The sequence below is a fragment of the Hippoglossus stenolepis genome, chromosome 17 (genome assembly GCF_022539355.2).
Source record: "Hippoglossus stenolepis isolate QCI-W04-F060 chromosome 17, HSTE1.2, whole genome shotgun sequence".
Taxonomy (NCBI): domain Eukaryota; kingdom Metazoa; phylum Chordata; class Actinopteri; order Pleuronectiformes; family Pleuronectidae; genus Hippoglossus; species Hippoglossus stenolepis.
Window position 1 is genome coordinate 7,061,658 of NC_061499.1, and position 56,330 is coordinate 7,117,987.

General features: G+C 42.5%; 5 protein-coding genes across 8 annotated transcripts; 2 read left to right on the forward strand and 3 right to left on the reverse strand.

Annotated features, from left to right (window-relative positions):
* Positions 1-3,181: 3,181 nt before the first annotated feature.
* Positions 3,182-18,612, reverse strand: snx27a (sorting nexin 27a). Its single transcript, XM_035183624.2, has 13 exons — positions 18,150-18,612; positions 14,534-14,759; positions 14,178-14,370; positions 13,691-13,755; positions 12,953-13,057; positions 12,596-12,674; positions 12,114-12,277; positions 10,517-10,606; positions 9,060-9,209; positions 8,778-8,906; positions 8,447-8,506; positions 8,237-8,285; positions 3,182-7,326 (listed from the first exon to the last, which is right to left on the reverse strand). Exons 1-13 carry the CDS (start codon positions 18,479-18,481, stop codon positions 7,256-7,258), a joined length of 1,713 nt encoding a protein of 570 aa, XP_035039515.1. The 5' UTR covers positions 18,482-18,612; the 3' UTR covers positions 3,182-7,255.
* Positions 18,613-20,236: 1,624 nt separating this feature from the next.
* Positions 20,237-22,124, reverse strand: LOC118125218 (ictacalcin). The gene is made up of 3 exons (XM_035183625.1): positions 21,972-22,124; positions 20,703-20,848; positions 20,237-20,570 (listed from the first exon to the last, which is right to left on the reverse strand). The coding sequence occupies exons 2-3, from the start codon at positions 20,838-20,840 to the stop codon at positions 20,424-20,426; spliced, it is 285 nt and encodes a 94-aa protein (XP_035039516.1). The 5' UTR covers positions 20,841-20,848; positions 21,972-22,124; the 3' UTR covers positions 20,237-20,423.
* Positions 22,125-25,939: 3,815 nt separating this feature from the next.
* s100a10a (S100 calcium binding protein A10a) lies at positions 25,940-27,640 on the reverse strand. The gene is made up of 3 exons (XM_035183699.1): positions 27,482-27,640; positions 26,282-26,443; positions 25,940-26,187 (listed from the first exon to the last, which is right to left on the reverse strand). The coding sequence occupies exons 2-3, from the start codon at positions 26,420-26,422 to the stop codon at positions 26,026-26,028; spliced, it is 303 nt and encodes a 100-aa protein (XP_035039590.1). The 5' UTR covers positions 26,423-26,443; positions 27,482-27,640; the 3' UTR covers positions 25,940-26,025.
* A 1,783-nt stretch (positions 27,641-29,423) lies between these two features.
* On the forward strand, positions 29,424-41,983 carry trim46b (tripartite motif containing 46b). Of its 4 annotated transcripts, none has more exons than XM_035181999.2 (12): positions 29,430-29,826; positions 32,527-32,788; positions 32,967-33,156; positions 33,673-33,871; positions 34,150-34,296; positions 34,549-34,644; positions 35,459-35,712; positions 36,433-36,554; positions 37,269-37,607; positions 39,707-39,936; positions 40,070-40,137; positions 40,638-41,983. In XM_035181999.2, exons 1-12 carry the CDS (start codon positions 29,767-29,769, stop codon positions 41,083-41,085), a joined length of 2,415 nt encoding a protein of 804 aa, XP_035037890.1. In that variant the 5' UTR covers positions 29,430-29,766; the 3' UTR covers positions 41,086-41,983. The 4 variants fall into 4 exon arrangements, with proteins under 4 accessions (XP_035037892.1, XP_035037893.1, XP_035037890.1 ...); XM_035182000.2 differs by lacking the exon at positions 29,430-29,826 and adding an exon at positions 30,394-30,682; XM_035182001.2 differs by lacking the exons at positions 40,070-40,137; positions 40,638-41,983 and adding an exon at positions 38,550-38,700 and having other exon boundaries at positions 29,424-29,826; positions 39,707-39,920.
* A 12,614-nt stretch (positions 41,984-54,597) lies between these two features.
* dpm3 (dolichyl-phosphate mannosyltransferase subunit 3, regulatory) lies at positions 54,598-56,099 on the forward strand. The gene is made up of 2 exons (XM_035183562.2): positions 54,598-54,654; positions 54,891-56,099. Exon 2 carries the CDS (start codon positions 54,915-54,917, stop codon positions 55,191-55,193), a length of 279 nt encoding a protein of 92 aa, XP_035039453.1. The 5' UTR covers positions 54,598-54,654; positions 54,891-54,914; the 3' UTR covers positions 55,194-56,099.
* The last annotated feature ends 231 nt before the right edge of the window (positions 56,100-56,330 follow it).

Sequence of the window (56,330 nt, forward strand, 5' to 3'; positions counted from 1 at the left end):
CAAGAACTGAAGACGTATCTGTTAGTTCCTTTTATTTATTCCACAGAGCCGAAGTTCACTGGTGGAAGAAAAAAAAATGTCTTTCATCACCATCTCTGAATGAGAGGAAATTAATTCCTTCACCATTATAGAACCCCAGTAAATTGGAGCTTTTCTTGTCTTGATGACCACTAACAACACTGTCTCGATCACCTTTCATACACACACTGCCGGCACAGACACTTGGGCACGCAGAATGGTGGAGCCGGGGATCGAAACACTGATGTTTTGGTTCGTGGCCAACCCGCTCTATCTCCCTCCAAAAGAACAACAGAAATAGAAACTGCATTTTGTTGCACTTCACTAACCGTGTCTAAATATTAAATTGTGTTTAGAACTCATGATGGTGCAGTTTGTGCCACAAATTTAAAACCCGTCTTTAGTTGCCCGTCTCTGGAGGATGTTGCAATTCCTGAAATGGGTTTACGCAAAACAAACAGGGATAATCTGGAGCTTCTGTGCATGGCGGGTGTTAGAGAGGAGTCTTGATTTAAAACTGTTGTGCCTTTTAATTACACCTTATATAACTTGCTTGGGATGTAATGTAATTAGAGATTGCAGACCGGTCCTTCCATTCGGAGACGCAAACAAGGAACAGACAAAAATAAATAAGCTGTTTACTTGTCTTGTGCGTCAGAAGAGACAAGCACTAAATCCAGCTGTCTATAAAACCTTAAAGACTTAATTACATGTTGAAATATCCATCCACCTTATCTTTTGAGGGTCCCGGGACGAGCGGGAGCCAATCAGATGACATTGCCGACATACAGAGACAAATAATGTTGAAACAAACTCCCTGAATCTATTCCCTTGTTATGGAACCAAGACTAAGATTTAGTTTTAAGATAATTTAGACTATGACTACAGGTTGGCATTTTAATTTCCTAGCAGGCTATGGTGAAGCAAATGCTATTTTATGTACTGCTGCATAGTTTCATATGTAGATGCGTTACAAATGTATAACATAATAAACTTAATATACAAAGGTTAGTTTTTTTTAGAGTGAAAATTTCTTGGAGTTAGAGGTAGTAATAATAATAATAATAATAATAATATAATAATACTGTGGTTATGACTGTTAAATGACTAGGATATTAGCTGCTAATGTTGGCTACAGGCAGTTATAATGTGAATATACTTGTACAGGCAGTATTGTGTGATAATTATTTACGATCCATGCAATTTAAATATCACATACTGTTACAATGTATATATTCTGCCTACATTGTACATTTTACTTTGTACTTTTATATTGTGTCATTACTTGTTTATTACTTTTCTGAGTGGGGATTTTAATATCCTCTCCTGGTTCTGTTCCAAGGCACATTTCTCCGTAGTGGGACTAAAGGATCATATTAATTTATGGACTAACAGTAGTTTGTAGAGTCTTAATTAAGATGAACAATGAGACAATTCAAATGAGTATAAGCACAGCAGTTTAAATTCTACCTTCTCCCTGAGTTGGACATGAAAAAAAGAAGTGAGCGCAGGCGGAGACAAGTCTGAAGAGAGGATTTCTCTCACGCCAGCGGTGCCAGCGAGGTTTGGTTCCACAGGGGGCATTAAGAGGTCCTGTATTTTGGGCTTGAATAATGCTTCGGCTCAGTGTCCCACTATAACCCCACCATGGACTTTAACAGCCCCTGAGTCCAGAGAACATAAAGATCTGTGCAGCATGTGACCATCAAAATGTCACAGAGCTTGTTCCAATGCTAGAATAATGTGCCTCTGGACCTTTTATTAGCTGCTGCGCTCCCTGCTGTGGGACTTGTAACGAACGGGACAGCACTTCTCTCTTTCCTGCAGAGAGGAGAGTGCTTTCAGGCAGGAAATGTGACATTTTAAAAAGGAGACTGGACATTAACACAATTTGTGTAGCACGGCACAGACGGACATAATTAAGATATCTGCTAATCGATCTGAAACATGGGGCGTTTGTTAATATGTGTTCTTCCCTGTACTTGTGTTCTCATTAATTCTTAGGTTTGCAGTCTATATAAAGATGGACGACGTGTCTCCACTTCCTCCCACCATCCAAAAATGAAGCTAAAATATCTGCCGGAGACGAACGCTGCCATCTTACGCATTTGCGCAAGTAGTGATCGGGAGATGGAGCCGCAGTGGCGAGGTCCCACCGATTCACACGCTCGACCAATCAGGAGACAATCATGATGTTTCATCCAGTTTCCACAGCATCAAATAATGAATCAAAACCCCAATGAGCAGTTGAACTAGTTTGGTCCACATCCCACAGTGGGTGGGATTGATGACCTATACTGCAGCTGGCCTTCAGGGGGCAGTCGAGATGCTTTGGCTTCACTTCAAGTCGTCCAGCTTTAAATACGGTCTATGAGCTGAAAGTCTTCTTTGGTCCGTTCAGTCACTTGTTGAGCTCTAATTGGACACACTGCATGTTCTGTTCGTCTTCCTCGTCGTCGTCAAGCTACTGAACTGGAGATGAGCGATAGTGAAATGTTTCCCACCAGCAAACTGTCACCTTCGCTCCTCGTCATGATCATCCCGTCTTCGCTTCTCATCCAGCCGACTGTGCCAAACAATTTTGCTCTGAAGATTTACCACCAGGCAACTCAATAAGAGCTGCATTTGCATAAACGCCTCCCACGCAGACACAAATTACAGGACTTATCTCCTCTAAAGGGAAGTGGTTAGAGTAAACCTTCAGACCGACAAACAGCGCATGAATGACACTTCTTGCTCGGCAGCCGACGAAAGAAAAACTAATTGAAAAAATATATTCACGGCCGTAGCATTTTGACCAATTCAAATTTCAAGACATTAAAACAAGTTAATTGGTCCCAGAGGAGCGCTCGCTGTTGCTTTACGTCTTGATGTTGGCCTGGTCTCACTGGACAGGAGGTGAATCCATACATTGATAAAACACAACCCGAGTGTTTTAGCATTTAACCGATGGTAAAAAAAAAGAAAGAAAGAAACTCCTCCTGGAAGCCAATTCAGATTACTGCCAACGTTAGGAAAACGACCTCCGCAGTTCATCTCATGTCCTGCAGGGAGAGAGGGTGAATAAATGAAGACCAGCAGCATTTTTTCCCCAATATATAACTTTATTTAAAATATTGTTACAATTTATTACTCTACACAACATTTTCAAATCTTTTTGTCCTTTTTCTTATATTGGTTAGTAAACCTTTGTGTTTTTTTTTTTTTAAGATATAAAACTCTCCATGTTGTAGCGTAGTTCAGCATCAGGTGTTAATCAACGTCTTAGTAAATGCAACACCGCTTCTCTTTTGAACAGCTTGTTACACTGTGTGGTTTAGCTAATCCTCCATCTGTTGCCCACACACTAAATTAATGATTTGACGGTGGCTCGAGCATTGGACACTAAAATTTCCCCAATAGTTAAAATTTCTGCTTAAATAAATAAAAAGTTTTGAGTTGGGAGAAACAAGAGTGCATTTTGTCCAAAAGGATATCATTTTTTCTTTTCTTTTTTTAAAACAGCTATTTACAGGTTATGCTGAAGACAGACAAACAAGACTTAGGTTTTTTAAACTGATGCCTACTCGTCATGGAAAAGCCCTGTTTCAAAGCAACGGACAGAAAGTAATTACATAAAAGGTTAACACTTTTCAAACAGCACTTAGATCCACCCTTCATTTTAGTAATCGGTGGGGCACGTCAGCTGAAAGTAGAAGGCCGGCAGCTAATGCCCCTCCGAGCTGGACGTGCGTTCCAGAGGTCGACAAACATCAAGTCTACACAGAAGCGCTGTTGATGAGACTGACGCGGCAGCTCTGACTGACAAGGACAGTGTCAAAAGCGAGAACGCCGCTTCGCACACTGGAGTCCGAGAGCCCTGTGAAATGGGTTTTTTTGAACTATCAGAAAAGATCTAGTATGTTATCTGCAGCTGAATGAGGTTGGATGGAAATCTGTGATGATTTGGCACATGAGACTCGGAAAAACTGACGTGTTTCCATAGCAACTGCATCATTTCGACGTGCATTTCAACAGCGGGTTTTGACAAACACAAAGTTTCTGAGTTCCATGTGCAGTCCTCACATGAAGTGACGTTTTTTCTCCACTCTCCTGCCTCCATGTTTGTTTAACCGTGAAACATTCTTTATATCTGTAAAGTTCAATCATTTTTCATAAATAATCTTTCTCTTACGAGCTCAGCCTGTCCAGCATTTCAGACACAAACACAGGTGGCCCACAGCACAGTGCACACTGACGAACAAGAACTATCAAACACAGGCCAACCGAACAAAGACGTGCTTCTTAACATTCCTGTCATCTCTCCGCTTTCACTTAAAAAAACATTACCATGACATTTATCTCACTGATGGCCCGAGACGGACGACAACTGACAGTACGCACGCTGCCAGCCAATGACGGCGAGCGGAGGATGGCACCTGGCGTGGACGAGACGAGCCGAAAAAACCCGAAATAATTTTTTTTAAAACAGCAGTTTTCTAAACGCTTATTCACAGCAGCACGAGCCACGGGGACGTACAACAAATATCAAACGGTTAAAAAAAAACAACACTGTTTTGAATACATCGTTGGGAGGAGTGAGTCAGTCGGCTGACAGGAATAAAAGGAACACCGGGTGTGTTGAGCCAACGTGGTGCTGCCACGGCAACCACATCCCCCTGTGATGACGGGAGACCAACCTGGAGTAAGAGCAGAGGACAGGACAGACCAACACACACACAAACAGACACACACACACACACAAACAAACACAATCTAACCGACTCTCCCTCTACAGCTTATAAAAGGAAAAAAACCTCATGGTTGAACAGCTTTAATTCTCGTCATCCATCTCTAAATTGGCCATTACTTGAGCTGTCAAAATGACCATCCAGCAATTTGCACATTGCAGTCTCCCTCTCAATCCAGCCGTCTCTGGGGTGAGTGTAAAACATACATCATTCTGCCACAGTTTGGTACGTACATGTATTGCTATAGGCTGCTGTGTAACCGACGCCTGTCCTCAAGAGGCAACAACGGGGAAAAAACAAAATAGCTTTGTGAGGCTGCATTTAGCAATTTTGTCAAACCAAAAACATGGAGCGCCAGGGCGACGGGGACATGTGTGTGTGTGTTTGTGTGTCTGTGAATCCGAGCTTGACAATAGGAGACGCCTCCTATTTGTCTCCATCTGTCTGGCATCTCCACTCTCGCATAGATAGAAAAACCCCATCTTCATTTACTGGCTCTCACACCGACAGCTCATCAGACACGTCCAATCAGAGCTTGAAAGCTTATCAGCAATGTCATTGATAGACATAGAGGACACAAAACACAGCCACACACACACACACACACACACACACACACACAAGCCTGCTCCAAGATGAGGGACTGAAAAGCAAATTGTGACTAAACCTTGACGTGAAATAGACGTTTTTATCCAACCAGAAGCTAAAAGCTCGACTGTGCGAAACAAGAGACCTATAAAGTTGAACCTGCTCTACAATTCAGAGTGATTAAATAAAAACATCACTCTCCGTTTCAGGTTTTTTTGGTTGCTGCCAGAAGGTTGAGTGAGGGACAAGAGCGAGTCAGTAATGGAATTGGCCTGGAAAAAACTACCAGCCCTTCGTTGGATAAACAACGAGATATCTGCGCACACCGTCTCTGTTCGGATGCTATTTCCCCGGAAAAATTTAAAAACACAAATAAACCTTCGTTTTTGAGAAGAAAAACTAAATAAAATGACGTTTCACAATAAAAATCAATCTGTGTAAACCATATAATCATTTCATATGCACACACGGCTAATACTGTATCAATTTTTAAGAGGCAGACAGATGCCTGCGTTGCTCTGTATGCTGATGGCCATGGTTGCAGTCGCACAACTTCATGCACCATCTACGCTCAGTTCAACATACACACACACACACGCGCACACCATCTGTCCTCCTGACGTGGTTAATGGACAAACTGCAGCGAAGGAATACTTTTGGGTGAGTTACAGAGCCCGAGGGACCACTTCATGAGATTTCTACTTCTTCAAAGACCCACAACTACATTTGTCTTACACTCTGCTGCCCCCTGCTGTACGTTCAGAAAAACAGCAGCTCACCAACTCAAAACCTCTCCATTCCCCGCACTTATATTCATATTCTGTCGGCCTGATTGCTTGTGCAGAACACGTGACATTTCAACATCATCAAAGCTTTGGCCCATCAACCCTTTTTGTTCAAGACATCACTCTTGCACAGAGCTGAGAAGGAGAAAGCCTTTTCCTCTCAACTCCGCAAAAATCACCACAATAAAACACTTGCGAGCGGGGGTGAATACCCATACTGACATTAATGGTTGACGTGGTTTTCAAGTAATGAAGGTTAGACCAGAAGACGCGACGAATGGAGATTAGAAAGAGCAGCTCGAATGCAATTCAGTTAGTGTTTCATTGTGTTAAGTCAATAAACCAATTATTAGAGGTCTTACATTAATCTATCAGATTGTTAACCAAACATAGAATTAAAAAACGTGTTCCCTCCCGTCAGTTTTTGTTTAGTTGTTTTAGTTACATTTGTGTCGCTGATGTTTTCGGACAAAGACAGAATACTTCTGACCTCGCGGATAGAAAACATCATTGTTGTGTTAATGTCCAGCATCAGTGTGAAAGCATGACTTTGCCTTCTTTGTCACTAACTGACGGAAGTGAAAACCCTGTTTGTCTGTATCTCTCCCTTATTGTTTTCTCCTCCGTCGACACAGCCTCGGTTCATCAGCAGACAGCGGCCTCGTCGAGGGGCCTCAGGCGGAGTCTATCCAAGTGGGAGACCCAGGCGTCGGGATCCCACCCCAGGTGTCGGCTCCCTCGTCACGTTGCTTTGAGCTAACGCTGCGGTTGACGCTGACCAGTCACACACACTGTAGATATGTGTTAGATCTCAACCGCTGGTGGGAATTTTGCTTGTGTCCTGCCACATCTCAGGGAGATTGTATGGAGGAAAACAACAGACACACTATGGAGATCTAGTAAATGACATGAAAGCTGACTTGTGTTGACTTTCATTGCTCTTCTTGCTGTGTGTATCCCTGGGTTCGGTTACGTGTGACTATTCCAATTGCCCACATTCGTCACTTCCAGATTTTGGGGCGCGTGGATCGCCCCCAGTCCGTCACTCAGTCCTGTGTTTGTTGATGGGCGCTCTCAGGGGTGGCTGTAATGATGCAAGTGGACCAGTTCTAGTTTGTGTGGTGACCGATGGTTTTAGGAAGTTGCAATCTCCCCCCCTAGGTGGCGCCATCCCTTTTGCTGCGTCTCCAGAGGAGGCAGAATCTCTGGAAAGGAGAGACAGTTCAGGGGAGGAAGTCTAAATGATGGGCTGTTTTTGAACATCATGCGACTTATGAGAAGGTTTCCACAATACAACATCGATTTCAGTGTGTCTGAGTCTGTCCCTTTGCAGCAGGATGTTGCCCTCACCTTGTTTCTGAATGTCTCTGACTTCCTTTCCCTTCTCTGCTTATCTGTCTTTAGCGGTTCACTATTTCCTCCGTCGTACAACTCAAAATGTTCTCCTCATTCTTGTGATTCGCACTTGCTCGTCCACATACTTGTTTCGCTTGTCTTGTTTATTTCGTTAGCCAAGGGGGAAATAGTTTCCACTTCCCCCTGATGACTCTGACAGTGAGTCACATGCCCCAATGTGCATCTATTCTGAATTCCTACTTCACTTCACCAGGATGTGTCTTCTCTCAGCAACCTGATAGCCTCGGAGGAGAATTTACTCTCCTAAGTTGTTAAGTGCTCTGCGAGGCTCTGCTGAACAGTCTATAAAATGTCCCTGCAGTTTCTGCTCCACTTTGTTTAGTTCCTTATAATGAAATAGTAGCAGCAGAAAAGAGATAAAAACAATACAAGCGTTTCTGAATGTGCCTCTTCTAGGGCCAGGTGTAATTTAATGTCACTGAACTTAAAATGCTCATAAACCTGTTAAGGATTCCCATATATTTTGTCTCACACTGTACTTGCCTGTATCCTCTCCCTGTCCTTGCCCTTTTAGTTTTTGCCAGACAGGAAACGTTTGCATAATTCATTGAGCTTGATGAGTCCTGTCACTCTAATCGCCGCTCAGCATCACATCTGAATACATATTTCTTCGTGATTTGCTCCAGATATAAATCAAGCCTCTTAGTGTCCGTTCTTTCAATTTGTATTTAGGGGGGAAAAAAAACACTTGCTGCTCACCAGTGTTACTGCAGTTTTTGTTGTCTTTGTCAGATGCCTCTTCCTCAACCTGAAAGCCAAGAGATTAATACACAAGAAATAAAAAGAAAACAGGTTAGTGGCTGAGTGTATTCCTGAAGGAAAATGCTATAATAAGCTAAGTTTAGAGTTTCAAACTTGGCACGGAGTCATGTGCTTCCCAGAATGAAAGAGGAAAGGAGTGGTCCTTACCTGTTTCCTCCACTTCAGCTCACAAAAGACCCGCTCAAAGCACTCGTGCATGTAGTTAAACTGGGAGAAAGAAGCAAACACAATTGTTATTCAGCCTTTAATACACAAATCAGTCGGCAAAGTAAGAAGAATAAATTGTATTTCTATCCATTGTGTTCGCTTCTCCTTACTGCAGCTTTGATTACATGTGGAAGTAAGTGTGTAGACTATTAAATCACACAATTATTCCGTATGAACTCTTCTAGACTGGTCACTCTAAAACGTTAAATACCAACAAAGTGAATACATAGATACATAAACACAATGAAATGACAAAAAGCAGATCACTCACATATGGAGTGAAGATCTTGACCCAGCGAGGTTTCTTCTCCCCTCTGGCATACTCGAAGCAGAAAGCCATCCCCTCCTCGTCAGTGTCCCAGCGCTGCATCTCCCCCCACTCAAACGCTATCACCTGGTTCTGAGGAAAAGACAGTGGGTGGACACTAGATAAGTCTCGTGCATATGTATGGTTCATCTTAAGGTTTGATTGACAAGTCAATTTGGAGGAAATGCTTTGATCAAATGATGCAGGTATATCCATATTTTTACTGAGACTTAGACACACACTCACCTCCAGCGTGCCGTCCTCCGTGCAGGCGTGCAGCTTGAAGTGATGGATGCTGATCGCTGTGATGACATGTCCCTTCCTCCTGGAGTCGCAGGAGCAGTGTGGGAACGCGACCTCGTTGTAGCCCTCACACGTCCGCAACAGGCTCAGGTACTAAAAGATAAGAAGTATAGAGCATTATAGATCAGTCACTATTACTGGGAGTAACCTGGTTTACCTCAAAGTCAAATTACTCTAAAACCCTAGTTAATGGTAAAAGGTGATTTCCATCTTGATAAACTCTCAATGTTACAGAAAAAATGTGTTTATTTCTAAAATTTAAAGTGGCTGTAGTAAATTATCTGTAATGTATGTAAAAAAAATTAAGTGAAATTTAGTGCAGGCTGTATATTTCATTTATATATATTTATTTGTATAGAAATATGATCTATCTGTACACATAAGAACCCAAAAGTCCAACAGAGGCAGCCTTGTTGTTAAAGTGTCTAATAAAACATTTATTTATCATGTGTTCAGCTTTTCCTTCAAACATACTGGTGGGAAAAAAACATTATATTTCAACTCTGAGACCAAATCTCATCTTCCAAAAGGAATTAGAACATATTTCAAAACACCAGAGCCTGCAGTAAATTATCAGTGGGCTTGGCGAGCCTCCTCAGGACGAGGGTGCACACTATCTCACCTGGAAGAAAAGTCACACTATCTCACCTGGATAAACTGATGACATATTCAAAGTCTAAATGGTAAATAAATAACTTTCTCACTTAAAAAACATATATAAAAACTTAATAAAGGTTAGGTACATACAGGGAAGTCTGATGGCTGGGCAAAGGTATCTACAATGCTGCTATCATTCTGAATCGAGCCCAGCACTCACCATTCCCTTCCCAAAGCCCCTCTGGTGTAGCCTTAATATCTCTGCTTTCATTCTTGTATGTGTTTTGCCCTCACCATATACATAACCTACTGCTTATGAGAATACCAGCTCATTAAAACTGTGTCTCATGCTTGAATGTGCAAAAAGACTCCTACATTTTAATGAACCACTTTGGAAACGGGATTCACAGCTCTGAGTATTAATTTCTTGCCTTTCATTCCTCTACATTCACCTTCCTGTGTCTTTATCATGCAAATCCAGACGTTTTTGTGCAAATTTGGACTTCATCAACAAATAAGCTCACTGAAATACTCACTGATGTAAATGAGGGTTGATTTTATATTCATTTTTCTAAGGTTTCCCTTCAAAAGTTTGGAAATGTGCTCGGTGGCTACATAGTTATGAATTGCACTTTGATTAAATTTTCTACAAACATCAATACATATTCTGACATGTAAAAACTGTGTTATCCCATTCCGTCAATTATTAATAAGTTAAGGTTTGGTGATGGCTCTGGTCAGCAGGCAAAAAGTGCAGTGATCCCAATCCCCTCCCCAAACAAAGACTGGTTTGTTGGACTGACCGTGGCCATCTTGCGCTGCTCTGCCAGTTTCTGCAGCTGGTAGGATTTGTCCTCTGTTTTTATGAATCCCTTCTTCACATCATCCAATGCCTGGTCAGACAGGGGGGGTGGGGTGGATGGTGGGTTAGGGTGGCATGAAGAGATACAACACCATTTACATTTTAGAAGTAGATATTCTGGTTCAAGTTAGTGAGTTCGTCCATTTATAGCATTAAGCCCTTGTAAGTTCAGCTATAATTGATATTCCCATAATAAAAATCAATCAAATGACAATGTGAAAACAAGGTGAGCAGTGATTTCCATTATTTAGACAGGACTGTGACGGCCCACTCTAATTTGTCCTGCCAGTTCCTTAATGAACTGAAAATAATAACATAAAAGATATTTAACGTGGTGTTTTGCTCTCTCTGTCTCCTCTATATTTCTGAAATACTAAAATCGGACTGATCATGGAAAGCATGAGCAGAAATCCTGCCTTGTTTGTTGCCTTGTGGACTGAAAGTTTTTATCGTCTACAGCAGAACTCAGCATGACTGTGAACTGGGCTCATTAGCCAATCACAATAAGCCCCCACCCCCCAGTTTGGCATCAATTATTACAGGTGGTGAACCCAATGCTGGTAAACACAATGCAACATTTAGTGGCATAAGAACCAGATATTTCCCTTTGGAGTTGGTGGACTGAATACTGTTACAATCACCAGGTGGCAGAACCCAGGTATCCATTGCAGGTTTAAATATTCTAGTTGGGCTCGTTGTCTTGTTTCTCAGGAATGTAAGAACTGTGCTGACTTTCCTCGCAGAAATCTTCTTACCACGTCACGTCCGAACCTCACGTGCCTAACAGGCTCCAGGTAGTGACCTTTATTGGTCAGCGGCCAGCCTGAAGGCTGCTGCCACAGCTACGGCTATTTTTAGTGCATTTGCATTAGAGGATTATTTTTTCCACTTCGCACTTATGATTCAAAAATTGTGGCAACTGGCTTCAACTGGCTTTTAGAATATCATGTTACTCTGGCTTCCTAAATAAATCCACAGGAGGTGGCCTTTCACAGCAATGGGCTCTTTGTTTTACATTCATTACGTAATTCGTGGGACTTTGAGATAGTGGCTTAATATTTTGTTTAGGATGTGAGTTGTTAGAATGTCAGTGGCAGATAAGGGTAAACCTTTGTGTCCATAACTGACATCATATTGGGAAAATAGCCTGAGAAAATGGAAATTGTTATTATGGTTGGTCTAATTATCTTTTTAGTAACAAGATTCTATGATTATATTATGTTTTGATTGTATAAAACAACAGATATACACAGATCCTGGATGATTTAACCTATATGTGTTTACACTGATTAAAATGCAAGAGCCATAGCTGGAAGTTTGAGGCCAGCTTAGATGGTTAAAAGTAAGAGAGTAAACTTATTCAGTAAATTTCCATGATAATGGCAGAAATTATTCATTAACAAAAGTGCTCAAATTTCCGACATGTTTAAATTCAGAAAGAAGTATACAAACTATTTGGGGAGACAGAAGAATAAATTAGAAAATTGTGCCCAGCTCCCATCATTTCATGGCAAACGAGATTCAATTATCCTCATTACCTGGTGAAAGCAGTAGTGCAGTGCCAGCGGATTGTCTCTTAGTAACTCCTCCTCCTGGAAGCTGAACAACCATTTGCGGAGCGCCAAGCAAGTCCCCGGCACCGCCGACGTGTAGTTCTGCACGTAAAGCTTGTGGGGAAACTCGTTGGGCGCCAGCTTCCGTACTGTGAGAATAAAAAGGAAGCAGGAGAGGGATATTGATGTGGACAGCGTGGGGGTGGTCTGTTTAGTCATTAAAAAGATAATTCATAATAACCTGTATTAAATTACCCTTGCTGTCCAAATCTGTAGACATACCCTGAGGCCCATTGAATCAAACCAGTGGGATGATGCAGGTCTTTATTTAGACCTGTAGCATCCCATCTTTATTTAGTGGTCATGTGATGAAGTCAGAGTAAAATTTGAAATGAAGCGTGTAAAACATACTCAGTGAATTTTTCCTTTGAAACATCAGAAACATGAAACACACACAAGGTTCTTACCAAAGGTATGGTTGATGACCTCAAAAAGGGCAAAGTAGCTCGCCATAATACTGTCCATTCCAACCTTCAACACTAACGCCTAAAGGAAGAGCAATACAGTCAGTTATGTAAGAAAAACATTGTTTGGGAATTTGTTTTCACACTCCAACTGCAAATGTTGTTTTCTTCCAGTGTAAACATATGTTTGCAGCAATGGAATATCAAGTATTTAGAGTATATTTGACTTTGTAATCCTCTGAGCCACAACAGAAGCTAAAAACTGAATGCAAAGTCCAATTTACACTTTCAAACTATGGGGGCAATAACGTGTAAAAGAAAGGTGAATGACTTGTTTCAGCAGATGTCATGTGACCTCACCTGGTACACCTGGTCTGTGGTGCTGTTCTTGCGGACTCTGACGGAGATGGTGGTCTTGTCTGGCAGGGCTATCCGCAGTTCTACATCTGTCACTCCATTGTAGTTCTGCACAGAGGAGCAAAACATTATGGGGACAAAAGTCGAGCTGCACTAACTCATGTGTGGATTAACTAAAGGTGTGTTTGTGGATTTAAAACAAAAACATAGCAAAAACCAGAAAGTCCTTTTGCTAAGAAGTCCTAATCCTTTAAAGTTTTTCTGTAAGTACAAATAGTTTTAATAGGACTTTATTTGTTTTGCTACAGTAACTTCTCCAAACACTAGTAAGCCTATGTACTTAACTGATGTCCAGATTGGTTGGCAGGGTGGCCGTACAAAGAATGAAACTAAACTGCCATAAGTGTTGTTGAAAGTAGACGGGGGAAGGTTAAATAAATACATTTAAAAAGTAATTTAAGTGCCTACGATTCTCTTGAATGGCCCCATTAGAGTTTCTAAACTGAAAGCTAGCTTGACCTTGCTCTAACTGGGAAAGGCACATCAGATAATGTAATAAACAACAAGTATTGTGGAAGTTATACACCTGAGAAAGTTTTGGAAAATTTGCCGTAAAAAAAAAATCTCAGAAAGAGATAGATCCAAATCTTGTATTGCTGTTTATTCAGTCGCCACAGTCTTTAGACAGGAAATAATGGGAAACAGTGATATACAAACAGTGTAATAATCAGAGATGCATACCTCGTCTGATTCAGAGAGAAACTCCTGCATGATGTCGCTCTCCCCGATCACCCGCACAGAGCAAACTGGAGACACACAACACAGACAAGGATGAAGAGAAAGAGAGTGGGGGGTGGGGGGTCCACAATAAATTAAATAAACAAAAAGGACGGCTCATTTTGCTTGTATCCTGTGATCAGGTTCACAATATTCTCCATTTAAAAGGGAAAAACTGACCACAGCCAGAGCTCTGACTATTGTCTTTCCTCACAAAATGATTTCAGCACATATACAATTCATCATTCCTTCTTTTGTTATTATTGATATTATGGATATTGGTGGAGGGTCTAAATACAATTTCGTACTTTAACATCAACCTTTGACAATGGAGCTGTAATTCCTCTCGATTGACGTATGGATCAGTAAGAGAAAAGCCTTTTGTCTTTGCTCGAACTGAAGATGAACACAAGCCTTTCTTTACACTAGTGACATTTCCATATCAGCCTACCTCGCTCAAGATATTCCTCCAAGCCTCTACGCCGAGCATCCAGCTGCTGTTCAGAAAGGGAGAAGGGCCATTTCCCTGGAATCTTTGGGAAGATGAAGTTGGAATACTCTCTCTTTAGGTTCTGGTGCAGGATGGCGAACTCCCGGTAGCGCTTTGAGCACAGCTGCCTACCTGACATGTACACATTGTACACCTACAGCCATTGAAGCAAGAACAGAAAGGCTTTAGAGGGAAACATGTTTTATTCACTGTGCGATCATGTATTTTCAACCTATATGGGACAGGTTTTAGGAGCAGCCACGAGGCTATTTCCAGAATGAAAGATGTTTCGGTCACCGTGTCAAATGAGCACTCACCACAAACCTCTCGGAGTGCTGCTCTACATGTTTGTATGTGGGAACGGAAATGGGCACAGCCTGCTTGTCGCTGTAGTCATAGTTTAGTTGGACTTCCTCTCCTCCTTCCAACCCATCGGACTCCTGAGGTGGAACGGAGAGCACAGCCAGAACCAGCTCCTTCTCCCCTGCACGGATCAGGTCCACGACCTGCTTGTGGGTGGCACCTTCCACGCTCACCCCATTACTGGAAGAAATGTGAGAGCAAGAGAACCACAAAGTGAGAAAAGAAAGTGAGATGGGACTTATTAAGAGCCTTTTTCACATGCTCAATTATTAATGTTTCAACATGGCAGATTCTCTAAATATCAAGACAACAGATCGAGTATCCAGAATTGACCACAGCAGAACTTGACCGGATTTTCCGATCAAATATGCAATTGTTAAATTGAAGTGTAGTGTATTTTCTAATACCGCTTCTTAAAATAATTCAAATGGGTAATAACAAATACTGTCCTGATAGCAGTGCCCTTGATTCCCCACGTTAAAATCCAGAGAGTAGTCCGTTTTATGTAAGGTAACCTGAGGCCAACCTGTGGCACTAAAAACTGAGTCGTTGGCCTGATGTCACTGAAGGAATGAAACTGATAGCAGAGACACTTACATTTTATAACGGCTCTGGTAAAGAAATGGCATCTGGGGCAGATTGGTGATGTCACAGTCGATAAGAAATTCACTTAATAAATAATACAGACTTCAGCATCTGTAATAATCATAAAAATGGCACTTGAATCCCTTACCTTCAGCACAACAATATAATAGATTAGTATTAATGGTGCAAATATGTGTCCTTTGTATGTCTTTTTATGTTGTGGCAGTGTTTCATTTTTTGCCATTCATTGACAAACACAATGTTGGGAGGGAGCTGAGTAACCAGGTCAGCTCTAATGTCTCCCTCTCCTTTGGTGCCGTGAGACACCTCCCTCCTTGGCTTTACCGAGGCCAGATGGCACGGGCATCAGGTGTCTCTGTTAATCTTCAAATGAGAAACAGCGGGACGGAAACATGAAAGGAGGGAGTGAGCAGGAGCACAAGCAGAGGTCTGTCAACTCTATATGCCATGTCTCCATCCCTGTGTAAAATGTGTAGGAAAAGTCTGTCGTGAAAAACAAAAGGAAACATCGGGAGATGAGAAGAGCTGGTTTGCGTTGTGAGAAAAGGGATTAAAGTGACTGAGAGCTAAATTTGAGGTGTGAGACCCGGGAAGACGAAGATAAAGGTGTTTCGGTCACGCGACTGTTATCCAATCATCCTTGTGTCAGACAAAACAGAAGCAGAGATGCCGAGCAGACAGGTGTCTCAGTAGCTGATCTGCAACTAGAGATGTTCAGATATCGGTATCAGAACATCTCTAAGAGCAAGAAAGAGGGTTGGTAGCAGGTGAATTTGGCTAAGATTAGAATTAAGCAACATTACACTAAAGTAGGACTGAAACCATTTAGTTATCAGCTATTTCTCGCCTTGATTTATCAGTGAATATACTGTGAAGACGAGAAATAAACAAAATCTCATCATGAGATAAACAAGCTGCTCTTCATTGTTCGCTAGGAGATAAGTTGTGTTTTCAAGGTCATCGAGTTTCAAGGCATCACATTTGGATCAAAGTTGAAATTGTGATAATCATTGAGCAAAACTGATTAACTGAAAAGTAATCAGGTTCACTGATGGCCGACTGACTGATAAGCTTATCACTGATGTGAAGCGTTACAGGACCTTGTAGCATTACTGCCTCCTCTATATACACAGGAGAGCACAGACTTTTTATATCTATTATTTATTTTAAGTTGACTAAGAAATATGTAACATTCTACACAAACTGCACTCAGGCAGTTGTCAGAGTCTAGAAATACAACCCGTTAGCAGCTGAACATGGATGAAGTCAACCCTTTCACTTGGTCATAAAACTTTGAAGCAAAACGCTGACATATGACATACTTCAGGGGATGATGCTTTTGTGTTTTTGCGAAATAGCCCAGCTGGTTAATATATCACATGATAACAACCAGTCCTGTCACGTGACCCAGAGAGCGATTTAGCAGCAAAGTCTAGAGAATGCATAGGTTGGGTAGATGCCGCAGCAACTTAAAATAAGGTCATTGTTCCTTGTTTTCAGTTTCTCTTCTCCATTACATGCTCGGTTTAATAAAGTGCATTGTAATATAGGATCATGTTTTCACTGCACACACTGGGACTGAGCCAGAAAAACACATGGACCTATGAGAAACATATATAACAAGTATATAGGAACTGCACATATTTACTACTAACATATTACTAATTTGCAGTATTTAGCCCTTATTGGTCAGATCACGGATAACAGCCATGGTTTAATGGTGTATTATTAGAAGTCTGAATATATAATAGGAGCTGATGGAGGCTCTATTGAGATGTAATTTCTCTTTTATACAACAACAATAATAAAAGCTTTATTTATATATCACTGCAGGAATCTGCAGGATGCAATGTGACAAGGAGGCCAGACAACCACAGAAAAACTTGAACACATAAAAGCAGTAATATGAATATAATACAATAAAATAAATGGTGAAAAGAAGTCTATAAAAATGGGTTTTAAGAAGTGATTTAAAAGAAGTCACTGACTCTGGGAGTCTTATCTCCTCAGGTAGTTTGTTCCCAAGCCGAGGGGCCGAGGAGCCGAGGGGCCGAGGGGCCGAGGGGGCCGGGGGGGGATCTGATCAGTAGAATCTTAAAATCAATTCTAAACCGGACAGGGAGCCAATGGATAGAAGCAAAAGATCTTGGTGAGGTGATGTTGCCCTTTAAGACCAGTGAGAAGCCAATAGCTGCTGCTAAACGTCTATTACACATCTATTAACGGCGAGAGGAAGTGCAGAACAAGTTATTTCCACCCAGAACTCTTCTGTGGGGGAGTCTGACAGCCCGCCTGACTTTTCCTACTGCTACCAGAAGTCTGTCCGGGATCCAGCCATGTGTGTCACAACCACTCAAGGACACTGATAAAGACATGTAAACAATGAGAGAGATCTAAAAACTGCCCCATGTAAACAACACGGTTGATCAAGAGATGTCTCCTCCAGACATGACACACACAGACACACACACACACACACACACACAGACAGACAGACAGACAGACACACATCCTCCATATGATGTGGAATGTGAGTAGTGGCATCGCACTCTTCTTGCTCCAGGCTCAAAACACACATCCGCACCATTAGACAACACAATGTCAACAAGGCTGTCATGTAGCTTCTCTGCACTAGCTGCACAGGACGTTAGCTACCTGGCTCCTCGGCTAGCTGAAGCTAATCAACATGCACAGGCTGTGGTGTAACTTATGTAAGCTGGTTAGCCTCCTGGTTAAGTCACTAGCGTTAGCATTGGTGAAGCTACATCCCCCCCCCACCACAAACCTGCTCAGACACGCGCAGTTAACCGGGTAAATAACTAGTTGTGCTGCGTAAACGACCCGTTTCGTTGTCATAACACACAAGTGACGTCGCCGTGTAGCCCCGAGGACGGCTAACGTTAACACATGCCTGCCGGAGCGGGCTGCAGCTAGCCTCGCATGCTAGCTCCCAGGCGGACTTACACTTCCAGGATCCGGTCACCCTTAGCTATCCCGGCTCGGTCCGCCGCTCCTCCGGGCAGAACGGCGCTGACATGCTGCAGCGGAGCGTACAGTTCCCCGTTGATGCTCCGGAGCTGCCCTCCTTCGCTGACTTGACCGCGAACGTTGAACCCGTACCCGGACTCCGACTTGACGATCCTCACCGAACGCGGACCCGACGTTACCGTGGTGGCGGTCTGGCCCGCGGTGTCCGCCGCCGCCGCCGCCGCCGCAGCCGAGGAACCGGCGGCCGGACCGTTGCGGGATGCCGAAGGCTGAGCCGACCGAGTTTCATCGCCTCCTACATCCGCCATCTTATCCACAGACCGTACCCCCCCTCCTGTCGGTGTCTTGTGCTGAATTCAAAACAACACTCGGGCTCTGTCCCTCGGTCACGTCAGCTCCACAGACCCGCTCTGTTGTTGATGACCCGCCCCCAGGAAGCGTCACGAGACCCGGCCACTCAACGTGACCTCCCGGGGGCGGCACCGGGACTCAGGTCTTCTCTTTTTTAAAAACCTTCTAATCTGTCATCTTGTCTCTGATGAGTATTTATCAACTGTATCATCATCAGATCTGTTCACGTGACAGTGGAGGAACAGCTCCATTGATCTGAGTGGGTTGTTAATTACTTTATTCTAGTTCTTTAATCTGAAAGCATCTTGTCAACATGTTGTACAAACGCAGCAAAACAGAGTAAATTAAACACATAAGAAATAAGTAATAATCAAAGTCGTACAGAAGTTTATAGAAAAACACGAAAATATTATGAGGAACAACAGCAACAACCATAAAAATGATAATTTTTGATTACCAGAAAATCAGTTTCTCTCGAACACTCACTTTCATCAAAGAAATCATTCATCACTGAGACACTTTGACACTTAAACTCCACGTGGAAAATGACAGACTAATTGTACATATTCCAAAATCCCTCCCCTGGTGCTTATTGTATCCCCCCACCATATTTTTCTTATTTTATACTTCCACAAATACACCACAGCAAATTCCTTGTATCCGTAAACCTGCTTGGCTATAAAAGCCGATTCTGATATTTCATAATTATAGGTTCTCAAAGGTTTCAGCCAATTGTAGCTTTAGTTTATTTTTTTGCTTCCCCGAGTCTCTCAACCTATTCTTGTCACACTCACTGATTTGCTGCCCCGTGACAACATTTAAAGCTGATGCCAACCACTGATATTATTGTGCCTTGTGTGAAATTATGCAACACGTGGTGGTGAGTGTTGATGTTGATTAAAGTTGGAGTAATCTGTGAAATTACCTCCTCTGTATTCGCTCAAAATGAAACTTGTAGGTTAGCTGTTAAAAATAATCTTGGTCGTAAAGCTTATCACTGCTGCAGAACACAATGTTCCCAATGTGGATGCTTCCAAAGAAATTAAATGAAAGCTTATATATATATATATATATATATATATAATACTTTATTTGTAAGACAGGAAGCGTTTTATTTCTTGTTTTAAAAGCTGCCTGTGCTTGTGATAAATGTATCATATACTAAAATATGAGCAACTAGGGCCGGGCAATAAAGCAATATCAATGATATGATTATTGCAATATAATTTTCATCAATAGCAATATAACAAAGGTTGAACATTAATGTGCTGCTTGTGCATGGTGGAAGCACAGTGATCCACCTCTTACTTGTTAAATCAAGTGTTTACCATTCCCTGATCATAAACAAGAGTTTAAAACCACAACCTTTCGAGCAAAAATCAGTGTTTGAACTTAATAATTTGACATTTAAAACATGATGTAAATGATGCTGTTTCAAGTTGGAATTTTTTCATAGTGGTGAGTAGATAATGAGTGAATTCACATTTTGGGGTGAACTATCCCTGTAAACTTTGTACATCCCTCCTGTCATATCCTACGGTTGTGCTGTTCCTACACTGACGTAAATCCAGTTGTATGAGTTAAAGACTTGGAGACAGAATGACTGAAAGCGTTTAGGTCAGACCTCATAAACCTGCTCAGATTGTGGTGCTGACCTGTTTGTGCAACCGTCCAATATAAGCACACGCAGTAACAAAGTTCACAACTCAGAGTTTCAAAGAAGAAAAAGAAACATTTATTTCATTTTGCATTATGACATACTTTTGAAATATTTTTTTTTTACGTTAGTGCCTTCAAGCAGTAGTAAATATTTATTCTTTTATCAGAACAGCTTGCTAGAGAAACCTTTTTCACAGAAAGGCACCTCTCTGTGTTGGCCTCCAGGTGGCGCTCGGGTCCCTATTTCTTCCTGTTCACGAAGAACTCGTGGCACAGCTGGGTGAGGCTGCACACCAGGGCCACATACTCCCTGAAGTCAACTTTGTTGTCCTTGTTTGCATCCAGTTCCTTGAAGATTTTATCAACTGCGGCCTGGTCACTGGTTTTCTGCGGGTGAGAATAAATGTCAGGAAACATGTTGCTTCTGGAAGACATTAGTTGTAGTGAAGTTCTCAGTATCGCCCCCTACTGGTCATAAAACAGGGATGGATTATCGCTGGACTCTCAGAAATCACTCACCCCCAGCATTTCTTTGAGTTCATTCTCAAGCAGGTCTTTCAGCTCGCCCCTACTCAGGTAGAGGTCGTCCCCCTCTTTGCCAGAGTATCTATGAAAGGCGCTGATGAGGTGGACCATGGCTTGCTGGACTTCAGACATGATGACACCTGGTTCAAGAGGACAGAAATACGTTATGTCTCTGTGAAGATTGCACTGTCAGCTCAGATTATTATATGTCCTCAGAATGGACCCAACAGGAGAACCGTGATCTCGTTCAAAGCTCCTGTTGCTCCATCTAGAGGTCGAGTCCAGACCTGTTCTCTTTCACCCACACAAATTAAAATGGATCATGAGATATTGTGGTCCAATTTGATTTGCTAACAGAGAGCGCTGTTTATTTCCATAGCTGGAGGGAGTGTTGGCAGGGGGAGAGGAATGCAGGAAATGAACAGATCGTTTGAGTTAAGATACTTTTTCCAAAGTCTGCTTCACTATTATGCCAGTACTCCCTTTTCCTCCTGCTACAACATTAGTGGCTCTATATCTATATGTATAAATGATATGGAATGCATGCTAGTTTCCTTTGTTGACATCATTGCTTTTGTCTCTGCCAGTGTTTTTCCCCTGACTTTTCCATGGGGCTGGATAAAAATAAACCCTGAGTTTCCACCAGGGGCCGAACCACATTTATTTGCCTATGTCAACGGTCTCTATCACAGAATCTCTGGCGAGTGACACAGGACATTGTTATGGCAACAGTTGATTCTCTCCAGGTAACTACCTTGAACTAGGTAAAGAAGCAGGTCTAGACTTGATTAAAGTCCCTGTGGTGATGTAGGACATCTGTTTTCTTCATGCCTGAAAAGTGTTTTGTTTTTTCCACAGACTCCACGAACCCAAGAGAATCAGTTCTGGTTGCAGTTCTGACTCACACTGTGCTGCTTTGTCTCCAGGGAAGGACTTGTGGCATTGGAGGTTTTTTTAAACAGATGGGAGTTGTGGAGGAAGACAAACTGCGCCACTGTTCAGATGTTTGATTTGGTTGCAACTAAAGCATTTGCAATCAAAATGCAACAAGGTTCTGAACGTGCAATGCAACAGTTAAAGGACATTTGAAGCCAAGTAACTGCCACTGAAGCCAAAATGAGCCGTGTCTGTTGCATCGTTCCAAAGACGAGGAGTCATAGCTCAAAAGTATTCACGGAGCTGGTAGTTAATGGATTTTAGAATTTCACACAAATAACCAACAAAACAACAATCAAAAGAACATTGTTTAGATTTTCTACTCACCGAGTTTGAGGTTTATGGAGATTGGAGAGTGAAAATCAGTCTTGGAGGCGCTGGAGTGATGAGGAAATGGAAGCAGAGGAGGTTTTATACATCACCACACCCATCGTCCCTCCCTCCATGGTGCTCCATAAGGTCCCTCTCATCCTCAACCACACCCCAGCCCCTGGTGTCCTGTGACACGTCTTCTCTGTTAGAAACAATTGTTGCTTGGAAATCATCAACAGATGATGTTTATGTCAATTGTTAGGGAAACTCATATGAATCATTTTTATTTATGTTAACAACAGAACTGCATCTCATGTGTGCATTCGGGAAGGAAATGCCTCAATAAAAAGTATATTGTAGTTTATCACAGTAACTTCATCGATGTTTTGATCTCAGGATCATTTGAATCTAAAATTAGTGCGGTTAGCACAGCTGACTGTGGAATAAAGAGCAGCAGTGTAATGCAACATTAAGGCTGACTTTCTTCAAAGCACATATTTTTCAATGCTTGTTACAGTGGCAATAAAACTTCATATAACAGTCTGAAAACGTTTTTTATGTTCTTTAGTGGAATGCATTTGAGGAGTTTTATTTTTATTTTATTGAAATAGATATTATTTCTATGTTTTAAAACTTTTTGTTATGTTATACTTTATTTAGGTTTTTATAGCATTGCTCTTACTGCTGACCTGTCCTCTTGTTTTCATTGTACAGTTGACTGTGTGGTAACGTACATATGACAATAAACTTGAAACTTGAGTTATAGATTTAATATTTACTTTTCGTTACTGGGAACGTTACAGCTTGCAGCTGTTCATTCTTTATTCATTCTTTTTATCCTTGACCTTTGAAAACCAGGGAGGTCATGAGACAACAAACCACAAAAAATTAAGGTTAAGTTTCCTCCTAAGAACCTATTATTGTTATATTTACTTATCAACACAGGGCTTGAATCATGACCTCACCTGCACATATTCGTTTTTCAGTTTGCAGTGTTGTCATATACATTATCTGTGTGCAACAAACCCGATATAAAATGTTCTTCCTTATTTTAAGACTGCTTTACCACATAAGCAGTTATGCATGTTGGTTTTAAATCAAATGCATTGTTTTTCACAGTTTTGTTTTACAAGACATTTCAATTATATGTTGTGCCAACTAATTCCTGGTGTTTTGTGTGTATAACGGCCTTTTCTGCTATTTCTTTATTGGATTGTTTGTGATAAACAGGATTCTGAAATAAAAACCGTTAGGCCTGGTGACTCAGTGAGCCTGGATTGTTGCGGTCGTCAGTGGGTCCCATCCTCCTTGCAATTTTGTGGTCGAGGCTGTGACTCACAGTCATGTCCGTGACGCGAGTGAATCATGCTGCAGAGACCTGAAATAAGAGAGGACAAAAATCAACACTGGCGACTCTGTGTGTATGTTTACTTGTGTGTGTGTGTGTGTGTGTGTGTGTGTGTGTGTGCTCTCCTCTTTGCTCAGGGTGCTGTTACTCTGGTCTCTAATTAACAACTTTAAATTAAAGTACAGATCATAGATGACCACCATTCATGTTTTCTATGAACAGACTTTGTAGTGCAAACACAATTTGAGATTTGTTTTTCCATTGCACTACTTTTTTCATTGTGTGGAAATGAAACTCCTTCCGTCGTCCTCCTTCAGCTTCCTCAATAACACAGAGAAGGCATCTCCATGGAGACCACAAACCTTATTATTTCCTGCTGTGATTCACATGAGACTGTTTACAGTATACAGCTGCAGCGGATTTAACAACGGATCAAATATCCAAGTCCAATAATTAGGGACACAACTACACCATCTAGTGGTGAAGCAGACACACAGCAGTCTGCCCTCCCAGAAAATAATTCCTCTGAAGATTTTGACGAAAAAAACAATTGTTAGAGTTGCTAATTTAAATATATATATTTAATATTTGTTAAAACATTTACACATATATACTTTTTACGTGTACTTGCAATTCATACCACTTATCCTATAGGGTCAAGGGGGAAGCCGGAGCCATAATGATAATATATCGTAATTATAATACTAATCCTGAAGGTTTTTCATATCCTTTAAGCTGTGAATATACTGTATCTGTTATCTCACATCCAAGCAACAGCAAAAGAGAAACAAATAAAAGGACATGACGCACTCCAACATTTTTTTAATGTAGTCAGATGACAGATCCAATGGAAACAGCTACAAGCCTCCCATTCAGGGCTGATGTGTTCAGAACATTGGCGCAGAATGTCCACTGAGAGGGGCTGTTCCGTCCGTCTGCACATGTCCAAGGAAGGTGTGGTGTGGGTTGGCGAATGTGTGCTTATCTTGGAATTTAAATCAGTACACGTCTCTGCTAGTAACGACTTGAGAAACGGATGCAGCAGTAATCATGTGGTGACAGAGGTCTTGATCACAGTATTAGTAGGTGTGCTCACTAAGGGAGCAGGTTTTGGCCCTTTCATTGTCGTCACAGCTCAACGCCTGGTCTCTTGCTTCATGCTTCGAGAAATGAATTCATCTAATCAAATAATGCTTGTGTTGTTTTAGGCTACATGACAAACACGCAGCATATATATCTACTGTGTGAATCATACTTCTGTGAATGCTGTGAATAGAGAAGCTGCACAAGAGGGGTATTGAGAAAACAGTCAGCAAAAGTAGGAATTCCCGGCTCTGTACTCATGGGTCACATGGGCGTGGTGCTTGTGTAAAGTGGGGGCTGAATACAAACTGCGCACACACAAACACACACACACACACACACACACACACACACACACACACACACACACACACACACACACACACACACACACACACAGGTTTGCAAAGCTATCCATTTTAGGACTTTGCATTGATCTCTATTCATTGTAGACAGCCGAACCCTAACCTTAACCTAACCACAGTTCACATCTTACCCCTGACCTCAGAAATTAAGTTTTGCCTCGTCTGGTCCTCACAAGAATAGTGTTTATACTGGAAAAAGGTCTTAAAGAGGTAGTGAAAACAAGTACAGTGTGTTGTAGCCTAGCAACTTGTCTGTTTGCCCTGTTACCATGAACATTGGTCAGCCACAAACTCAGACTCTGCCCAAGGATGTGTGCAGAAGGCTCATGAGACTCATGAGACTTTGTATGCCCTGAGCTTTGCCTCATAGGCAGCCCTTCCACAGGCAGTGGAAAGTCTGCCTACTTGATTGGCAGGTGATCAACCAGAATCCAACCCTTTACATCTGGCATGGAGGCATTTGATTGGTTCAGCTCAGTGGGCGTCAGCCTGAGGAGAAGTGCTGCCTGCAAGACTTTATTTTAGAGCAAAATGAGTCATATTGCAGCGCAGAGAGTTAGGAGGCGTGTGTGGGGGGGGCCTTTCTCCTGTTCCTCTCTCTGGTGTTATCCAACTTTCCGCCGACATGAAACACAATGAAAAGAATTTAGTGGAAAAAATAACAGAGTGGTGATCCTGATGCCCTGTGACTCAGACGCTCCACTTTTATTCGTCCTGCTCGAATGGCCCAAACTATAACGCAGCAAACTTTTACTCAGTTAGCACCAAGACACCTAATCTATCTGTTTATGTGTCTATCAAGTTATGACATCACCTTCACAGAGAGGTGTGTGCACATCTAGAACATTCTGCAGATTCCTCAGAGCGGTGATAAGCGGGGGCTTTATCGAACAGAGAGGGAGAGGTCTGTCTTACTGTTCATACAATGGAAGTCATAAAATACAGGTGGGAATCACATCATCACACTCAGTGTTGTCTATACACTATGTAAGTACGAGATGATCTCTGTGATGAGATTCACCCGGGAGGGAAATCAACACAAAACAAAGGTTGGGAAAGAGCTATAATGCAGCTTAGTGTCCATTTTTTTACATTTATTTAAACTGAGAAGAGACACGTGGCTTCATATTCAGAGAAATATGTTCAAAGACAAACACATCAGCCCAACAGACAAAAGACACAAGAGGTTTGAAAATGTTCAGCATATTTAATGGACAAAAATATCGTTACAAAAACTGAGATGCTTTTTGTGGCTTCTTCTCCTCTCGCCCTTTTACTTCTTCGTCTTCTTGCACATGTGCGACTGGTAGCACTGCTCACAGGCAATGGAAAGTCCGACAACCAGAGAAACAAACTCCTCAAAGTCCACCTGGCCGTCGCCGTTGGTGTCCAGGTCCTTCATGATCTTGTCGACAGCAGCGGGGTCCTTCTGACTCTGGAGGGGGGCATCAACGAGAAAACAGCAATGAAGGGATATGATAACAAAGGAATGCGTTAGAATCTTGAACACCGTCGGTCGTCTCTCTCACCTTAAGGAAGTTGGACAGCTCGTTTTCCATCAACTCTCTGAGCTCTCGCCGGTTCAGTGTGGTGGTATTTTTTTCCTTTGAGGCGTAACGGTGGAACACTTTGATGAGTGACTCCATCGCTGTTTCCAGTTCTGAAGGCATGGTTTCTGAAGGGTCTTTAGGCTGAAAAAACAAGTTGAAATAAAGTGGAGGTGATGATCAGGATCACTGATGGCATACAGTTAACCTTCAATGGCCAATCTTAAAAACAAGACCTCAGGGAACTTTGGAAAATGACTGACGGCTGATTGAAAAAAAAACTTGTTTTAGCCTAAACTTTCTCAAATGACTCTCAGAGAGGAAAGTGTTCTCTGATGAAGTAAATTAAATACAATTTTAACTTGTTTATGTGTGGATTTGTTTGATTCTTTGTCTTTTGCTCCGTCCTGTTGGGGGAAAAAGGAGTGCTCCATTGTTTTTGATGCATGAAGGGGAAGCACAATACTTTGCCCTCACCCTTCCCACTGCATGAGTAATGCTCAGCAGAGACTGAGATAAGACCTGTTATTAAGTTGTTAGAAAAAGGCCCGGATAACCACAGCAGTACTGACACACGATTTAAAAAAACCAACCGCAAATCACTGTGTCTCGTTTCTGTAGAGTTTAACTTGTTAAAAAGAAGCGAGAGAATGGGAGTGGAGAACTTTAGAAAAATAAAATTCCTCAAAAATGTGAAGTTTGATGCAGAAAATGATTCAGTCCAACCACGCCCTTAGGGTAGATGGACTAACAGAACAACAAGGAGTGTGTTCACTAGAGTCCAATAAAGTAAAACTGGAGAAAATAAGATTTGTATCCAATGAGCGATTAATGTATTATCCTACTGTTTGAATCGTATACATATCTTATAGCAATTATTAGATAAAGTTAGTGTTAGCCTCATGCAAGAATCTTATACATATCTTATAATATTCTTAGATAGCATTTGTCCTAAAGTCCTTAAAAAGAAGTCGGTGTGAGTTGAAATCTGAAAAAAAAAACTAAGAATGAATTCCACAGATGGGAAATGTTTCCCTTTAGAAAACTTGAGACTGGTGGACACGGATAACTAGTGCAACACATTCCTTCCACAAACTAACTGTCCCTGAAAGCATTTCAGTGTTTATGAAAATCCTCTGAAAGCATCGGAGCTCAGAGAGGAGCAGCAGTGTTAGATCTTACCGTGCAGAGCTGGGACGTGGTCACTCAAGAGGAGGTGGGAATGTAAAGAAGTTTGGAAAGTTAAGCAATGAATTTATAGTGAGGCGACGCCCAGACTGCAGTGTGTGAGTGTGTGTGTGTGAGTCTGAGTGTGAGTCAGACTCAGATACGAACGGTTCGCTCTGACTGTAACGGTGTTGGGCGGCAACAACACAAACAGCAAAGTATTAACTTAAGAACAGTGTAGATTTACTATTCTAATAAAAATGTGTGATTTATAAAATTACGTAATTGAGTAAACTTGGGATTTTAGCTAATGAATAATCAAAGAGGGGGATTTATCATAAGAGAAGAGTGGGGGAGTGAGTGGGAGACAATGTGGGAAAGTCAATCAACAGCATTTTAACACACAATACGAGAGGACTTCACTAATCAGCAGCTATTGTCCCTCATTGAGTGATTAACGACACATGTGATCAAAGGATTTACACCAAAACAGAACACAATACATTTCTTATGAAAGTTGCAATGAGAGATTTTAATTATCGATATGATTTTAATTTATTATTTTATGTTTTCTGAATCGATGGAGGCTGCTTCAGTACTTTAGTTACATCATATATACTTTACTGACACTGTCCATTATAATAGAGCCTGAAATAAACAAATTACATTCCAGAACATTCTCCTCCATTTTGACAATGATTTGGAAATCGACAAAAGATGTTGAAATGAAAGAATATTCGTTTTGGGGACATTTTATTTTTTTACTATTATCATTAAATACATGTTCTTCTTTGTTTCACTCATTCTGTTCAACTCTCTGGTGGAGCGCCATCTTGTGGTGAAAACATGGCATTACAACCTGACTGTGTGTCAACCTTGAGAAAAGACAAGTGCATATTTGAATATAAAAGCTACAAGTGTCCTTCGTCTGCTTTGTTTATTAATGTCAAGAGCACGTGTAGTGACAGATGGGACAGATTTCTATTGGATTTGATGTGTGTAAAGTGAAGCACTTATATTTGTGTGCTGCAGCTATGATGTAATTATGTGTATATACTTATACACAGACCTGTCCCATAATTTTCTTGTTAGAGCATTTGATTATGCTGTGTCTTTTATGCAATTATCAATACGTTTCTACTGTAATTGATTGAATTCGATTGAGCCCTATATATGCGACGCCATGTGGAATTGACTGGTATTACACATGATGCTCTGCATGCATAATAAACACAACTGGCTGCACACACAGATTATTATTATTACCAGAACACAACAAAAATTAACTTGTTAACTTGTTGTTGCTACAGAGTTGGGAGTTTGATGTATTGTACTTAAATATTTAGGTACTTGTACATAATTTGAGTATTTTCATTTGAAGCTACTTCATACTTCTACTAGAAAATGTACTTTTTTCCATTTACTTATTCTCTGAGTCTGACTTTTTGATACATTATATAATAAGATGCATTGTCAAAGATCAAACAACCCAAAAGTACATAAAGTTGTCAGAAGAGCTTCTACCTGTTACTATCATTCAGTGATACAATACAATCAATAAAATCACAATCTGCTGTCAGGAGTCTTGTGCTTCTTCTCAACCCAGAACAGATTTATTGCCAAAACCAGGCTTCTATCTTTGAAGTCGGATTAGATCCAGGTAAGATCAATCAAACCCAAGAGCCAAAGCTTCAGGTTCACCAGATAGAGGAAGAAATGTAAGTTACACCTGGAACATGTTACTGGAGCTGTAGCAGCCTGACGTTCTCCTTTCTTCTGCCTCCATGCAGCCTATGAATCACTATAAACGGCTGCTGATGTCGGTCTGCGTTACATTCTGCCTGGAGATCCACGTTTCCTCTCTGATGGAAGACTCAGATCGCTTCTCCCATCCGATGACATCAATCTGTCACCCTGCTGTGTGTCTGTGTGTGTGTGCCACATAATTTGAACGCATCCGGTGCGTGATGGTAAGGGTGGGGGGCGGGTTGTCTGGGTGAGGAACACAGCTACAGGCATCTGTTAATATTCAGCGTGGACACACTGACATTCACATCACATTTATCCATCTGCGCCTTCTTCTCTGTATTTTTATTCCCAGAAGCTGATGTTTATCAGCCCCTTTTTTCCTCCCCCCGTGCGTAAAAATGGGTAAAGATGGATAAACCGACCGATCCTTATTATCTAGCGGATCAAAGCTGCACATTTTCGGAGTTATTAATATGTTCCTCATGGCCTGTGGCCTAGATACGTCTCGGTTTGTATCCAGATGATGAAAACGGGGGAGCTGTTTTCTTAAAATGGCAGAGATGGATTTAAAAACAGTCACGTCGACGATGGAAGCTTTGGTTCGAATCAGTGTGAGTACAACGTGTTTTTTCTCTGTTGTCGCTGTGCATAGACTACACATCTAAAATAGACCTTTATGGTCATAATGGCTGCATCCTGTATTTTTAAGCGGAGAACGGCATTAACGGTGTGTGGATGTAACGTCTCCGGGTTTCACGTTCCGGAAAAGAAGGGCCTATATTCCGGCTATTTTTTAAATTCTGCACCCAGAATAAAGAGATAGTAAAAACAAACGGAATAGGCTTTGATATAAATACCGATTTAAATACTGGCTATCCCCTACCCTTGGTGTAGAAAATGAATGGTTGTGTTTCCTGGTGTAATGGAGGTCCAGCATGGAGCGCCTCTTTCAGTGGGCTACACCAGAGGCGAGCAAAAATCATCTGCTCTCTTTGATTAGATACACGAGGGTGTTTTGAAGTGTTATAAATTAATAAAGCATTAAAGAAGCAGACTTGAAATCACAGGTTTTTAGTTTTTTTGTTCTTCTTTTCACTGGATGCTCGTTTCCATGGAGACGGGATGCAGGAGCTTTGGCTGCTGGTGCTGATGCAGGGAGGGAGGAGACGTGTGTGTGTGTGTGTGTGGATTCGTGCGTAAAAAGCATCGGTCGTTATTTGGTGAAGTGATATGAATAATTGGCAGAGGTGGTGTGTGGTGGGGTCGACTACAGGTTTCCACTCGCGCACATGCACCAGAGCAGCTTCTCTTCATGCTGCTGCTTTCACAGGGAGGGAGGAGGGGGTGGCTAAAAACCCCTCCCATCGTTTTTTTTTTTTCCTCATCCAAGAGGCAGCGCTCTCTTGATGCTGGGGAAACGTGCACGTAGTCTGCTCTGCTGCCATGGCGCCCAGATTCCAGGTGAAGGTAAGGATGCGCTGTCCGCTGCGGCGCGTTTTTACGCCGGCCTCGGCTTTTAGCAGTGCGCAACCACCCGGTTTCAGACGCATAACGCGGGCCTGCAGTGCGCGGTGGTGTTTGCAGTTTGCTGGAGGTGCAGTTGTCGCCTGAATTTGCGACAGGAGGAGGAAAAAGACAGGCCGGAGTTGACATTGGAGAATGACACAGAGGGAGCAGCCTCATGCAGCCCCACTGGGAAACTGGGTTATTGAATATAACGTGCCTATGTAAACTGGGAAGACATTGCTTGTTCGCTCAATTACCTTGTGTGTATCAGTCTCATCATTCTGCTGCATTAGGTGCGAGTTCTTCTCCTTCTGAAATTGAGATGCAGCGATTTTACTGTGCATGATCTCGTGCACATTATCCTGATTCTGCAAAGCCCCATGCAGAGCCAGTGGTGGTCTGTGTTGCTGATGCTGCATCACTTCACATCACATCACAGCAGTGACAGAATCTCCAAATCCCCTCTGCAGCACAGTCTGTCACTTTGTCTCATCCGGGTTTCTGAAGTCAACTCATTGTGTCAGAGGTGCTGCAACAGTTTAGGTTTCAGGTTGAGGTTGTGTGTCAAGGGCACAAAATAAAACAATATGTCAAACTGTCAAAAATCAATAAGAAATGTAACTTGTAACTGCACTGGGAAATATTGGCTCAACACAAAATCTGAATGCACACTCGAAGAAATTTGAGTGGTTTCACCATCTTGTTTCTCTGTGACATACAGAAGTTGTAGTTGTGAAGTCACAGGCTTCTGCAACAGCCACTGTGTCCTCTCCTGTCAAACCCGTGTCCTTGAGCGGGGCAGGGACACGCTAGCTGCTCTCGAGTCGCAGCCTTTGACTCGTCCCATCAGCTCTGACCCCTGTGGTTACATAAAGGGAAGGCGCTGGTTCAGCATTGAGGTAAAAAAAACTAACTCACCATCATCAAACTGTGCTAACTGATTAATGTCCTGTTTCATGACAATACATCGCACCAACTTTACATTCAACAGAGCATGAATAGAGCTGAGTATGAGATCTTTGTTTGTGTGTCTTTCAGTTTAAGAGGAGGACTTATCGATTCAGATTTTGTAATGCTGCTCAAATCCCCGTGCTTGCACTCACATAGTACCTGCTTGTGCTCAGATTTGCTCTGCTTGTGCTCAAACTGTGCGCTTGCACTCAGACGTTTTGTATTTGCAGAGGAAATCTAAGCACAAGGAGGGTCTAACTGAGGTTTTGAGTGAGAACTTGAAGTCAATAAATCCTGCTCTCAAACTGAAAGACCACACTCTTAAAGAAAGATTGGAACCCCCCCCCCATACGGATGTTGCAGTGTGGTGATGGAAGGGATGGACTATGTGCAGTGGTTGAATAATTAACGTCTTTATCTATATTTAAGAAGTCTGATGCGTGCTGTCAAGTTGTCCGAGACACGTTTTCCCTTTGCCCCGTCCCTCTCTCTCAATTCATCTCTTCTATGACCCTGAATCTATAGTTCAGCAGTAAGTAGGCTGGATAGGGACCTCTGTACTTTTCTGGTTCTGTTGAGCTCAAAACCTTCGAGTTCTTGGCTTTAAGTGCCTGGTCAGATTGAATATTCTTTAATTAGAGGGATTCAGATTAAAATCACCAATTTCCCAGGGCATAATGCAAGATAAAAAAAAAAACGGCATATTTAAGGGACTCATATCTATGAGTGTGTGCACTTTGGTGTGGCTTAATTCAATTTAAGGGGACTCGTATGGAGGTATGCACTCAGCTGACATTTGCATAGGAGGTAAAATGTGGTTTAGTCTAACTTTGTCTCCTCTTTTCCTCCCACAGTCTAACATGAGGAGCCTGGAGCAAGAGCTGCATTGTCCCGTGTGTAAGGACATCGTCAAACAGCCCGTGGTCCTGCCATGCCAGCACAGCGTCTGCCTCATGTGTGCCTCCGAGGTGTTGGTGGCAAGTGGCTACCCGCTTCCCGAGCTTCCCCCAGAGCCCAACTCCCCAGCCTCCACACCCAACACCCGCTCGCCCCGCCAGGCACGCCGGCCTACGCCTAAAGCTGAGCAGCGACCCATTGACCGCGTGCTGCGATCAGGTGAGGTCACAGGCGGAGATATCTGAACCTTGGGTTGATTAAACATGCTAACCCATGCTATTAAAAAGCATTTTTTGTTGTGACTGCATTGAGTTTTAATTTGGATTTTAAAACATCATTTTCTGTCATTTCCTGTCTGCCTCTGCTCATAACTTGCTTTCCTTATCCTTGGATTAAGGTCCCCACCCACCGTCGCCATCCATGCCTCGGTCTCCGGGATACGGGACGCATGGAGGGCGACGCCGCAAGGAGGGCCCAGCCCTGGTGATGATGTTCCCCTGTGTCCCCTGCGGCCGGGACGTGGAGCTGGGAGAGAAGGGTCTCACCGACTGTCTGCGCAACCTCACTTTGGAGCGTATAGTTGAGAGGTGGGTACCGCACACACACATACACAAAGGCACGCACGCACACACACACACACACGCACACACACACACACACACACACACACACACAGCAGTATTGACAGTGCTGATGATGTTTGGGGCCAAATTACTTGATCCAAACACCAGAAGGTGTGAGTTCAGTCCTGAGCTGAGTTGCTCATTAATCCTGCAGAGCATGCACTGCAACACACTGTAGCTAAACCCGCTGACTGTGCATTTCCCCTGTCTTGTAGCTTTGTGGTCACTTTATCACCTATTCAATACTGTTTGTCTCATTCTTTCACACTGGACATTTTGCCCTCTTGTGTTATACATTTTCACACCATTACATTTGGCTTTTTACATATTTTTCCTCATGAAACATTTCAATTTATACTCTTTTGCTGTTTTTGTTTCCAAAAATATGTTTAGCAGTCCTCTCCTGATAAAATAAGTAATTTAATCACAGCTGCATGTCTAAAGAAAAAATTATATTTGTGTTATTTCTTCCTCCACCAGATACAGACACACAGTAAGCCTGGGCAGCGTGGCCGTGATGTGCCAGTTCTGTAAGCCTCCTCAGGCTCTGGAGGCCACGAAGGGCTGCGCCGACTGCAGGTCCAATTTCTGCAACGAGTGTTTCAAGCTGTATCACCCATGGGGGACGCCACGGGCACAGCACGAGCACATCCAGCCTACACTCAACTTCAGACCAAAGGTTAGACAGGGAGGCACTCACTGTTCATCCACATGAATAATGGGATGAGAGACATTTTATTTTACAATAAAAAAGAATCTGAAAAGGCACTATTTACAAAAGTTATAACTATTAACTTTATTCATTATTAAATTTACCTATACTAAGGTTTTTATAGATGTAGGCGACTGTGTAGTCCATAAAAAAAGTCATTATCATTGTCATTATTATTATTAGGCAATATAACATCAGCAAAACATGCAACATTCGTGCACGTTGAACCTGTCTCTCCTCCTCAGGTTCTGACTTGTCCGGAGCACGACCAGGAGAAGCTGCACTTCTACTGTCGGACGTGTCAGCGGCTGCTCTGCCCTCTCTGCAAACTGCGCCGCATCCACACCGGACACAAAGTTCTCCCTGTGGTCCAGGCTTACCAAGCCCTGAAGGTACGACGCTCAACCAAACTCGTTTTCACTCAATATCCTGCAAAATGAATAAAACGCATAAATAAAATGTGAGATTGAAGTTCGTAGTCATATGAATGATCCATAGGAAAATCTTTGCAGCTTTCAGTGTATCGGAGACAAACAGTCGAGATCAGAGATTGTAGATCAGTAAAGTACAATGGTTCAATGCAGAGTTCATGTAATGATGTGTGTGACAATTAAGCTGTCTGCTGTGTACTTGTCGTTTGACAGGAGAAGATTACAAAAGAGATGAACTACATTCTGTCCAACCAGGACACAGTTCTGGCTCAGATTACCCAGCTGGAGAGCGGCATCACCCAGACCGAGGTGATTAATACTTATAGGGCTGACGAAATGTTGATGAACGTGGAGGTGACACCAGTCATCAGAAAGATATACACAAATTACAGAGGTTCCTGTCTGTTGATTTACACCAGTCACCCTTTGTGTCAAACTAAATTTCAGTAACTTGGAGAGATCATCACAAAAAAATCCTTGCTCTGCACATTTTTATTAAACCCAGATGAACTCTAAATTTGATGCCTTCCTGATTTGGTTCAGGAGTTTCGAGTAATCCTTGTAACTGACAAGCAAACTAGATTGGCACAAACCTCCACCAAGGCCAAACAGTCCCCTTAGATTCAATCAAGCTACATGAAATTACACACTCACAGAAATCATACCAATCACCATAGTTCCCAAAACAGGCCTGATGATTTCCATTAAGATCCATGAAATATTCCCTCGGAAATGGGTGAAAATGTTAAAAACAACATCTTACTTGCTTATGTCTGGTTGACCCATCAGTCCACATTTGTGCCAAACCTTCATGACGCCATGTTCAATCCTTCCACCAAGTTTCGTGGAAATCCATTCAGTTGGTTTCATGTCATCGTGACAAACATAAAACTAAACAGCCATCAAACAAACTAACGGGGAGCGGTGAAAACACAACCTCCTTGGCAGAGATAATTCATTTCATCTGTTTCGGTGCACTTCAAACACTGAATGTTTTGGCGAATCTTCTCACAGAAAAAAGCCTCGAATGAATCAACATCACTCAAGTGCATCAGTTAGCCTCCGCTGGCTGTTACAGTCCTCAGATGCTTGAGCTCCGTCCGTCTGTGTCATTCATCACCAGGTAAACAGCGTGTCCGCCCGAGAGCAGCTGGCTCAGAGCATCAGGGATCTGACCGCCGCTCTGGCTGAGCGCCACGCTTCCCTCACCCAGGCTCTGGAGATGGCCCGGCAGAAACGAGGCGAGGCGCTGTCTGCTCAAGTGGCGGAGAGACGGGGGCTGATGGAGCACGCGGGGCTCATGGCGTTCACCCAGGAGCTACTGAAAGAGTCAGACCAGCCCTGCTTTGTGCAGGCTGCTCGCCAGACTCATAACAGGTCCTCCATTCGTATATCTTTGGCGTTGCTCTCTGTCTTGATTGAACAGTCCATTTATGTCTTGTTTTTTGAAAGTGTTCCTGATAACAGAAAGTGCAGAGATACAGGAAATGTAGGAAAGAGGAGGGAAACAGGGTTTTTGCTATATTATTTAGTAATATCAATTATAATAAACTTAACTCCTAAACCAATGACCTAAACCAAAATTGAACTGATAAAAATATCGCAAGTGTTTTTTTGCTAAAACTATTAAAAGCCATGAACACAGGATATTATTAAGTGTCAATCCAACTCACATTATGTTGTCCTGTTCCCTTTAAAACTCACTAGTACACCAAGTATTCATCCGCAGCTGAAAATAGCACAACTTACTTTTGTTTGTTGTTCTGTTTTTTTCTGAACCCGACAGCTCTACAGGTTTCAGGGAATCACTTTGCACCTTTACAAAAATAAAACAATATTTCTATAACCTGTCTTCAGGAGAAATGAAGAGACTGGAAGTTGGAAAGAACTGAGAGAAATATTTATGTGTTGTTATTTTATGAAATTTGATAATGTTGAGATAAATACAGAATGATGTCAGCCTTATCTTTTAGAAATAATCCTACTCCACTGCCTCCTTATCAATCTGTCTTCCTCCCACACAGCCTGATGGAAGCATCATGTGAACATCCCCCTCTATTCTTCTAACACTGCTTCCCCTGTTTCCCTCCGCACCAGGTTGAGTAAAGCTATTGAGAATCTCCAGCATTTCAGTCTGGCTGCCGATCCATCATTCAGACACTTCCAGCTGGACGTCTCCAAAGAACTCAAACTCCTGACGGAGCTGAACTTCATCCAGGGTGAGGAGGGGAGGGTGCAGGGATGGAGACAGTAGAAGGAGACAAGATAAGAAAAGAAGCGAGGAAAGAAGCGAGTGAATAGGCAGAGAAGGAGGGAGAGACAAGCTTTTAATGACGTCCTATCTCTACGATGTTTTTGTTCGAAATAGCATCAAATCTGCTACGAACACGCCTGGCGTTTGCACTACTCTGGAGTTTTAGAGCTTCTAAAACTGAGACCTGTGGAAACGCTGCTGGCCTCGTTTTAGTCTGAAAACTCCGAGCAGCGTTTTAGTCTGAACGGGCGGAAACAGAGAAGTTTGGAAACGATGACGTAGACGCTCACAACCACTTGCTGATTGGGTCTTTTAGATTAGATCCGTCACATGACCTAAATTCTGCATTTTACAATGTTACTGTTAAATGTTACTGATTACGTGCACAGGAGACGAGCACATGCCCCGTTTATGTGAGTCGTCACGTGATATGCGTGTTCAGGCGCATTGTTATTGACGTAAACTCATGTGGAGCCAAAACACTCACGTGGACTGAGAGATGAAAATGCCGTTTTACAAATTAAAACGTAATAGTATGGGTGTAGCCTCACTCTGTGTAATAAAGCTGCAATGCCGTGAAATATAGTGAGCGAATGTGATAAAAATGAAGCTGGTTGTACAACACTGACACCTTTATTTCAGCCTTTTTACTAACAGAGACTCAATGTACTTATCACAGCGCCCTTGGCTCCAGTGATTGACACCCAGCGTACTTTGGCCTACGACCAGCTCTTTCTGTGCTGGCGACTGCCCCAAGACTCTGCGCCGGCCTGGCACTTCTCCGTGGAGTATCGGCGCCGGGGCGTGGTGCCGGGAGGGGCGTCCCGAGGCGGGTTCAGAGGAGGGTTGGCCGCCGCCCGCTGGGGCTGGCAGCGACTGGACGAAGTGAGCGGCACCAGCGCTGTGATTGACAGGCTGGAGATGGACAGCGTGTACGTGCTGCGCGTGAGAGGCTGCAACAAGGCGGGATACGGGGAGTACAGCGAGGAGGTGTACCTGCACACCCCACCTGCACCAGGTGAGCGTGCACGCTGAACTCTTCTCATTAACAAGTTGACAGAGAGAGTTTGACTTTGCCACAGGGGAGGCCGCACCCAACGCACAGACGGGTAAAACAAAAGGTCAAACTCTGCCCTAGTTTGTCAGTTCCCCTGGTAACAAGAAGTGAAGAGCACTTTTAGACATGAAATATTGATGTGAAAAGAAAAAATCAAAATAATAAAGAGTAGAATGATTCGTAACATTATGAAATCAAATTATTACAATTTAAAAAGTCATGAATATTGGGTGTGTATAGAGTCGCCAATTTGTTATTTACATGCGAGAAATCTTCCACACATGGGACAGGTTTCAAAAGCAGCAACACATGAGGCCAACAAACAGCCTGGTTCACCTGAATCCTCTCATTCCTCAAGGGAAGTGTAGTCTCTGTTTCAAAAGAACTACAGACAAAAGTTTGGTAAGTTAAAGACCATAATGTAAAATGTCGTGGATGATTACAGCTTGGGCAAGTTTTCATTACTCTTTAAAATAATAACTTTTTATTTATTTATTTGCACCTGTTTATTACCTCAATAGACTTATTTTTTAGTAGTGTTGTATTTAATTTTGTGAATTTTTTTGAAAGATGGACCTAAAAAGTTGGGATGAACTATGATTACACCTCAACATGTCAGAAGATTCATTCCTCACCTGCATCAAGTATTGAGTCTTCCAAAACAAATATGGAGGAATCTTCGGTTATTTCTGGTTGATGACGTAAAACCACTTAAATCAAAGTGTATGAGAGCTCCGGGAAAAAAAGAGAGAGATATCCACACAGCGAGCTGCAGTCGCTGTCATCCAGGAGCCATTCATCTCCTCACACCTGCAATTATTTACCAGTCACAATAAAAAGCATTGTGAAAGTCTTAATAATTCATTCTCTTTCTTTTCTACCCATCCCCATCTTCTTTTTCAGTTGTTTCCCCACCTGTCCTCACATCTCCTCACTTTCTTACTCTCTGTTCCCTCATCTCTCTCTCATGCACCATTTCCATCTCACAGCTTTGTACTTGTCATCCTCTTCTGCGCTACATCCACGCTGCCAACCTACACACCTCCTATGGAACGTAAGAAGTGCATTCATGTCCCTCGACCCCCCCCCATGATTCTCTGCTCCTCTCTCAGTCTGTGGTCATCCCATCATGCATCCTCCGCCCACTCACCCCTCTGTCTCCCGATAACGAGATCTGTGCGAACACTGATGATGAGGTTTGCACTTTGTTAAGACCTGAGGCTTAACAACCTGGATCGGATTGAGATCCAGGGCTTTTTAAATGGTGAAGTTGTTGAATTCCTCCCGTCTCTGTATTCCAAGGCCATTTGTTTCCTTCCTGCTGTTGCGAATGTTCCCTCTGTACCTCTCTGTTGAAGGAGAGTGCTGTTTCTTTGCTATACCTTCTCTGTTTTACTCCCTGAGTCATCATTGTATAGGTCAGTGTGCTTGTCTCTTGCAGTGCTGGTGGGAGGACGTGCATGCCTGCTCTCCGTTTCCTCTCTCCTCTCCCATTGGCTGTAAATAAAGATGGACGACGCTCCTCTGTTTCCTCCCGAAATCAAGCTAATATAACCCGGATACAGGTTTTGTCATATTTAGCTTTTTGCTTTCTCGGGAAAGTAAAAGTCTTTATATCATCCTTTTTTATGTACTAGCTAGTTCTCTGTAAGAAGTGTCATCTGAGCAATTCGGATTTCTTCAGAAAGAAACACATTTCGGTTTGGCTCATTTTTTACCCATACCTGTGAATTCATACAGATATATTTTTTACCCATTACACCACCTTTTTGCGGGGTTACTCCACCCGGTGCCGGACTCTACATCAGGGAGTGATCTAGGTGACGTGGCGTGACTTTTGGGGATCAGTCATGTCGTCTCTCTCTTTATTTACAGTCTATGGTCTTTCCTCTCAATCGTTTATTATTCTCCTTGTTTCTCCTCGCTGCTTTCTGACTGTTAATCTGCAGCACTTTCCCTCCACTGCCTCCTAAACCTCATTTCTGAATGCACCTGTGTCTTCTCCTTGACCTCACGTCTTCTTCCCTTCTTTCCTGTTTCTGTGGCGTCCCCCATCACAGTGCTCAACTTCTATCTGGATTCTCGTTGGGGTCTCCATGCCGACCGGCTGGTGGTCAGTAAAGAGCAGCGTGGGGCTCGTAGCGTCCCTGGCCTCTCTCTGCTGCAGGCCGCTGACCACGCCCTCACTTCCTGTCACCTGACTTCGGACCTTCTGGTCGGGGATGTGGCGATCACACAGGGGCGTCACTACTGGGCATGCTCAGTGGAGCCGGGCTCTTACTTAGTGAAGGTAAGTCAATTCTAGTTCAATATTTTACATGTTCATGAATGTTTTAGTGATTAGTCAAAAAGAAGATTTCCTATAAAACAATTAAATTATGAATTTCCAATTGACTGATTGATTGATTTTCTCCTTTGAACAGGTGGGAGTTGGTTTAGAATCCAAACTGCAGGAGTGGTTTCACCTCCCTCAAGACATGGCCAGTCCACGGTGAGTAGCCGTAATTTGAATAATGAACACAAGTAAAGGAAATAGCAGAATGTTATAGTCCAGTCAATCCCAGTGGAGGTGCAGTCTCTTTTCTGTATCATGTGGAAAGTGGAGTGTGGAGTAGCTTGGATGATTTGGGAACATTAAAATTATAATTTGGTGTAAAGTAAAATCACATTTGTGTTTAAGTGGAAAATAAAGGCACAAATAGGATTATAAATTGGTTTGGAACTGATCTTTAGTTTATTTAATTGTCACAATAACTAATAATCCAGCTATAGACTGCAAAGAACACTGCTTCCATCAACCCAGGTCACATGAGAGCGAGTGCATGAAAACAAGTTAAAAAAAATGACCAAAAACATCAAAATAGAAAGATCCCAATACTTGATAAATGTTTGAAACGACCACCTTCTGCTGATGGTACAATAGTCATGTGAAAGCAAACCTGACAGAACTGTTTGTATAAAGGAGACCAAGCGTTATTTGTCTCTCTGCAGCTACGACCCAGACAGTGGTCATGACAGTGGAGCAGAGGACGCCTTGGACTCCGCTCCACCCTTCTGCTTCCTCACCATGGGGATGGGTAAGATCTACCTGCCTCAGCACAGCTACCACCACCACAGCAACCACGGCAACGGTATCCGAGACCCCATCACCAACGGCAACAGCCCCTCCTCACCCACAGGCCTCACCTACCCGCTGCCGCCCCGGCTGGGTGTGTGCCTTGACTTTGAGAAGGGTCGCGTCACCTTCTACGACGCCCATTCCCTGCGTCCCCTGTGGGAGGGTCACGTGGATTGCTCCGGCCCGGTGTGTCCAGCGTTCTGTTTCATTGGTGGAGGGGCCCTGCAGCTGCAGGAGCTGGTGGCCAATCGCAACGCAGATCAGACTCCGGTCAGAAGGGTGACCATCCAACCCCGTGTCCCCACCTTAAACAACAATTGATGCCTGATCTGAGGTTATATATGGTTATTTGGAATGTAATTGGTAATTGTGAAGTATTTACTCAGCTAGAGCGAAAGGTTAGACATCTCAGCGATTTTCTTTGGTATTTAATTTTCTTTCTACGAGAAAATGTTTCTATAGCAACAAATATGCAATGTAATTAAGTTTCTTACATTTTTGTTATGAGCGGTTTTGCAAGAAGTATTGCTTAAGTAGTGTTGGAATATCCAGCACTTGATATGTAATTATATCTTTGATGCTTGCACTTAGCGGCTATGTTGCGTATGTTTATAAAGCTAATGTAGATACAGCACCTCACTATCTGTTATCTTTACTATAGAAGCTTTTACTCTGTCACTTCATGTCCTTAACGCTTAAAGCTTCACATATGTTCGATTTATATATATATATGATTCAATTGTGAGTAGAAAAAGGTCCTGAATATTTTATTGCAGCCGTGACTTAACTTTCACAGTCGTGAAACCAAAGTTGTATTGTCTTCATGAGATGTAAATGTGGTAAATTAGAGGTAGAGAGGAACAATGAGGCAATACTGTAATTAGAAGCAATTATACCTCTGCTGCATATAATCACTAGTTTCCACAGTCCTGTTTGTGCATCGCTATTTTGCTTTTTTAAATTAACGAGTGCGTGTGTGCGTGTGTGTGCGTGTGTGCGTGTGTGGGTGTGTGGTTGGACTGATTCATTGTCTGGCAGTAAAAAGTTGTTTCCTTTTATTTTTTTTAAACTTGCTTGATTCTAAGTTAATGAGCAGCGCTTCTTTTGGTCAGCAGAATAAATCCATGTAAACTTCACCTGCTGGCAGAATGTTTGCAAAAGAAAAACAGATCAAGGAAATAAACACTGAATAAAAACAAACTGTTTAAATTACAAAAAACACCTTCTGTTTCTTTTTGTTGTTTGTTGAAATTCAATCTGCTTCATCCAGTGTTTCACCTGTTGTTTCACCACTAGGGTGCAGCAACACATCGCCACAGCATCTCCAACCTCCTCTTAACCCACTGCAGCTACTGTGATGCTCAGGATATTTGTATTCAGACAGATTCATAATTGAGCCAATTCATCAATTAAACATATTAGTTTGTTAGAGGAAATTGACAAACATAGATTTTAAAATTTGCTTTTAAAGATTTGAGCTGGAAAAAATGCCATTATTTTCCAGATTTCTTTTATAAAACGTTACAGATTAGATTTGATGGATTTCTTGCTTTGATGCTTTTTTTCGTGCTGTTTTTTGTTTCCAAAAGTTTATTTCGGTTTTGTTTACATACGTTTTTTTCATGTACTTTTCTTTAACGTACTTGAACATACAATGATACGATAATGATAAGTACAGTCCTTGAATACACACATACATATATACTACATTAAACATACACTACAGACATACATATGTTACGTAACTAAGATATACATATATTATATATATTTATAATATTAATACATATGTGTGTGAGCATGTAGCCCATATATAGATATATATACACACATGCATATATAGTATTATATTTGGATATATAGTTATATATACATACTATTTTTTATTCCTTTTGTCCTACATGCCCCGATGGCTTAATGAAGTGCCCAGAGCCCCACCTATCAGTTAACTACAACTTAATAATAATAATCATAATAATAAAACACACGATACAACCTTCACGTATGAAAAATCATGTCTGGTTATGAGATTCATGCTCAATGAAACACCTTGGGTGAGGGAATGATGAATAGTAACGACCATCTGCTTGTGATCGAGATGCTCACACCTCACACGTGTAGTTACTTAGCATTCCTTATGTAAATGTAATGTAAATCGCCTGAGTTTACCTTTTATGAGCTTCGATATGAGAAAATCCACATATGTGTTTAATTGGACCCACATTCAAGGGGAAACTGTAGAGGGATTTGGGTTTGCCTCGACCACAGAGGGAAAATAAAAAAAATGCTGAAAAAAGAGCAGAGAATCAAGAGAAGAGAAATGGAGCTCACAGCCTTGACACAAGCCAAGGTTCTTTTTTTAACGTCCTAATACGCATAGATAAAAATACTGTGTCCAAAGGGAGGTTTAGCTCTGATCCTTCATGATATAGATGCAGTGGAATGTACAGTAAAGCATGGACACAGGTCTGCACAGCGCTCCGCCCACCCCCTCATGCTCGCTGCACCTCTCTTCTTTAGTCCAAATCTGTAACAGATTGGGTTTAGTCTGACTGGAGGTATGCAGCCACAACACCACATGTAGGGGTCTGCATAATCCCTCCGCTGAGCATTAAGCGCACAGCATGGGCATTCTTTTAAAGACCTGGCAGGAATTACCAATGCATAATCTCCGTGATCATCATTTAGTTTAGTTCAGAGGGAGAGGATCGGGGAAGGGAATCGTCCGAACCTCATGAAGGATCTCAGAGATATATACATTCAATCTGGGAGAAGCAGTGTGTGGTGCCATCTGCAGAACACATAGGACAGAGTCGTTCAGGACTCAACTGTCTTAAACAACATGAAGCTAAACCACATGTTTAAAAAAAGCTGATTTGTCTCTTAAACGGCCTTTATAGCCTGAAGGGGAATATACTTTTATTATGGGGAACCTGCTTGATCGTATTTTCCTGAGTTGAAACTATCATCATGGATCTGTGTGGTGGAGGCCGGCAGTAGGAATTAAAAAAGGCAGGGGGCGAAATTAACATTGTGTTTGTATTGTAAATTCAATGTCCGACAGATGCTCCCCACACTTATATCATATCTGTGGAGCTTTTATTTGATTGAAGACGCCGACACATTATTAATCTTCATGAGAACAATCCTCGAGATCACGCTCACAAGAAACGACAAGTCTAATTTCCCTGTAATCCGCTGCTCCTCCATGTGTAACAGGTTATTTGCTCAAGGGATTGAATCACATCCACATCATTCTTTTCTTTTTCACTCGGTTTGCTCTGCTTTTAAATGTAATAACGTCACGTTGAAATCATTCCTCTGGACAACGCTGAAACATTTATGCGTCTCTCTCTCGTCCATCCATCCAACCCACGAGCAACATCAATAATATACAACTTCCTGCTTTTATCGCATTGATAATCTGAATCGAGGTAGACGGCGGGGAAAAAAAATCAATCAGCTAAATGTTGACTAAGAGGATTTGAGGGGCATAGCAGGGCCATCTTCCCTCACGATAATAAATGAGGGGTGACAGTAATGCTAGACTGAGCCCATATGGCCGCATACGTACAGTAACCCGGTGCACTGCATTGTGGGAGAAGACACAGGGATAATTCAGTTTCAAATTTACACTCCAGTGGCATGTCCTCTTCTACCGCTCTTTGTTTCTCTCTGTTTACTGATGCAACGAGTGCTGCGCATTGATCGGCCAGTTAATTATCGTATAAATCAAACTGGATCTACAGTTCATAATTAGACAAGTGTCCTGTGACATCAAAAGATCATTTGAAATACCCGTGTTTGCTTTCTTGCCAAGATAAGAAGATTTCCCCCACTCTACTGTCTGTTCATTAAATAGAGCACATTTACAGCCTGCTGCTAGGTAGCTTAGCTTAGCATAAAGACATGAAACAATAGGTAACAGCTAGCTTACCCGCACCTCTGAAGCTTATTAATTTACATGCTATATCTCATTGGTCTAATCTGTGCAAGAACAATGCAGACATGTACAATTTTAACATATAATATTAAACAATTCTTCATTAAAATGTCTGGAAAACAACTCGACCTATGTTGACTTGTTTACACACATTATCCAAAATGTTTCCAACAGTGTTCAAACCCAGAGAAATCCACAATTTTATTTACTGGACGTTTCATTTCGATCGCCTTTTAATTGTGTCGTATTCTATTTATGCGCGGCTTTGTCCGTCTCTGCTATAACTTCAAGGGTTAACGACGTATCACGTTTATTTATTTGCCATTTGCTGCGTAACGTGAATAAAACTTTAGCACATCCGTGAACATAATCTGCATCTTCAGTTGCTTCAGGTCGATTTTCATTGGCAATGGTGGTGAAGCCAACAACTTCCTGATAACATCGTACTAGGTCTTTTCTGATTGTTTCGATTTAGAGACCCCAAGTGGCCGGAGTTATATATTGTGCGTTTCATTGAAAGTTGTGATTATTTCCCGGTTGTTTCACATTTACTGAACAGTCATGGCAGTGGTGTCCTTTTTTTCAAACTGAATTTTGGCAAGAGAGCAAATAAGCATAACTTCCAAAATGTCACAATACCACTTTAAACCAGCCATAATTAATCATTTTGAAAACATTAAGGTAATTACTATTGTAAATCATCACCTGAATCTGTTGCCACCCACTGCTTTTATGAGCTGATAGTGAGTAATAGTTTTTCAGTGCATGATGCAGCAGGTGGCTGTAAAGGTATGTACACAACCTGCTTTGCACTTAATGGCTAGTTATTAAAGTGGAGCCTTTAGCAGCCTGATCTTTCTGTCAGGAGTTGGCAGAGAATGAAAGCGGATCCAAAACAGGGTGGACGTTGCACTTACATTTGACAAGTAGCGGAAACTCGACTCCCAATGAATCGATGTTGTACTGAATGTGTAAATATGCAACTGCAAGTTAACACGTTCACATATTGACTTAAAAGGTGACGATATTTTGTGTTGAAAACTTGTTTCCACTGCTCCTGAGAGGCTAGAAACTGTTCAGGTTTAACGACGGTGAAAAAACCAAGACTGTGGACATCCCATCGTTTGTGGAATGATTTCATTCTGAACCCAAAGGAACGATTCGCTGGTTCAAAACAATAAAATCCTTCTTTCGGATCATGTGAAGTCGGCAGAAAATGTATTATATAACTTTTGGTCTTGAGGTGTAACTTTAAAGCTGGCGTAACTTCAGATATACTGTATGTTTTTACACTCTGCCTGTAACTTAACAACTAGGATATTATTGTTTCCATAAAACCCAGTGTGGAATAACATTTCAGCGAAAACTAATGATAGAAAGTTCTTTGTACGGAGCACTGTGAGCAGGTGTGGGGCGGCTGCATGTGTGGTCAGAAACCATGATTTTTGATGGAGCTTTACGTCGTATGTGACATATCCAGTCAGTCAGTCAGGAAGGCGGCGTATTTTTGAGTGGTTTTCCTCCCTGGTCAGACATGCTGAGTCAATAACCCCTGCACAGTTAAAATTCCAGGTCTCAGAGAAGTGAAAGGAAAGTAAAATCAGAATGTCAACAGGGGATCCGTAAACCACACGTTTCCTGGACGCCTCTGTCAGGCCCAGCTGTGCATACATCATAGCCGGCATGATATGTGTGTACAGTTAGAGAAAGAAATAAAAGACAGAACGAGTGAAGGAAAGAAATAAATTAAGACGAGTATGGACCTGCAACAGATACCAGCAGATGTACACATGGAGAGGGGGGGGGGAGTTGGTATTTGATCTATGACGAGAGAAGACCAGTCCAAACAGCCCTCTGAAGTCTGACGAGGCTGTGGTCCTCTCCGTTACCGTGTCAGTGCTTCCCGACGGCCCACCCTGGCCTCCTCGTCTGTCTCTCCTCACCTTCCAGATGCTCGCCCAGTGAAGGGGTGAAAGGTTGGCAGGTGCCTGGGGGAGCAGCGAGGAGCCCTGGGGGTCAGATTTCTGAGAGGTCAAGCAGTTGCAGTCTCGGGGTGGGAGGAGTGAGGAGGGGGGGCACAATATGGCTTGTTGTCCAGGGCAGACTCGGAGACAGACAGGACCACAGAGCAGCAGTCTCACCTAATCAACTTCATTTAAATGGCAATGACAGCCTGTCTGAGGTGGCCACAATCAGCTTTCAGGGTATTACCCACTGCCCACCACAAAGCCATAATCCTTGAGTCCTTGACCTTTTTTCATTTTCAACGTAAAGCCGCCGACGGTCGCAAAAGCATCAACAAATCTACACCGAATCTGAATTCAATCCCAGAACTGATCTGCAATCACAGAATAGAAAAGTTGCTCCACTTTCAACTGACAATATGTGACATCCAGCACAATAGTTCAACTCTGTAGCTTGTGAAAATATAAAGTGGAATGAAATGATTTTGTAGATTGAAATCATATTGATGTGTGTCTAGTTGACTGAACCTGCAACATGACCCTGAAGTGCAAAACACAAAAGGCATGAACTTCTAATGGAAACTAAAAATTCCTACTTTGTGTTTTTTGATTTATTGTTGTGTTATATTTTTCGCCGTAGTGTTTTATGGTTTATTGGTCTTTTGTAATTTGTCGTTTTGTTTTCTTATCCGTCGTTTTCTTATTTCGCATCGTGGTTTATAATTTTTTCTTCTCTTATTTGCCGTTGTGTATTGTGATTTGTCTTATTTATTTTTTTGCCGTTGTGATTGGTCGTGTTTTCTTATGTGGTGTTGCATTTTCTAATTTGCCGTTGTGGTTTGTAAATCGTCGTCGTCTCCTCTTCTTTGCCGTCTGATTGTGTTCTGTACTTCAGGGCCACTGTACTTCATCCCCCGAATGCCAAGTCTAATCTGGTGGAACAACAAAGCATGTTGTCTATATAATGAGCGACCGAAGGCAACATCTTGTATGGACCCAGTGATGCATTCACTGGTTGACCTAATGAGTTTTTACATGTGACTCAATGTTCAGTTTGGCGTGTTTGGCTTCCTAATGCATGTCCCCGCTTCTCCATAGCTCCCTCATTGCATCGCTGGAATGAATCAATGAAGTTTTCAATGTGGACGCTGAAATCAATGTGTCATTGTCGAGCGATGCTGTTTACAGCTCCAGTGATCAGATTTAATGCACCCGTACTGTAGCTACCTCTCCCTACGACCTGTGTGCCAGAGATCTATCAAAGCAAAATGATGCACTGAGCAGATAAGATTAGGAGACAGAATTTCCCATCTTCCCCTCCCATTACCATCCATTATGTACACACAGGATGAGGTCAGTTTGTTCTAGTCTAGACGCGCAGCGCTACATCATCCGCCCCTCGCTGAGTACACGGCGCTGACCCACATTAATACGTTTATAATCGATACCTCCGCGGGTCCCGTGCGAGGACTCGCTTATCTGATGTTGGGAGGAAGTTCTGCAGTCCAATTTAAAATGGCCCCGGGGAAACTTCATAACCGTGTGCCAATTAGTTCCACTGTCAATAATGCTAATGCTAAAGGACATTGTGTTCTGGGGTGAGAGGAGCGGAGGGACAGATGGAGGAGGGAGACATCATCAAGCTCGTGCCATTGTTAATGGCTGTTACACTGACAAGAAGCATTTGATCAGACAGACACACACACACACACACACACTCATATACATTATGGCTCCGTGGATATGAGGGGGGGGCTGTGTTACGGGGGCAGCATTACACAACCCATGAAGATAATAAGTAATGACGTCTTCTAAAGGTCAACAAACAAAGCACTAGTGGGACAAATGCAGGCCGTGTGATGAGATTCATTAGGACAGCATTGAGAGCATGGAGAGCGAGGAAGACGGGGGTGAGGAGGGGTGAGGGCGAGGGGGGGGGGGCGCATTCCTCTGCTGTTGCACCGCGGCCGTCACAGCCGCACACGAAACAGGTGTGTGTCTGTACTCCGGGGCGCGGAGAGCAAGACAAGTGCTACTCTCACATGGTTCAGACTGGTCACACTTGACCACACTCCGACCTCCAAACCCCATTGAGTGGCCCAAGACTTCATTAAGCTCGCCCTGAAGTAGCACAGGGGCCCCGCAACTATTATCTTGGCAATTTAACACAAGCTCGCCGTCCCGAAATGATCTTGACTCGAGGATATTTATGAGCTGCGCCCACGTCAACGTCAAAAGCTTCAGGGGCCCTGCCTGGAATTCAGGAACCCCCCGTTGAGAAGCATGAACAGACTCCTCCGCCCTGATGCATCTACTTTGATACGCACTCACCTCACCTGTCTGAGGAGCGTCTTACTAAACTTACAAAGTCATCCCGCAAGCACAACACAACTCAGAGTCGTACATATGAGCACAGAGAGCATTTTAAAAGGGGCCGGTGACTTTTAAACTTGGAGGTGCAATTGATTATTGAAAATGTGTTTCTTTATTCTGAGACACCGACATTAACCCTAATTCCTGAATGGGTGAAAATGCAACTTGCTGGGCACAGAAGTGAATTCAAAGTTACAAAGATCAACACTTGAGACCTGACTTTGACTTGACTTCCCTCTAATTTAACTCCCTTAAGGCTGGAAACATTCAACAATTAGTCGTCATGTCCTTCCTCCTGCATGATCCAACCAAACGTCACCCCTCACCTATTTGTTGGCTGCTTCATTGTGTACCTGAATAATGTTTGCACCTTGTTTATTGTCTTTGTAGAGTGCCAGGTCTAATCAGTAACCTTTTATTACCTCGGCCAAGGAGGCTGGTTTCACCTCTGTCCGTTGGTTTGCAGGATTATACTGAAACTACTGAATGGCTTTCCACAAAACCTGCCAGAAAGATGGGACAGGCTAAGAGGGAACCTGTTCGATTGTAACGTGGTTCTGGAAAACAGGCTGCATCCTGAATGACCTTAAGAGGACTGATGGACCTTGGTGGAGGTGTGCGCTCTACTGAGTGCCATTCTAGTTATTTGTGCCTTGTTGTGAGGTTGAATCAGGCTGTTGTGTTATCGCTCGACCGGACACTTCAACAGGACTTCCCCCCAAAATATTTCAAAACAGCTCGGCGACTGGTAAATTCTTCAGATTTTTTAGAAAACCCAGGAAATTCTTGAGAGCTACATTTTCAAATTTCTTCTGAATTCCCTGAAATTAGTTTTTGAATAACTCCGAGGTGAGCTCAGGTTGACAAGCTTGAAATGTTTGCGCGGTCGTTTCATCACCTGAAACCACTCCTCACGGTTCTGGCAGTAAACGTCCACACTGGTGCTTTTCCAGGCCCAACTCTCAAAACAAAGCCTGAGCGTGAAAGATCTCGTGCTGCAGGCTCGTTCCTCTCAGACGAGTATCAGATCTTTCTCTTCCACCAGCGATATCCTGGAAGCTGTGGGACACGGTGACGCACTTTTAGTCACCCTTTCCTTTTCCCAAACACACACTCACACACATCTAATGACAACATTGCACACAGCTCTGTTCTGCGGCTCAGGAAACAGAGGGTTCCTGTTTTTGAGTCCAAGCTCTATTGTTATCTTAAACAGCGTTTTTACAGTACATGCTCTCTCTCTCTCTCTCTCTCTCTCTCTCTCTCTCTCTCTCTCTCTCTCTCTCTCTCTCTCTCTCTCTCTCTCTCTCTCTCCCTCCCTCCTTATGTCTGGCTCTGTCCCTCTCTCACCCTCTTATGATATTACACAATAATTATCTCGTATAGCTCTTTAGTAGCACACATTCTTATCTGCACTTTTCACTCTGCTAATATTGACAAAGCCAGAGAGATAAGAGTCAACACAACTGTCCATTACCACTTTTCCCTTGTTCTATCTCTGCCTCTTATCTGTGCTCTCTGGCCGGAGTCACACACAGTCACTCCCATTGCTGCACTCGAGGATGAAGCATCTTCTCTTCTGCCATCGCACTCTGTCTTTGTCAATCCCTCTCACACACACTCGGCCTTCGTGAGTTTCTCCACCGCTCTGCAGACTCTGTGCTGTGGGAACCGAGGTGCTGCACGCAGTGGAAGGTGCTGAGGTGGGGGGGATTGAAGAAAAGTCTGGATAAGCAACAGCTGGATTTAACACACCATTAAGGTCATTGGTTGTTCAAGCTGCACCTGCAAATCCCTCGATTGCACCCCCCCCCCTGCGTAAACCTCTCTCTGCTCCCCTCCCTCTTCTCCTCTTTTCTCTGTTGCCATCTCTTCTTTCGTCCACATACTCAATCACCCCTTCATTTTTTATTCCTGGTCCTCTCAGCTTTCTCTCTCTCTCTTTCTTGCCCTCAACCATGAACCACAGATTAAATGGTGTAAACATTATAAATTACGATTAGAGATCATAGTGACCAAATATTATCATGGTTGTCAGGTTTATGGCAGAATTCTTAAAATGTAAAATGCTCAAAACGTACGTTAACTCATATATTAATTGGAAATAAAACATTATGTGAAAGGTGTATATTATGTACAAACTCTTTTATATTCGTATGCTCTTGTCTACCTCATTCTGACCTGCCTGCTGCTGTAACAATTGAATTTCCCCGCTGTGTGGATCAATAAAGTTTTATCTTATCTTATCTTAATATAGCAACATTATCATTGAGGAAGGAAGGGAAAAAAGCTAAAGGCAAACTCCTTTACTGGCAATGGGAAAGAAGTTGATCACTTTTTAGTGGGTTTACCTGTGTTTAAAAGAAATTGGTATAAAGAGGTATTTCTCCCCCCCCCCCCGGTCCCTCTACCTCTCTCATACTTCTGACTTTGTCCGCTCAGACAGGTGAAATACATCTGTAGCTCGGACACCGCCTATCGCTCCTTCTGCTACGTTTTCACAACAAACAACAAGTACACGTTGCTTGCTGCCCCCGTGTCTTAAGAGACTTGCTAACTTTGGTCGATGCTAGACAGTACCAACCAAATCACCACGCTAATTAAGGTCATTCTGGATTGAAACACTAATACCAAATGTTGGAAATTTTGCCACAGTACATCATGAAACTAGTAAATGTTTCATCCCTATGAACCCTCTGCACAGCCATTTTTATGGTTCTTCATGAAAAATAACTGTTCCCACATCTTTCCTTATTCCCTCCTTCCCTGTCTCCTTTCTTGTCACAACCTGCTTCTTTCTCTTTTACTCACTCTCTCTCTCAGTCTGGTTTCCTCCCTCTCATTCTCTCCATTCCAGTGACCCCACCCGCTCACAGGCTGTTGTGTTGTGTCTGCCAGGCCTTCTCGGGCTGGAGCGCAGGTTTCCTGAGTTCTGGAACGGAACAGGTGCTGGCAGGGAGACGCACTGAGAAAAGCCAGCTCCACTGTTCCCACTGAGTGTTTCTCACACACACACAGACACACACACACACATACACACTACTGCTCATACCGATACAACACAGGCAGGACACAGCACACATGCTGAGCTTATGATGCAGTGTGTCACATGTGAGCTCACCTGGATTCGGTTTGTTTTATGGAGACAGTGGAGCAGCCTGACCTTGACAGTCTGATATGTATCACATCACATCTTATTAAGTTCAGAGCTTCATAGAAATGTATTAAAACCAGTACAGGTGTTTTTTGTTGTGACGTTTTAGTAGGAGAAGTTGTAAATATTGAAATGAATCACTTCGACTCTTGACTCGAACGCGATGTTATGAGGAGCACCTGGATTTCTCCTACTCCGACAAGTCAAAATGTCCCGCCATAAAAACAGCCTGTTATGATTCAAATGTTTTTTTATTTATTGGAATAATAATAGAGCTCCATAATAGAGTTTAGCACTGTTGCTTAACAGCAAGACAGGTTTTCCACAACTGAAAATAATCCAAACTACAGCTGCTGTTTCAGGGAGTGAAAATTAAACTATATGATTGTAGGGCATAGTCTCGTCTCAACAACACGAAGGTACTTGGTTTGAATCCCTGTTCGGCCTTTCTGTGTGGAGTTGGCATGTTCTCCATGTGTCTGCATGGATTTTTTCCAGGTATTCATGCTTCCTCCTAAAATCCAAACACGCAGATTGGGGTTAGGTTAACTAGAGAAAATGATTCATGAATATGGGCAATACAAATAAAATTTGATTGATTGAAAAGGCCTATTGTGATTTGTTTAAATTAAATTTACCATTATGTTCCTTCCTTTATGGACACATTAAGATTTCCCAGATTCATAGTATTAACAGAAAATGACCTGACCACAAATATGTCCTGGTTTCTGTTCAACAAATACTGGGATCTACAGCTGGTCTTTCTTTTATGACAGTAGATTGAACATGGATTTCTCTGAATGTTAACATGCAACGTAGAAGATGGACGTAGTTAACGTATTAAAAGTTATTATCATAGCTGCATCTACCTGTCGGCTGTGATTTTCTGATCACAGCCCTTTTCCAAAATCACGACGCCATTCAGAAGATAAAATAACCTCAAATGACGCTGCAAAGATAAGATCAATTTTGATTTCAGGATTTAAATATTTACATTTTCAGCAAACAGACATAAACCATTCCTACATAAAGAGAAAACACATGCTGCAATGCTCTTGCAGGCACAGAGATCATCACTCGAACTATTAACACTTGTGCAGACGAACATAAACACCACAGCCCTAAGAATAACTCTCCATTTTTCCCCAAAGAATGATGTTTATCTCTCAGTGGCTCCTTAAGATGCCCCTCCCCCCAGTTAAGTGAATGGTGTTTACGTCCCAGCCCTCATGATTTCACCCTGGAGAGGTCTGTGCCCTCTGCACCTGGACAGTTCACCGCCCCGAGTGCAAGGACATGCACCATAGCACCTAAAGAGACATAAAGATCTAGCAACTGTCGGCTCCCAGGGGCCCCTAATGAAACTGTTGCTGGATTCCTCGCTTCGGAACAACATTAGCGTTTATAGATAGCTTTCAGCCGGCGTTAATGGTGAGGTAATTTTCAAAATGGCTTCTCTAAATTAAGAGGATGACACAGAGAAACAGTTAGAGGTCTAATGTGTGTTAAAGTCGAAGTGGGGGCCTCTTAAAGACTCAGTGGAAACAAATCGTTTTCTCTCGCTCAGCTGACAGGCTACTGGTGTTGTTAATACATCAGACAACAGTGTAGTGCAGTGTGTTCATGAAAAACATAGTCAGCAACAACATTGAGATTTATTGAGAAGTGAAACCCGAAGAAGTGACTGCAATTCATCTTTCTCTCTGTCTTCTCGCTCCTCTCTAGATAGATGGAAAGATAGATAAGATACTTTATTGATCCCGAGGGAAATCTAGTGGCTAATTACCACAAAACAACAGGAAATATAGACTTTAATATGAATTTAATGGCGACCTGTCCAGGCTGTATCCTGCTTCTCATCCGGTTATACTGGGATTGGCTCCAGCGCCCCCCACCCCACCCCACCCCACCACCCTCTAAATGGATAAGTGGTATACGGTTTGGAGGTGTGGATGGAATAAGAATTTAAAAAACAATTATGACAAGGGTGTATTATAAATAATTAAATAACATGTTAGAAAACAATAATTAATACATTCATAAATCATAAGGGTTTGCATGGGGAAATAATCAAAAGATGTTTTTCATTCTGAGGTTATAAAGAATGTGAATTTAATAAACAAGTTAAACAAGGATGTCTTGTAAATAATTTAGTCACATACGTACAAATAATAATAATGACAATTAACAGTTATAAATACATTCAGAAATGATAGGGTTTGCATATAAAAATGATAAAAATATGTAAAAACGTATAAAAATGAATTTTATGGTCTCATTAGTATGATATTTTATATAGTTATCATTGTGAATAATATAAGATGCAACAAATATAATGTAAACTCACCAAAAATTCAGTTTTTCTGTTGTAACACATCGTCACTACATTTCCCATGAGGCGTCGCGGTTTGCTGCGTCATTGACGTGCGCAGAGCTGAGGTGTCATTAGACAGGAGGTAAACACGTCGGGTTTGGGGGGATTATTGCTTCTAAATCAGATGATTGGACGAAGTAATCTGTAAAAGATCGATTGATTTGATCGAATATGTTTATTTAGTGAGACTGTGACGTATCTGCTGTTTATCTGCTCTCAGTGTTGTAGCAGCAGAGCTAACACGAAAGTGCTGCTACTGCGCTAAGCTAATGCTAAGCTAATCAAATGACTCTTACCTGCTGCCTCTCTCTCCTCCAGGTCGGTTCCCGGCGGGCTCTCATCATGACGAAGCTCCTGCAGTGGCTGCTCGGCGTGTCGCTGGTGGTCGCGGCCTGGGCGGTGGTCTCCTTCGACCTGTTGGACCTGCGCCTGCCGCACACGTACCGGGAGGTGGCCTGGCCGATGCCCCTCTACCTGCTGGTGTCGTTCGGCTGCTACTCGCTGGCCACCGTGGGCTACAGGCTGACCACCTTCAATGACTGCGAGGAGGCGGCGAGGGAGCTGCAGGAGCAGATCAGAGAAGCCAGAGAGGACCTGAGGAGAAAGGGCCTGAAGATGTAAATCCTGAGGACCGTGTAGAGACATTGTGATGGATCCATGACTGTTGCACACAACCTGGTGTCTGCACTCGAGAGGCTGGAGTCTCTACAGTGAAAGATGCTGGATGGACTTCCTGTTTACCATTCATTCATGCAGCCATGTTTGTTTTCATTCATGTGTTCACTGGCACGTCTTTAAGACAAATTAGAAATTAGCCCAACTGACTGTTTTTGTTTTGACTTTAAGACTCAACTCTGTTTATAAACTGAATATTTTTGTCCATTCAAAGACGTGTCTGAAGTAAAACATTTATATTTTGCAACATCCAGTTCTGTTCAAATCGGCCTGTGGTTCCACTGATGTATAAATAGCTTTTCTTGGAGAAAACGCACACATTAGTGTTTAGTTATCATCTGTGACCAGATATTCATCACTGGAAGAATCCAGCTTTCAGACATGCACTGAACTCCAGACATGTTCCTGAAATGTTCTGTGGGGTGGAGGTGGGGTGGCTTAATAAGATCGCAAATGTGTCCAATCGGAAACCTAAACCGAAACATTTGTTTATGTCACGTCCTACATCCTCCATGTTCCCATCCCTCGCCTGAATGTTACCGGAAATGTTTCTGTTGTTTAGATCACGTCTGACCTGGACAATCTCCTGCCGCGTTCTTCATATGTGAAAGTTCAAAGTTCATGTCTGAAAACGGCCTCTGACCTGATTCTCGACTGGGATTTTTTTACATTCTTTCAATCTGCGTCAGCACCGCACAGGGTCGGCCTTGTCGTGCCTGTCTGGAGGTTGCTGCTTGTCAGAAAACATGGAGTAGATTGTTATCTGTAGTGTACATTCCATTGTCCGGTTTCAGACTGGTTCCCTGTGGCTATTGCTGCGATGTAATTAAAATGGAGTCTATTTTCTTCAGATTTTCTGCCTACGAGTGTTTATGTGTCATTGCTGGTGGTTCAGAATGTGTGTGAGTATGTGCATGAATGCTTGCATATATGATGCATATAACCCACATGGCCTGAGGGCTTCACATCAACTGGCCAATGTCTCCTTCTCTGCGAGAGACCGATCTCCTTTGTCCCATTATGCAGCTAACGACGTGGAGCATACATTAAACAGCGCTTCCTTTGTTCCAATCAGAAAATGCA

Coding starts and splice junctions, on each gene's coding strand:
- snx27a (XM_035183624.2), bottom strand. CDS start 18,481: ATGGCGGATGTAGGAGGCGATGAAACTCGGTCGGCTCAGCCTTCGGCA. Junction 14,760..18,149: donor GGTGACCGGATCCTGGAAGT/GTAAGTCCGCCT, acceptor CATTTCTTCCAG/TAATGGGGTGAGCGTGGAAG. Junction 8,286..8,446: donor AGCTGAAGTGGAGGAAACAG/GTAAGGACCACT, acceptor CTTGGCTTTCAG/GTTGAGGAAGAGGCATCTGA.
- LOC118125218 (XM_035183625.1), bottom strand. CDS start 20,840: ATGTCTGAAGTCCAGCAAGCCATGGTCCACCTCATCAGCGCCTTTCAT. Junction 20,571..20,702: donor AACTCAAAGAAATGCTGGGG/GTGAGTGATTTC, acceptor TCTCACCCGCAG/AAAACCAGTGACCAGGCCGC.
- s100a10a (XM_035183699.1), bottom strand. CDS start 26,422: ATGCCTTCAGAACTGGAAACAGCGATGGAGTCACTCATCAAAGTGTTC. Junction 26,188..26,281: donor AGCTGTCCAACTTCCTTAAG/GTGAGAGAGACG, acceptor GCCCCCCTCCAG/AGTCAGAAGGACCCCGCTGC.
- trim46b (XM_035181999.2), top strand. CDS start 29,767: ATGGCAGAGATGGATTTAAAAACAGTCACGTCGACGATGGAAGCTTTG. Junction 34,645..35,458: donor GCGGCATCACCCAGACCGAG/GTGATTAATACT, acceptor ATTCATCACCAG/GTAAACAGCGTGTCCGCCCG. Junction 39,937..40,069: donor CGGGCTCTTACTTAGTGAAG/GTAAGTCAATTC, acceptor TCCTTTGAACAG/GTGGGAGTTGGTTTAGAATC.
- dpm3 (XM_035183562.2), top strand. CDS start 54,915: ATGACGAAGCTCCTGCAGTGGCTGCTCGGCGTGTCGCTGGTGGTCGCG.